Raw genomic sequence first — 67,714 nt, forward strand, 5'->3', positions numbered from 1 at the left:
ACCCAGCCGATGGCCGGGAGGATGGATACCCCAGCGACCGGTGACCTGGTGACCCGGAGCCCCAGCTGAGGAGACGCAGCCGGTTCTGGCCAATGGGTGGACAATGGGCTGCAGAGTGAGGACCCAGTGACCTAACCAGCCGGTTCCAGCCAGAGGACAGAAGCGAGGAGAGGAGGCCCCGGTTTACGACCCTGTTTCCCTGGAGAGAAGACAATGAACAGAGGCGGGGCCTGGGGCCGGGGATCTCAGATGCCCAGCTGGGAAGCAGGGGGGCTCGGGGCTGGAGAGGGGGAGCAGGCAGAGCCCACCTGGATGCAGAGAGACTGGGGTGTGCTGGGCTGAGGGAGGCCAGGCCTGAGGCCCTGAGAGTTTCCTGGTCTGTGTTCAAGTCTCAATAAATCCTCCTGTTTTATGCTGGCTGAGAGTCGCTCCGGTCTAGAGAACAGGGTGGCATCAACCCCTTTGGGGGCGGAGGCCCCGGGGGTCCAGAGCGAGTGGACTCCCTGAGGAGGCCCACGGCAGAGACAGACGTGCTAAGGCTCAGAGAGGTGCGGCTCCAGGAGGTGGAGGGGCCTGACCCCAAGAGAGAGTGGACCCCTGAGAAGGGCTGTCTCACTAAAAGGGGCACCCCTCACGGACTGCACGGGGCCAAGTGTGGGCACTATCTGTGAGTCCGTGACACTATCCCATGACTTGGAGAGCAACAGACAAAACTCACTTAAAAAGCCAGGTTACCCCATTGAAAAAGATCATGATCTGTTTTGGGGCAATTAATTAACATACGTAGCGAATGGGACGAGGGGCGTGCAGGTCTCCTCCTCCATGCCTGGCTGCTGCTGCGATGGTCCCCAGGGTTTTCCTTGATCTCCCCAGTCGTGAGTGTCCCCCTGCTACCGTGCTGGGGGGTACCCTTAATCCTGCAGGGTGCAAACCAATAACACGGGGTCACATGTAACTCAGGGCAGGCCATGCTCCCTAGGTACCACCCTGCTGTGCTCCGGTACTGACCTTTCCCTTATGGGTGTCAGAGCTGTGTGTATGGGCACCCCGATAATTCACCCTTCCATGTTCCTGCCTATCATATATCCCTGATATAATACCCGCTGCCCACCGTGTGCCACCCCATAGACCGTCCCCGGCTCCTCTACCCACACAGGGGCCCGGAGAAGAGGGATCCAGTGCACCCAGCTCCTTCTATGTCTCTTCCTCCACAGTACCTTCACCCCCTTAATACCGCTTCCATAGTAACCCCTCACCCCATTAATACGTCTTCTGCGGTACCCCTCACCCCATTAATACCCTTTCTATCGTAACTCCTCACCCCATCAATACCCCTTCCACGGTACCCCCTCGCCCCATTAATACCCTTTCTATAGTAACCCCTCACCCCATTAATACGTCTTCTGCAGTACCCCTCGCCCCATTAATATCCTTTCTATCGTAACCCCTCACCCCATTAATACGTCTTCTGCAGTACCCCTCGCCCCATTAATACCCTTTCTATCGTAACCCCTCACCCCATCAATACCCCTTCCACGGTACCCCCTCGCCCCATTAATACCCTTTCTATCGTAACCCCTCACCCCATCAATACCCCTTCCACGGTACCCCCTCGCCCCATTAATACCCTTTCTATAGTAACCCCGCACCCCATTAATACCCCTTCCATAGTAACCCCTTGCCCCATTAATACCCCTTCCACGGTACCCCCGCACCCCATTAACACACCCTTCCATGGTATCCCTCACCCCCTTAATACCCCTTCCGTGGTACCCCCGTGCCCCATTAACACCTCCTTCCATAGTAACCCTTCGCCCCATTAATACCCCTTCCGTAGTAACCCCTCACCCCATCAATACCCCTTCCACGGTACCCCCACGCCCCATTAACACCCCCTTCCATGGTACCCCTTACCCCTTTAATACCCCCTCCACGGTACCCTTGCCCCATTAATACCCTCTCCCTGGTCTCTCCCAGATGATCCCCCCTGCGTGACACCTCAGGGCACCTGTGGGGGGGGTCAGTCCTGTGAGTCCCCTTCCCATATTGGGGGGACCCAGCATGTGAAGCAGAAGGGGGGTGGACGGGAGGACTCTGGGTTGTTACCGGGGGTGTGGCCCCCTTTTCCCCACTCCCTCACCCCTCCATGGGGACAGGGCGTGGGGGGTCACTGCCCCCTTTCCTCCACCCCCTCACCCCTCCTAAGGGGACAGAGCGTGGGGGGGTCACTGCCCCCTTTCCCCAACCCCCTCACCCCCCCATGGGGACAGGGCACAGGGGGGTCACTGCCCCCTTTTCCCCACCCCCTCACCCCTCCTATGGGGACAGAGCACAGGGGGGTCACTGCCCCCTTTCCCCCGCCCCCTGACCCCCATATGGGGACAGGGCGCGGGGGGAGTCACTGCCCCCTTTCCCCCACCCCCTCACCCCTCCTATGGGTCAGGCCGTGGGGGGGGTCACTGCCCCCTTTCCCCCACCCCCTCACCCCACTATGGGGACAGGGCACAGGGGGGTCACTGCCCCCTTTCCCCCACCCCCTGACCCCCCTATGGGGACAGGGCACAGGGGGGTCACTGCCCCCTTTCCCCCACCCCCTCACCCCTCCTATGGGTCAGGCCGTGGGGGGGCTCACTGCCCCCTTTCCCCCACCCCCTCACCCCACTATGGGGACAGGGCACAGGGGGGTCACTGACCCCTTTCCCCCACCCCCTCACACGGCCAAGGGGACAAGGCGCGGGGGGGGGGATGACACGCTCGCACAGGGGCGGCTTCCCCTCACCTCAGACAACGCAAGCCTGAGGGCTGGAAAAAGGTGGGAAAAGCCGTTGGGGGACTGAAAAAAGGCGGGAAAAAACGTTGGGGGGCTGGAGAAACTTTTGGGGGGCCGGAAAAACTATTTGAGGGGCTGGAAAAAGGCAGAAAAGCCATTGGCGGGCTGGAGAAACTGTTGGGGGGCTGGAGAAACCGTTGGGGGGCTGGAAAAAGGCGGGAAAAGACACTGGGGGGCTGGAGAAACTGTTGGGGGGCTGGAAAAAGGCAGGAAAAGCCATTGGGGGGCTGGAGAAACTGTTGGGGAGCCAGAAAACCCATTGGGGGGGCTGGAAAAAGGCAGAAAAGCCATTGGGGGGCTGGAGAAACTGTTGGGGGGCTGGAGAAACCGTTGGGGGGCTGGAAAAAGGCGGGAAAAGCCACTGGGAGGGCTGGAAACGGGCGGGCGGCTGCTCCTCCGAGACCGGCAGCTCAGTCCCCCAGACTGCGAGGCGCTTGGACGGGACCGGGGCATGGGGGGCGCAGAAACCCCTCAGCTCCTGGTTCCGGCACCTGCCATGATCCCTAACATCTACGGGCGTCTCCGCCCCAACCCGGACCCTGGCCACACATCACCCCCCTAAGGACACCTGGCAGACAGGCTCAGATCCGTCCCGCCTGCCCGCCGCGGTGCCCAGACGTTGGGCTGGCATGGCCTGCCCCTCGGCGGGAGTGGTGGTGGGCCGGGGGTCTGGTGGGTCCCTGCCCGTGCCCAGCTTGCCCGTGGAAACCGGCCGGCATCTCCGCTCACGGACGCCGGCTTGAATCGGGAGCAGGCTGAAGCCAATGGGTTCCCGCTTGTAAAAGTGGGGGCATTGCAAGACGGACTCGTCTGTTTGCTTCCCACACGCCACAGCTGAAGCCGACCCCCCACCAAAAAACATCAGTGGCTTTTCTGCCATTTGCTACAGGCCCATGCGAGGCTGGGAAATGGGCGGTTCGGGGCCTGGGCATTACCGCTGGTCTTGGGCCCAGTCCAGGTGCAAGGGGGGGATGAAATGGGCCTGGAAGAAGAGTTGGGGTCAGAGGGCTCCAGCCGAGGTCGGAGAGCGAAGACAGAGAGTAGCTACCGGGCAGGAGACAGGACACAAGCGTGTGAATGGAGTTAATCAGAAGCGGTGCCGTGGGCGGATGCATCCAGCCCACTCGTGTAAAGGGGGGCAGTGTCAGACCCAGAGTGGGTGAACCCAGGAATCCTGACTCCAACCACTAGATCCCACTCCCCTCCCAGAGCCGGGGAGAGAGCCCAGGAGTCCTGGCTACCAGCCCCCCCTGCTCTAACCCACCAGCCCCCACTCCCCTCCCAGAGCCGGGGAGAGAACCCAGGAGTCCTGGCTCCCAGCCCCCCTGCTCTAACCACCAGCCCCCACTCCCCTCCCAGAGCCAGGGAGAGAACCCAGGAGTCCTGGCTACCAGCCCCCCCTGCTCTAACCCTCCACCCTCTGTAAAAACGACGTGCTTACAAAATCAGACACGGAAATACAGACGTGTCCCTGCCATGCTGTGATTGAATGGTTGCTGACGTTCTCATTTGGGCTGCATGAGATTTTAGTTTGGACTGACGGCACTAGTGCTTTTTATGTCGCCTGGTATGCAGGCAAGTATCTAGAGGAGTTGATGTACCCCCTGGAGGACCTCTGCGTACCCCTGGGCTACTTCAAGTATCGACCGAGCCCACATTTTACTGGGACAGCTGTCTCGGTTAGGGGGGTGATTTTAGACTCTGCCCCTTACAGAAAAATTGACAACGGTGAGGCTGGTCGCGTCCCGAGACCCCCATTCACTATGCTGACCAGTGCTGCCCCATTGTTTGCTTGTCTCCCCCCAGCTCCTGTCTCTTGTTGTCTACACAGATTGGCAGCTTTGGGGGACCAGCTGCGCCATCCCTTGGTCTGTGTCCGTGCGGGCCCTAGCCTGACGGGATCCCGGCCAGTAGGGCACGCAGGCCATGCAAAGAATCAGCATGACAAGAGACAACCGGTGAGTGCAGAGACTGGGAATAAGACATGTCCCCTTCTAGTAGGGTGACCAGACAGCAAGTGTAAAAAATTGGGGCAGGGGGTAATAGGCAGGGCCGGTGGAAGGATGTTTCGCACCCTAGGCGAAACGTCCACCTTGCGCTCCCCGCCGTCCCCGAGCCCCATCCTGAGGCGCCCCTCCTGCGGCAGCTCCCCACCCTGAGGCATCCCCCCGCCCCAGCTCACCCCTGCCCCGCCTCCTCCCCGAGCACGCCGTCGCGGCTTCACTTCTCCCGCCTCCTGAGCTGATTGGCGCCGCAAGCCTGGGAGGCGGGAGAAGTGAAGCAGCTCACCCCTGCTCCACCTCCTCCCCGAGCACGCTGTGGGGCAGGGGTGAGCTGGGGTGGGGAGTTCCCCAGCGTGCTGCCCGCCCCCCTTGCTGCAGGCGGCTCTCCCCGCGCTCCACTGCCCCAGCTCCCTCCGCCTAAATGCCGGCGGCGACCGGGGAGGCCGAAGATCCGGCCGCCAGGGTCGCTGCCGAAGAAAATGGCACCCCCCAAATCCTAGTGCCCTAGGCGACCGCCTAGGTCACTAAATGGTTGCACCAGCCCTGGTAATATGTGCCTATATAAGAAAAAGCCCCCCAAAATCAGGACTGTCCCTATGCCACCTGCAGTCAAGCAAAACTATGCAGTACCGGGGTACAGGCCCTGTTTTTCCCGGCAGGCATGCGATGCACTAGGAAAACGCCAGAGGGCGGCTTGTCTCGAACGCAACAGCCACACCTTATCCAGTGCAAGCCCTTGACCAGCCTTTCCTGAGTTTCCTTGTGTTTTTCCACACCAGGAACATTTGCGGCTGGCCGGGAGCGGCTGGCGGTGTCCAGGATGAAAGGGAAACAAGCAATGTGGGAAGATCAAACCTTTTTGTCTGTCCCCGTAATGTTTTTTTTTTATCTAGATCGGTATGATGGGAGCAGGGTGGGGGGTAAAAATGTGAATCATGGAAAAAGCCATAAAGCTCCTAACGTTGCAGCTTCCTCTCAACACAGATTTTCTTACTCTTCTCTCCCAGAGGCCCAAAGCCTCGTGTGCTTGCTGCAGGGAGAGAAGGGGCTTGAAGCTGGGCTACATTCACTGTTAAAGGCCTCCCCCCACGACCCAGCTAGCTCTCTGGGGGACGTGCCCCCACGCTTAATACTGGGGCAGATCCCCTCTCCTTTCTGGCAGGCTCAGGCAAGCAGCATCACGAGCGCGTTGCAAGGAACGGGGCAGCTCCCCCCTGCTTTCAAAGCAACCGGTTCAGGCTCTCGGCTGACTCAGGCAGTCGGGGTCAGTTTCCCGCCTTGTCTGAGCTAGGGACTCGGGCGCTTCGCGGCCACGGCTTTGTCTGTCATGCTTGGGGGAGGGATTTTTCCACTCCCCCCTCATGTGGCAGAGCTGGGGAGACCCTGGTGGGGAAGTACCCCATGGTTGGTACGTCATGCGTGAAGGTTTGCTGGACACTTTGAACTGGAAACGGGGTGGACGGGGCAGGGAACAGCAGGCTCCCCTCCCCATGCCTTGCCCCGCGGAGCGCCCCTGCCCCACAGCCTATGGCTGAGTAGCCCAGCTCTCCCCAGGGGGTCCCCCCAGCTCTCCCCCCGATCTCCCTCTACATCGCTCGGCAGCTGCTCTGCAGGGATTTCTCCCCAGGCTTGTTCAGCAAGGGGCCCTTCCCAGCCCCCCGGCACTGCAACCAACCCCCCCAGGTTCCCCCCCAGCACTGCAAAGCCCCCTCCCAGGCACTGCAAAGCCCCCAGGCTCCTTCCCAGGGGCTGCAAAGCCCCCCAGATTCCCTCCCCGGCACTGCAAAGCCCCCCAGATTCCCTCCCCGGCACTGCAAAGCCCCCCAGGTTCCCCCCCGGCACTGCAAAGCCCCCTCCCCGGCACTGCAAAGCCCCCCAGATTCCCTCCCCGGCACTGCAAAGCCCCCAGTTTCCCCCCCAGGCACTGCAAAGACCCCTCCCCAGCACTGCAAAGCCCCCCAAGCCTTGCACCCCAAGACCCTGTCCCACAGGAGCTACCTAGCCCCCCCAGCCTTGCCCCTTTAAGGCCCCTCCCCAGCTCCCAGGGAGGGGCCAGGCGCCTTTCCCGTCTCGCGACATTCCCGCCCCCCCGCTTCCCTTTGCAGCCCAGCCCGGCGGGCGCTGCCGGCCGCTGCTGCTTCTCCCCCCCGCCCGCGCCCCAGTGCAAATCTGGGGGAGCCCCCCCTTTCCTGTCTTTGCAGCACCCCCAGCTCCCCGTCCCGGGGATTGCACGGGGCCGGCCAGGATGCAACAGCCCTAGAAGCAACCCCCCCCCAAAGCCAGGGGGGGTGTCAGGTTTGCAACTCAATTTCCTGCCCCCCTTACACCCCAGTCTTAGCCAGGCCCTAGGGATGGTGCGGGGGGGCCACTGGAAGGACAGGTAAGTGGTTTGGGGAGGCGTAATGCAAGGAGGGGATCCCCTTTTGCTGGGTAATGCACTGGGGGAGCGGGGACCCCCCCTTGCTGAGCAATGCATGGGATGGGGTGGGAGGGAGGGGACCCCTTACTGTGCAATGCGTGGGGGGAGGGGGCCCCCTTTGTTTAGCAATGCGTGGGATGGGGGATAATGCAGAGGGGGGAGGGGACCCCCTTGCTGAGCAATCCTTTGTGGGGTGGGGTGCCCTGTGCGGGGTGTCTGGGGGAGCAAGGCACGGGACGGGGGGTGGAGAGGTTTGGGGGACGGAGCTATTTGAAGGGAAGAGGGGCAGATTGCGGCATGCCAGGGAGCTGTGTGTTGAGAGAATTGGGCTGGATCATGAGTTGTTCACATGCTGCTCGGGAGTAGGGTGGCCAGACAGCAAGTGTGAAAATTCGGGACAGAGGGTGGGGGGGGGGGTAATAGGAGCCTATATAAGAAAAAGACCCTAAAAGCGGGACTGTCCCTATAAAATCGGGACATCTGGTCACCCTACTCGGGAGTCCCATCGGGAGCGAGAAGGGGAGCCGGTTGGAAGCGGGCAGGAGTGGGGAAAAAGTTCAACTTGTTAAGGGCAGAAACTTTGGGGAGTCGTTGCCCCGGATCTGTGAGGGATGGGTGGATGCTGGGCTGGGCACCGCTCATGTATCTGGAAAGGAGCCAGGTGACAAAGGTGCCTCTCCTGTGATTCTGAGTGTCAAGCCCTCGCGGATTCTGGGAACCCCGTGGGCGCTTTTTGGGGCAGGGGGCGTGATGTTGTGCTGGATGCCTCCCGGTGGATTTGCAGAGAGGAGGTTTTTGGGAACACGCAGTTGTGTGTGTGATCACGGATTATTTTTAGAAGTGTGAAGTGAGTTGGTTTTCTTTCTTTCTCGCTTTGCCGTCTGATTCACAAAGACGGAAATGTGTCATCTAAAGACATTCCCCGGTTGCTTATACCTACGTAGGGGGGATCTTGAGAGTCCACACGACTCTCTGATGGTACAAAGCAGTTGTTTTCAATCTTTTTTTTTTGTCATTTGCGGCCCCCCTATGACATTTCAAATGGAGGTGCATCTTTCGCATCATCTGCGGGCCCCCATGCATCCACCAACCCCACATGTAGAGGAAGGTAGAACAGATCCAAACAGAAGCTAGGTGAATTCAGGTTAGAAACAGGGCATGTATTTTTGGGAACACAGTGGAGTCTCCATCGCGTGGAGTCAAAAGACTGGGGCAGTCCCTTTCTACAAAAAAATCTGCTTTCGCTCAAGCCGAAGTGGCTAGGATGACGCGGGAAGGAATAATAGCCCCTTCTGGCCTTAAAACTTGGTGAAACTTCGCACCAGCCACTAGTTAAAAAATGGTAGCGGTTTACGAATTCTCAGCAGCTTAAATTTACAAAAGCAATTTAACAATTAAAAACAAAAAAACAGGGTTATTGGTTTTGGGTTTTTTTTTTGAGCATCTGAGGGACATGATTTTTTCAGAAAACGGACGAGGCTAACCTCCGTCGTCACTTCAGGAATTTTAGGCCATTTTTGCAGGCAGCACGGAAAAATTAGGATGCGATGGGTGGGAAATCTTATAACCGTCGGGCCTGGATTTTACAGGGCGAAGGAGCTTATCTCCGCTCTGTTGACGTCCCCTTTAAAAACCCAGAGCGTGCCGGTTGTTCTGACCTTTGTCTCTTAGTGTAGGATTGGCTGGCGGTGCCTAAAAGGTAGTGGGTATTATCGCAGATAATTACTTATTGAAGACTATTTCCTTAGCGGCTGCTGCTCTTTGCATACTTGCATGCTGGATTAACTTCATCAGCCTTCGACTGCAAACGCACACGGCTGTGGTCCCGTTCAGAACATGCCTCCCCCTTCTTTCAGACGCTTCTGATCACAAACCGGGCTGCCAGAATGCTTCCAGACACCGATCTCTTATACACATGCCCAGCGTTGGTGTGCGTGGAGGGGATGGGTGTCTGAAACGAGCACTCGCTGTAAGCAAGCTTTTGGCCTTCGCTGGATTTTTACAGTTTGGGGACGCTGTTTTTATTGGTGCTGTGCACCTAGGTATGGGACGAGGCCTGCTAGTTACGCCCATTTTACAGAGGCAGAAACTGAGGCTCGTAGAGGCGGCGTCACTCAGGGAATCTGTGGCAGCCAGGAATTTAAGCATTGACTCTTAACCCTAGAAATGGAATCTCGTCTTTTGGAAATTGTGCCTTAGTTCTGAATGCCAGCTAGCTCAGAGGTGAGAGGAGGAGGAGGAAAAAATGCATTACTTTATCGCTTTCCATCTAGGAATTCTCTGGGTCACTTTCCAATTTCTCAGCAAGCTTTCCGGGGTGGGCTTTGTCATTTTTGTTCCGCCCTTAGAGATGTGATACTCTGATGGTCCCTTCCTTCCCACCCTGACCTTTGCTTACAAGAACACGCTCTCAGGTTCGATGCTTGGTGAGTTAATATAACTTTGAAACCGACTCTTTCTATTTCTCTTTTCAAAGTGGTGTAGTGTTGACTTTGATTTGTGGCTTTAAGCAAGAGGGTGGGAGCGGGTGGTTATTTGCCCTTCCATTTTCCCTGTTTCTTATCGGCCTCTCCTTTTCGTCAGGCATTCTTGTCTGGTTTACTCTGAGCATGTCTGATCCTCCTCTCGTGACTGGTTTGAGGCTGTAACAGCTGTTTAAATAACTCCTGCTTTGCCAGAAAACTTCGGGATGGTACGAGCAGTCGTGGTCCTTTGAAGAAGATTTCAGATTTGCCGTGGGAAGCCTGATGACCTCCAGAGGTGTGAAAGGGGCACCTTCCTTTCCAGTGTGTCTGTATTTGATCAAAGCAGATTAGTACAGAATAGGCTGTAGAATGCAACTCCTTGATAGTTTTACTTTTATTTCACAAATCCGTAATGAGGTACAGCGGAGAGAGGCCTGTGGTCGTGCCTATGTGACTGTATCGGTCCGGCCTCACTACCCTGGTACAAAATCTGAGTGCGACCAGGCCTTAACAGAGAAAGGAAGGTTCGTTAACACTGAGCTACATATAGGGAAACCGAGGCACCACAGCGGTGACGTGATTTGCCCAAGGTCAGATGGGGAGTCTGGGGGCGGGCGGAGCTGGGAGTTCGAACCCAGATCTCATGAATCATTTGCTGTGGGAGTGATTGGCAACTGGTTCGCGGGAGCAGGGTTCAGGTGGCACGCGTTGGCTTGCGCTTGTAAGCGTGAGAGCATTTTGGTGGAAAGCAAGAGGCCCGAGGGATTTGTTTAGGGTAAAAGACGCGCCGATCAGATGTAAACAGGGATTGGATTTTGCAAAAGTCAAAGACAGCAGCCTGCTTTCTCTGCTTAACTTTGCACTAGTGAAATGCTAGCTTGTGACTCTCCCCGCGAAGGGAAAGGACTAATTTGTTTTTTTCTGGCTGCCTTTCAAAATGTGGGGGTGCCCCCTACGCCCCTGCACACGCCCGCCCTGTGTACCAACCCTAGACTCCCCCTGGGGAGCACAGTCTTCTGATCAGCTGTTGTCTTCCTTGCCTGGCGAGATGGGGAGTTTCATAATGGTTATCAGCCCGTCTGCTTTCGGTGGCGTGGAGTCTGCTCCGTGCCAGCACCTGGACCTCTCTGCTTGGAGTTTGCAAAACTTTGATTCCCCTGCTTTGCCAGGAAAGCCGGTGGATTTCTCCCCTCCTCCAACTATCTCCAAAACAGCTAGATGCTTCGTTTTCCGAGGGCCCCTCGCTGAGAACCAGGAAACTCGCTCCACGCCATTTATAATTAACAGTGTTAGTGTCGTAATTAAGCTTTGGAGTGATTCTGGAGGCTCTTGTCTCAGCCCATCTGGCTGCGAAGCGAGGATGAAAGGCAGGAGGAGATCCTGAAACTTCCTAAACCTCTGATGGGTGACAGTCCCCGTGTGCGCTCAATGTTTGTTGTCTCCGTTTGAATAAAAGTTGCTTTAAGCCGTGTTGTTATAGTGAGGTGCTAGACGTGCCCATGGTCTGTGTTCTGAATGTTGTTCCCTGTCTCTAGCTTGTTACCGTAGCCCCAGGCACGGACTCGCATCCCATCTAGTACAAACACAGCGTAAAAAGACAGGCCCTGTGCCAAAGAGCTTCCAATCGAAGGGGTGTCCGAGAAAACAGCGTGATGGGCCAGGGTCTCCGCACACACGGTCAAGTTTCTTGTTGGCGTCTGGAGGAGGCAGATTTGTGGATATGTTTGTCTCTCGGAGTTGCTCCCCAGAATCGGAGGACTGGAAGGGATCTCGAGAGGTCAGCTAGACCCGTCCCCTGCACTCAGGGCAGGACTAAGGGGATTTATACCTGCAGGATAACCGAGGTGCTTCTTGGTGTGTCTGCTTTCGCCGAGAAGAAGGCTGCTTCTAACCCAGAGAGGCTTACGTGATTTTTTGGGGGGGAGGGGGTCCTGTTCTTGTTGGAAAGCATCTGCCTTTTTGGTTTGAAGATTGGCTCCTACTTTCTGGATGGGATTTAGAGGGACACACAACTATTTTGTGACTTTTGGGAGGGTTGGGGGGGTTATTTCTCCGCCATCCTTTGTAGCAGCAATTGCGAAACATGGCATGTAATTGGAGTAAGACGCAGACAGGCTGGGAGCGAAGCTGAAACAGCAAATGTTTGAAACGCACGCATCTCGCCGCTGTGAGATGGGCGAGGGGTTGGAATCTGCTCCGGGTAGATGCGGAGTCTTGACTACTTTTTAAAGCAGATTCCAAGCAGAATTCAGGCTTTTGTATTTCTTCTACGAGAGGAGAGAGCTTAGACGCCTGGGTCGGTTTTCTGCTGATTTCAGGTGTCACAAGAGAGAGATTTTTACGTCCGGAAGGGACTGTTGTGATTGTCAAAAGGTGAGATTTTCAAAAGTGCCAAAGTCACTCTTGAAAATGGGACTTGGGGGAAAATTTCCCCAAGAACCCAATTCTGACCTCTTGTAGAATGTGGGCAAGGGAATTTAACCTAAGGATTCCTACATCAAGCCCGTAACATCTGGTCAAGCTACAGGATGCGTTTTAGAAAGACATCTAGTCTTGGCTAGAAAGAGCCCATAAGAGTATATGTGCTGGAGGAGCCTCCCCATCCCTTGGTTAATTTGCCTCCCTGTTTAAAAGAAGGGGCCATTTTTTATTTACTGTGATTCAGTTCTGCCATGTAAAACAGAGAAATATTTTCACATCCTTAACTTAAAAAAACACACCTTTTGCCATTTCTACATCTGCCGTAGGCCGAGATTTCGGAAAGTCATGACCGATGATAGAGACAAAGGTTAAGGTGCGTTCCCCAGGAGACCTGAATTTTCAGCCCCTGCTTTAGTTTCATAGTATTTCCTACTGCACAGTGGTTTGGGAGGGTAATAAACACACTAAAGGTTACCAAGTGCTCAGGTACAGGCCTGTGGAGAGAAATTTGGGGCCCTGGTACCCCCCTCATCACGACAGTTACAGATGTTTTGGGGGACCGATTGTCCCCCTTCTTGTCCGCTCTGCTCAGACACTATGGAAACGGGACCCAGGTGTCTATTTTAGGTCGATCTTTGAGGGCTCAACATAGTGCAGAAATTCCTGCGTGAAGTGGCTTTAAACCTCCGTGGGACGTCTCCTCTTCAAACCGGGCTCGACGCCCTAAAAATCAGGTCTTTTTTACGGTGTTTCGCCTTCGCCGTCCAGAATCCATTTTCTGGCAGGAGGTCTTTCTGTGGTTATCTAGACAGCAAAAGTCAAAAACACCCCAGCACTGGAGGGTGGACGCTTCACCCAAAAGCCATCGCTCCGTGTCTGACCTCTAAGGCCTCGTTCGCAAAGCAAATCCTTCCCTCCTGCCAGGCTCTGTACGGACGCATAGTAAGAGGCGGGTCCATACCCCAAAGAGCTCGCAAATAAGCAAGTCAGAGGAAGGGTGGGAGGCAGTAACCCGGGGTTGCAGGTTAGATCGGTGGCTGATCTGGGGCTAGAACGCAGGTGTCCTGCCTTAGTCGCTACCCCCAGGCAGCTTCTTGAAACGCTGGATTTGGGACGGAGGAAATCCGGGGTTCGAGTTCCCGCTCTGATGCAGTCTTCCCGCATGACTGTGCGGCGCAGCCTCGATTTGTGCCTCGGTTTCCCTCCTGCCCCTCCCGCTAGCCATCCTTCCTTCCTCCAGCCAGTCTGTTTAAAATGGCAAGCGCTACGGGGCAGGGAGTGTCTGGGAGAGAGGATGTGAGTGCGTGTCCGGATACGTACAGCTCCGGGCGCAACGTGGCCCCAAACTCTGTTAGGGACCCGCTGGTGGGGCCGACAAACACGTCTGTTTTAATTCGGCTCCCTGCTGCTGCCGGGGCCCCGTGCTCTCGGCTGCCCGGAGGAAACCAACTCCCCTGTTTTCAGCCGGGGAAGTCAGCCTGCGGGCTTTTCCTGCGGGGCCACGCCTGGTTTCAGTCTTGTCTCATCCCTGTGTGTGCGCAAGGGAAAACCCGCTGTGCTCCAGGCTTTTCCATCCGTGTTGTGAGGATGGAAAGGGAGAACTGGATGCAGTGAGGGGTTGTCTAGATTCGTAGGTTTTTTTATGTTTTTTTTCTAAGCCCAGAAGCAGTCATTGTAATCATCTGCTCCGATTCTCTTCCTGGGTGTTACTGACAGTCACTTTATGATGCAACTGTTTGCTCTAGGTAGAAAGGACTTTGCTCTGCCTACCTGCTCGCTGGGCAATGAACCCACGACGCCTGTTCCCAGCTGGCGATAGTAAAAGCAATGCCCTCTGGCAGATCGGGCTTCCCCCCCACACTGTAAATTAAAACTTTGCAGTGCAGAAACATTTTCGGGGGAGTTGAAACCAAAAAATGTTTAGGGGACCAGCTTTTTATTTCAGACTGAAGCGTGTCCCCCTTACAAAGTAGGGCCGACCCGTGCTTTTCACGTGGGAGTCTGTTTATCGCAGGGCTGTATGCCTCCACCCGTTTTCAGCCTCGGGGGAGTGTCTTCCTTGTAAATCAGCAAACAGCATCCTATAGTGGATGTCTGGGATTCTTGAGATTTTTTTTTTTTTTTTTTTTTTTTAAGGCTGGAAGGGACCATGTAATCTGACCTCCTTTAAAATATCGGCACGTAAGAGCGTCAGACCATGGCCTGTCTTGCCCAGGACCCTCTGTCTGACAATGGCCCGTACCAGAGCTGCAGAAAAGTGCGTGATTCCACCTTGTCCTCCGCTCCTGGCTTCTGGGAGTCAGAGGTCTAGTGTTGCCCTGAGCACAGGTTGCCTCCGAACATATCTAGTTCCCTTTCAAACCCGGTTGGCCGTCACAACATCCCCTGGCGAGGAGTTCCACAGGTTACTTGTGTGACAAAGCATTTCCCCTTGTTTGTGTTAAACCTGCCGCCTATGAATTCCACCACAGGTGACCTCCTGTTTTTGTGTCGTGTGAAAGAACAAAATCACATTTCTCACTTCACTTTTTCCACATCCTTTTTATGAGTTTTTAGACCTCTCTCATGTCCCCCTTAATGGGGGCTGTTCAGCTTGGTAAGGAGACCATCTTTTTAGTCTCTCCTTGTATGGAAGTTATTTGACTCCCTGGGGAGATCCTTGGGGGACCCTGCTTTTTGTGTGTCTCCGTTGTAAAAACTGACCACTTTATTCCTACCCTTTGTTTCCCATCTTGCAACCACTTAGTGATCCGTGAGATGTGTCTACATTGGACAAAAAAAACTCAACCCACAGTAGTGAATCTCAGATCTTGGGTTAGCTGATGGAAGACTTCTAAAATGATGCATCTCAGGTTGTTAATAACATGGACGGGAAATTTTTATTTTTTATAATTTTGATGGATAATATCCATGTTTGTTGTTAAGCATTTTTCCCCCCAGTTTTTCTCCATTTAAAATTTGATAGGTGTGAAAAATTATGAGTTTTTAAGCCTTTTTGACTCTCTGTATTGATTTTAAATTTGCATGGCCATGGGAAATTACGGGACCGGTCAGACAACTGTCAGCGACTGTAGCCACCAGTGTTCAGAAAGTTACAGCTTTATAACCATTAGAACGCAAATCGTCAACGGCACATCCTTAAATCAAACCGCCAGGCTCGCAAGCAGCCTTTTGATGTGTCTGCCTAGCTGGGAATTTCAGTTACAATGGACGGGGGATTTTTTCCCCCCTTTGGTTTTGTGTGATGACCGTGAAATTGACATTTACCTACCAAAATGTGATTCGTCCAAACCGAAGTATATAAATGTCACCTTTTACACCAGTCTTAACAGCTTCCACGCTGGGCTTATCTGGTATAACGACTGGTCCACAAACCACACCCCGAACAGAGATAGTTATGCTGGTACAAATCCACTTTGGAGGCCAAGCCTTGGTTGAAAAATTGCAGTTTGCACATGCTCATGAGAGGCAGCTCAGCGCTTAGCAGCTAAAATCTAGGCGAGTGTGTGTGACTTGAAAAACGAGGGGGCGTTGACGTTTAGGATACGCCGATTGCTGGGCTTAATAATTGTGCTAACGCGGCGCATTAAAAAGACCGGCGATGTCTTGCTGGTTTCCAGGAGCTTTATTGCTTAATGGAGCTTGGTTGGAAGGGAAGGAATTCAAGTCTACACCGTCACTCAAAAGCAGTCCGCAGGTCAGAGGTGAAAGACCTTCGCAGGGTGTTGTGGGTAACTTCTGCCCTCCCATCTGGAGGGTTAAAACCACAATTTGCGTTAAAATGATTGGAAGATGGCGCTACATCTATATTTAGCTGTGCAATCCACGTGAGGCTGGTGGCGGTGCGTTTTCTCTCTTTCCCCCCCCCCCCCCCCCCCCCGTGCTTCGCCGAGAACAGCTGAAAACTTATTTTTAGTTCTGCTCGATGTCCTTGTTCATCACGCAGGCTAACGATTTTCTCTTGGCTGCCGAAAAGCCCTTGGAGTCCCCTTCAGCCGGGCAATGCAGATTTGGGTTAAAGGGACTTGGAACCAAAGGGGAGATTTTTACAGTCTAATCCCTGGTGTGACTTCTGATTGCTCAACTTGGCCGGTGTTCCTCCGAGACTGGCTTCACTGGGTGGTGCTGGAGGGGAACCGTGTTCTTAACTTACGTTAGCTACAATCCCAGGAAAGGCCAAGGCAGCGTGTGGTTTTCACGCTCGGATTTTACTCCATGTTAGCTACCACCAGTTAAGAATGCACCTTCCTTCCTACCCCCCCCCCCCCCCCCCGCTTTTACTGAAGACAAGACCTAAATGAGACGTGGTCAAGGTAAGACAAAGCCCCAGATATTGGGCCTGTCCCTATAAAATTGAGACATCGGACCTCAGTGGAATCTCAATTCAAAATGAGTTCGGCGTTTCTCTAGTTTGCTACTTATGGGCCGTTGATCCGAGGGCAGGCAGCTGCAGCTGGATACATTTCAGGCTGTAGATTTTTAACACAGAGGGGAATTGACCATGGAAACAGCTCACCCAGGGACAGGTTGGGTTCTCTGTCACGGGAAGCCTTTACATCCAGATTAGCTATATATGCTAGCTCGTCCATCAGATAGGGGCTGCATGCAGGGATCGCTGGGGGCAGTGCTCTGGCCCGTGGGATGTGGAAGTGGGACTGGCTGAGGTAATGGGTTCCTTGTAACTCTAGGAATCTGTACTCCCGTTTGATTGTAAGCTGGCCGGGGCAGGGCTCATCTCTGTGGTCTGTGTTGGTACAGTGCCTAGCACCGTGGGGCTCTTGCAGGACAGATGAGGGACACTGAGGCTCTGAGAGGAAGTGAATTGTGCCGCGCAGTCCCGGAACTGAGTCCAAATCTCTCGTGTCGGCGCCCCGGGACCATCCTTGTTCTCAGTTCCCGCCGGGACGGTCATCGGCCGTGTTCAGGCAGCCCAGCTGGGGTGGACTGGGTACTCTGCCAGGCGCGTGTGTGTCTGGGACGGGACAGCCAGCCTGCGCGAAGCCTGAATGCCCCGCCCCGCTGGGAGTGAGGTGACTCACGGCCTTTGTCCGCTCAGCCCTCGGCACGCCCGGCCGCTGTTTGCCTATTGGCCCTGCCCAGATGCAATTCCAGTCGGCTTCTTGCCTCGGGCCCGTGTCTGACGCTGCGCGGCGAGGCCGACGTCCGCCGTCTCGCTGGTGGGAGCGACTTCTCTGACATTGGGCCCCTGCTGATGGACGTTCCTCTCTATGCCGTCCTAATTTCTCCGCAGCCCGGGCGAAGGTGACCCGCTCGGGGAGGAGACCACGCAGGCAATGGCTCCCTTCGAGCGCTGAGCCGAAAGGCTTCAATCAGAAGCAGAGGCGGCCAGCAGGAGCCCGGCACAGCCTGGGACTCATCTCTCGGGCCCTATAAATCATCCTCGTCCTTGGGTGACCATCTGATTTCGTGCCGAACGTTGTGTTCCACTCCTGAGCGTGACGGCTTGGCAAACTGGTAACGCGCCGCCCCAAGCTCTCGGGCCGAGACTCTGTGCCCAGTGGGGAGGAGATGCCGCGGCTGCCGCGGTGGCTTAACATTTTAGGATATTTAACAACCGGCTCTTCAAGCTAGCAGAGACAGGCAGGACCCGATCCAAGGGCCGGGATTTTGAAGCCAGACAAATTCAGACCAGTAATAAGGCGTCATTGTCTAACAGTGGTGGTAATTAACCCCTGAAACAATTGACTGGGAGTCGAGGTGCCTTCTCCATTGGGGACGCTGTACATTTCCTTGGTCCTGTCTTAGGGCTGGGGGCTGGCCCGGGTGACCTTCCAGTGTGAAATTTCTGTGATTGTGCCGAGACCGCTGACTCTGAGCTTTTTGAGAGGCATCCCAGTGGAGGAGCATTTGGAAGGGGGATCACCCGGTAGTTCCGTGCCCGTTCACGGGGTACGTGGGAGGCGGTAGGAAGATGAGGGGGTACCCCGCGTTGATGTACGTTTGTCACTTGCGCTGGGTGTTGGGGCGAGGACCCTCCAAGCAGTTATCATCCCGCCCTTCCAGTTTACAGGTGGGGAAGCTGAGGCAAAGGAGCGTGAGAGTTGAAGAAGAATACAGGAAAATCTGAAGCCATTCTAGAAATCGGTAGTTTTGAATCCAGTCTCCAAAAGGCCGGGGGCAGACGTAGAACAGGGACTCAGAGGCAAGTGATGAAAACGATCAGGAAAGCGCAAAAAGATTGGGGGTTTGCTTGCTCCAGGAAGGGGGCGTCGTCTATAAGGTGATAAACGGGTGAGAGACGGTAGAATGGGAGCTTCATAGCACAAGAAGAAGGGAGTAGGAGATGAAATTGAAAAGCTGATAAATTCAGCACAGACCAAAGGAAATACTCTTCCCCCGTTGTCCTGTGGAACTAACCGCCACTGGATTTTGTTGAGTCTGACAATTTGGCAAGGGAGAACACATCCTTGCCCCTCCAGACGCTGTCCCACTATTCAGCATCCTAGCCCAGCGCTTGGGGGAATAAAGACTTCATTATGCCCACTTCCTTCTTTCTTTGAAGAGACCTGTATGCTGCTGGCCCTTTAACCAGGACCCCTGAGGTCATGTCTGAAAAATGGTACCGGGGCAGAGTGAGGGAGGGATGGAGGCAGTCTGTACCGTGCAAAGGCTTATAGCTTGCCCCACTTGGAGTGGATTTTTACAGGGATGAAAAAGGGACGTCCTGAGACAAAGGCCGCCCTCCCTGCTACATTCGAGGTCCCTGCTCCAAAGCAGGAGGGCCGCGAGAGCTGTTCGGAAGAAAAATCCTCAGAACTTAACTAGCTTCGTTCTCAGAAATGGCTGAATTGGGTTTGGCTGAAATTTCCCAGCAAAACGCAGCCTAAAGCGGACTCCTGGCGTATGGGAAAACGTCCGCGAAGACGACGCTCGCTTTGCCAAATGTTAATCGACTGAAAACAGGATCTTCTCCTGGGAAGTGTTGAGTAACCTTAGTAATACGCCGGGCCACCAACTCTGCGTATATCCTTATTATTTGCTGCCCATCCCCTTAGGCATCTGGGCTCGTGATTTCTTGTCTGTAGTATCCCACAAGGCGCTTTTTGAAGCGTCCCTACGCGGAGCAGGTGATGACCGAGTGAGAGGCCGGCGGATTAGCACAAGACAAGTTGAATTCATTTAAATCCTGATTTAAATCACTAGTGAGGAAGACTGGATTTACGCATGGATTGCTACGTAAAAGTGCATTCTGGTTGATTGTGATCACCTTAATACATATTCTTCACAACTCCGAGATAGATGTAGGTTCATTTGTAGACGGTACCCACTCTACATTTTTAAACAGTGATTTATTTTGAAAACGTCTCAGATGAGTTTTACAACTATATCAGAAAATGAATGATTGCTCATTTCATTTACCAAAGGTAATTGAAGCAGATATTTATGAAGTCACTGGGAGGTGAACTATCTCCAATTCAACAGGTTAATCATTAGTATTTGGAGGATTTTCTTGCCAGGCTGTATTAGGAGGAGAACATCATCAAACAGACATTTCAATTGTTTTATTTAACTAAAACAACAACGTTAAGTATTCTGGGTTTTTTTTCTTCAACAGCAAATATACAATATTTTAACAAAAAAGCACATGTCCCTCGCTTCTCACGTTTATCTGCAGACGACTTTTCCTTGTCCAGATCTAGTCCGCCCCCACAATCTTCTATTCATTGAACTTTTTGAAACTTTGCACTTTTAGAGAGAGGGATTGTGTCTGTGTACACACATTTGCACAGGGACACTAGAGTTGAGGTCTGTTATTTCTCACCTCTCTATATTAATTATTTACTTAAAAACATTTTTGCTGTTAACAAGCATGTTACCTCTGGAGAGACACATCCACAGTTGGAGAACTGCAAAAAAAGCATCTCTGATGGTATCTTCTAGGCTGAGCACTGAGTCCCATTGGGCAGATAGAAAGATTAACCTAAATCATATATACAGAAGCCCCTGGAACCCCATAAAATTGGGTCCCTAGTCCATGAACTATTCAAACTCATTTACAAAACTTTTCTTAAACGTTACATGAATATATTGTCTCATACTCTAGAATTAGAATTTATAATCCCTATTCCATGATGAGATATCTTTGAGCTATCATATATCTTAATTAAAACTATCTTCAGATAGGGTTTTTTTCCCCTCAAAAAGCATTTGATCAAAAAAAAAATCCAATTTTAAATAAAAAAAAATCCAAGGAAAAGCATGACGACTGTGAGGCTTCTGGGAGTCGCTGAGATCCAGCTAGGCAGCGCCCCGGGTCCATCCATCCAGCGTCGCGTCTGTAATCCCAATGCTTCGGAGAGCAAAGTGTAAGAACGCCGCGGTAACCGTGCCCCGTTCCCCCATAGGTCTCATCCCAACCTCAAACAGTTAGGGAGCAGCTCCAGACCTGAAGCCCAAGGTCTAATCCTCTCCGCATTAACCGTCACAACTCGGGCAATTCCAGATAAACCTCCAATCCTCTGTTTGATTCTGGCTACATTTTCTGTCTCAGCGGTATCCTGAGGCAGTGAGTCCCACAGGCAAAACGGTGTGTTGTCGAGGGGGGGGGGGGAGCATTTCCTTTGGTCACAGTCCAAAGTTGTTACCTCTTCAATTCCGGTGGACAGCCCCTTGCCTCTTGTGTTAAGAGACAGGGAGAACTGGTTTGCCTTTTCCATCTCAGTCAGTATTTTATAGCCTGTTATCTTGTCTCCTCCCCAAAGGTGCGTGACCACAATCTCTCCTCATAGAGTTTGTCCGGGCCCCTAACGGTTCTCTGAACCCTTGTTAATTCTGTGGGGTGCCAAAGGGGAACCCCAGGGAGGGACAGGATTCATTGAGGCGAAAGGTTTGAGGGCGGAGTTTGCGAAGAGGACAGTACGACAGGTGGCCGGAGGCAGCATTGGGTGACTCCAGGCCTGTGAGTCTTCCGTCCGTGTGGGGACTTTGTCGCTGTGTTTAAAAACGATGTTTGTATTTTGAGCCGACGGGCTGATTTCCCTCCCGCGCTGTGCATCGCACGGGGCAGTGACCCGTTGCTTCGCCTCATGCCAACGTTGGTGAAATGCCTTGTGCGTCACCCTCCTGGGGAACTTGAAGGAAGGCTGCACGGAAGGCGGGTGGAATTGGTGGTGGCCGTGGGATTAGGAGCCAGATGTTTCCAGTCCCCATGTGAAGGCAGGACACGCACCTGCCTTTTCCTCTCGTAGCTTCGCTTGGGTAGGCTGTAGGATTTCCATAAGGGAATCCACTCGGCCCTGGGGTCCTTCATAGACCAGGGGGTCGTCAGTGATTTACTTTCCTTGCTACAGTGCCCCCTGCTGACACGCTGGCCACCTTCAGCCTTTGGGGGTGATCATGGGAACCTCAGGAGTCTTAAAAGCTGGGAGGGGAGGCTGGTGGGTTAGAGCTGGGGGGGCTGGCAGCCAGGACTCCTGGGTTCTCTCCCCAGCTCTGGGAGGGGGGTGGGGGGGGACTGGTGGGTTAGAGCAGAGGGGCTGGGAGCCAGGACTCCTGGGCTCTCTCCCCAGCTGTGGGTTGGAAAAGGGAGGTACCGCAGGAACTGGGTGCGGTGAGACATGTCAGCGGGAACACGCTCTCCTTTGAGTCTCTCTTCTCTTTACGCTGGGCCCTTATGGTGCTGGGTTTCCTGTGGCCGCGGACACAGCTCCATTGTCTAGCACTTGGGTCCTGTTGCGTTGACACCCTCCTCCCACCGTCTCCAGCTGCTGCCGGAGGCAGGCCTGGCCTGGCTCTGCATTTTTTGGGGGGTGGGTGTGGGATGTGGCGGGAGCTTCCCCTTCCTAGCAGGTTGACTGCTAGCAACAGGGTGGGTCCTACATGAACTTAAGGCCTGGTTCGAACTCTGTACAAACAAGCCCTGCCCAGCTCTCTGCTAGGATCCGGCGTCCTCTCCTCCGGACGTTAGCAAGTCTCCTTCGTTCCAGCTCCCTCCGCCCTCCCCCGCGATGAGAATCTCTCGGGCACTTTTATCGGCAGACCTCAAAGCGTTGTGGGGTACAGGTGGGGAAACTGAGGCACAGGGAAGGTTGCTTGTGCGTGGTCACCAAGCTCACCAGCTTGCCCCAGGGCGCCCTCCCAGCCCCGGCGTGGGGAGAGCCGGCAGCCTCGTGACTTTACTGGTCACTGCTTTGCGGCGGGGGACCGGGGGGTGCGTTTGGTTGGCGGCTCCGTGGTAACGGTTTGCGTCTCTTCCTCTCTCTCGCAGGACGGCCCCATGATCTCCGGCGGCGAGCGCTGAGGGTCCCGGGCAAGCCACCATGGCCGGCGCCTCTGTCAAAGTGGCCGTGAGGGTTCGGCCTTTCAGCTCCCGGGAAATCAGCCGGGACGCGAAATGCGTCATCCAGATGCAAGGGAAAACCACCTGTAAGTACCCCTGGGAGGGTGGGGCGGGATCGGGCTGGCTTTTCGGGCACATCGCTGGATTCCATGCTTGGCAGGGCTTGGCTAAAATAGGGTCTGCCTGCCTCAGTTTCCCCAAACAGCACTGCCACAACTTGGGGCTTGGGGATCATTCTCCTGGGCTGTGGAAGTCAGGAAAGGAGATTCTCTCTCCACCCTGATCGCCCGGACGTCCCTGGGTTTTCTTCTCCTTCCTCTGAAGTAGCAGGCCTGGGCCAGTGATTTGGGGTGCCCGGCAGGTGGGTCTAACGTTCGGGGCGGGGCCGGACTTGTCCCTGGGTCAGATTGGCAGAGACCTGGGAACGGTTTGGTATCTGTGTTCTGCTTCTCTCCTGCCTGGGAACGTGGACCTGCCCCGAATTCCCTGGAAGGGACTTGGCACGCCCTGACCCTGGCGTCGCAAGCGGCTGTTTCTCCGGTTATACCGGCCCTGGCTCCCACTACTCCATTCCTGAGCCGGCGGCGTGACCGCACCTGCCTTCTGCGCCCCCGCCGGCCTCGGGCGTGTGTTAGAGCAGCTCCCGGGCTGCTCCCACCTGCCCGACTTGCTGTGGGCCCTGGGAAGCCGGGAACGAAAACCCAGAGGGCAGTGGGCGCCGGATCCCCGCCCCTTTCGCCGAGGGGGGAGTGGATTGGAGCCGGGTTAGTGTTTTAAATCCTTGTACCGGGCAGCGTAGGATTAATCTTGGGGTGGCCGGGGGGAAACCCACGGTTTAATCCAGCTCTGGGCAGCTGCCTCTGGTTAACCCCCCTGCCTGCCTGCCACCAGCGTCTCTGTCACGCGGGGCGTTCGTACAGCCCCAGCCACGCTGTTAGGAGAGAGCGAAGCCGCCAGCGCCACCCCCAAGGAACATAAATCAGCCACAAGATGGCGCTGCTGCATAGTCTTATAAATTCCCTGTGTGCGAGCAAGTGTTGAGCGCTTGGAGACATGCTGGGGTTGTGGGGTGGTTTTTGCAGTGTAAGTTATTCGGTGGGATCTGTCACAAGCAGCGTGAACGTTCACTTCCTGCTCCGCGCTCTCCGCCAGCTAGCCTCGGTTCTTGAGCCACGGGATCGGGTAGTCTGCCCCCAGAGCTCCCCAAAATTAAGTCCCGGGCGAATTAGAGTTTCGGTCTTGTCTGAAGGGCCTGCCGGAAGGAAGTGGCCTCTCCCAACCCCAAATAATTCCCAGTCCTTAAAAAGGCGAAATGGAAAACCAGCGGCGTCGGGGTACCAAATACAACAGCTCTCCGCCCTCGGGTAACACCGAGAGACCCCACTGGGGAGGGAGTGGTCGGGCTCCTCTTTCTAAAAGCCTCTCTCTAGCTCGGGCAGGAGTGCTGGGTTTCCTGCCCAACTCCTGGGGTGAGGTTCTCTGGCCCCCGTGGGCCGTACAGGAGGTCAGACTGCACTGGTTCCTTCTGGCCTCAGACGCTCTCACTTCTCCCCATGCTACGTCGGGGAGGGAAACTTAAGGCCCGGAGGTGCAGGGTCCGTGGCAGAGCAAAAGGTTTAAGGGTGAAGTCCGGAAAGGCCCCTCTCGTTAGACCGGCTGAAGAATCCAGGCCCTAAAAACGAATTAATGGGAGGATTTTTTTAAAATTTCCCTTTCGCTCCTGAGCCTGTAGGAGGGTGACACTTACGAGCGTCGTTCTGCCCCCATGAGAACAAGAGACTCGCAATCCCTTTGCTAAAAGGGAAGCAGAGACTGCCCTGTAATTCCCATGACTCTGGCAGCTGGGGCTTTACCAACCCCCTAGTGCAAGGATGGGAATGAAAAGAGCTGGTAACAGGGAAGGTGGAAAGGGTGCAGAAGGGAGAGTGTTTCTCCCAGGCTAACTGTGGAGCGCAGGGCGTGCGCTCCCAGAGCGGGCGTGGGGGGATCTCCGAGCGGGGCATGTCCCCAGTTGTGTGATGTGGCGGTGGGATGTCTGTGTGTCAGAGACCCCTACAGGCCATGCTGGCTTGGAGACATCCAGGAGTCCTGGCTCCCAGCCCCCTCTGCTCTAAGCCACCAGACACCACTCTCCCCCTCCCTCGCAATAATGGGCTCAGGCTCTCGGTGTTGTACTTAAAGTCCTGCCCAGGATCTTTTCAAGGGGAATAAGGCAAAACGCCACATTTATTAGTAATACATGTATTCATTAACACTGTATTATATGCATATAATATATTACACTTACACTCACACACACACACAAACACACTCCGTCTTGTTGTTACCAATTAGTTGCTCCCCTTAACTTCACTGGCCAGGTGAGTTAGATGGGGGAGGGGGTGGAGCCGGGCTTCTGCCGATCCGGATCGATGCTCCCATGTTGACAAGACGAGACCCGGGGTCCTCTGCAAGACACCTCACTTTTATAGCAGCTTTCCTCTTATGCAAATCTAGACCAGATTCAAACTCTGTGTCTGTGTCCATTGGTCCTTTGTGCTGCTTTCTTTTGAGTGTTGTCCCAATGCTGCAAAGAGGGTGTTTCCAAAAGAAGGTGCTTGCTTCTAACCCCCGAGGCCGTCAGTATGTCTGCTTGTCTTTAATGAGCCCACTTGACACGTTTTATTGTCCTTGGGTCTGGCTCCCAGCCCCTCTCCAACAATTGAGGCTGTCTGCCTTCCATGCCTTGCTCATCCACACCTCATTCATTCAACAGGGCAATTGATTAAGAGTGGGGGGGCGGGGAAGAGCTCTTGTTCTACTGCTAGCAAAAAGAAATGTTTCTTCTATCTTATTCTATCCTTAAGGGCTATAATATTATACCAAGGGCAATGCAAAGTTTCTAAATGAGGCTTTGATACAAAGTTCCATGAAAACAGAGGTCACACGTGGGTAGACCCACCACAAGGTTATATGAAGAGGCACAATGTAAAGTCATATGAAAATTATCAGAGATTGATCTACATCGGCAGACTCAGGCACGCGTCAGGTCCCATTTTGGTGCTTTTCCTCACAACCACGAGGGCTTAGAAATCCTTCACTGAAAAAGACCGGACCCCACGGATGTGGCGGGACTCCAGGAGCTGGAGCCCTGTAGCACCGAGGCTGGGGGAGCAACCTCGGAGCACCCCTTCCCCGGGCTGGCATCCGGCAGGACCAGCTGCCGTGGGACTGCATGCCGGCTAAATATAGCCGGAACGTCCTCAACTTGTTATGGTCCTGGGAGCTGCCAAGCCGTCACTCCCGCCGTCCTGGGGAGCTGGGAGGCCTTTTAAAGGCAGCCGTGTGCTGGCAAGAGCCGGCCCCACGTCAGAGCCGGGGCCCCATACAGCTTAAAAGGGGGATGCCAGGGTCTGCACCCGGCTCCCTGTTCGCTGCTCAGACTCTGTCTGGGTTTGGCCTAGCGCTCGCTGCCCTCCCAGAGCCGGGGAGAGAACCCAGGAGTCCTGGCTCCCAGCCCCCCCCTGCTCTAACCACCAGCCCCCGCTCCCCTCCCAGAGCCGGGGAGAGAACCCAGGAGTCCTGGCTCCCAGCCCGCCCCTGCTCTAACCCACCAGCCCCCACTCCCCTCCCAGAGCCGGGGAGAGAACCCAGGAGTCCTGGCTCCCAGCCCCCCCCTGCTCTAACCACCAGCCCCCACTCCCCTCCCAGAGCCGGGGAGAGAACCCAGGAGTCCTGGCTCCCAGCCCCCCCTGCTCTAACCACCAGCCCCCGCTCCCCTCCCAGAGCCGGGGAGAGAACCCAGGAGTCCTGGCTCCCAGCCCGCCCCTGCTCTAACCCACCAGCCCCCACTCCCCTCCCAGAGCCGGGGAGAGAACCCAGGAGTCCTGGCTCCCAGCCCCCCCTGCTCTAACCCACCGGCCCCCCACTCCCCTCCCAGAGCCGGGGACAGAACCCAGAAGTCCAGGCTCCCAGCCCCCCCTGCTCTAACCCACGTGGTTCCCAGTGGAAAACTGGGAATGTTTCTTTATGATCTCATCTCTTCAGAGTCTGCGACGCGCCCGGCACGAGGCGGGTTCCTGATCTCGGCGGGGGGGCGACAGGACCCTGGGGGGTGCTGGCCGGACGTGGGCCCCGATCTGCTTGCTCACCCCATACTCTGTCTCCCCACAGGTATCACCAATCCCAAGCTGACAAAAGATGCTCCCAAAAACTTCACCTTCGATTATTCCTACTGGTCCCACACCTCAGTGAGTGCTCTGAGAGCCGGGGGGCTGGGAGCCCGGACGCCTGGGTTCTCTCCCCGGCTCTGGGAGGGGCGCGGGGGCTGGTGGGTTAGAACAGGGGGCGCTGGGAACCCGGACTCCTGGGTTCTCTCCCCGGCTCTGGGAGGGGAGTGGGGGCTGGTGGGTTAGAGCGGGGGGGCTGGGAGCCAGGACTCCTGGGTTCTCTCCTGGCTCGGGAAGGGGTGTGGGGGCTGGTGGGTTAGAGCAGGGGGGGCTGGGAGCCAGGACGCCTGGGTTCTCTCCCAGCTCTGGGAGGGGAGTGGGGGCTGGTGGGGTTAGAGCAGGGGGGCTGGGAGCCAGGACGCCTGGGTTCCTGCCCCGGCTCGGGAAGGGGAGTGGGGGCTGGTGGGTTAGCGCAGGGGGATTGAGGCCCCCCCGTGACTGTGCCCCCCTCAGGAGGAGGACTCCGCCTTCGCCTCCCAGCGGCAGGTGTACAAGGACATAGGGGAGGAGATGCTGCTTCATGCCTTCGAGGGCTACAACGTCTGTATCTTCGCCTACGGCCAGACCGGCGCTGGCAAGTCCTACACCATGATGGGCCGGCAGGAGCCGGGGCAGCAGGGCATCATCCCGCAGGTGGGCGCTGGGGGGGACGGGCTGGGGGGGGGGGACGGCTGGGGGGGTCACCGTGCCCGTGTTTCCATGCTGGTGTCCTTGTGTCTCACTCCAGCTCTGTGAGGATTTGTTCGCTCGGGTCACCGAGAGCTGCTCCCCCAACCTGTCCTACTCCGTGGAGGTGAGTCGCCTGCCCTGACCCCCCCTCGCACCTCCCCAGCGCTCCCCCAACTCCGGCCCCTCTCTGTCCCCCGACCTTCCCAGCGTGACCCGGACCCCCCCCCAGCGCTCCCCCAACTCTGCCCCTCCGGCCCCTCCCTGCCCCCGACCTTCCCAGCGTGACCCTGACCCCCCTCTCAGACCCCCCCCAGTGCTCCCCCAACTCTGCCCCTCCCTGACCCCGACCTTCCCAGCATGACCCTGACCCCCCCCCTCGCACTCCCCCAGCGCTTCCCCAACTCTGCCCCTCTGGCCCCTCCCTGCCCCCGACCTTCCCAGCGTGACCCTGACCCCCCTCTCAGACCCCCCCAGCGCTCCCCCAACTCTGCCCCTCCCTGCCCCCGACCTTCCCAGCGTGACCCTGACCCCCCCCCCCCCCGGACCCTCCCAGCACTCCCCCAACTCTGCCCCTCCGGCCCCTCCCTGCCCCCGACCTTCCCAGCGTGACCCTGACCCACCCCCGAACCCCCCCAGCGCTCCCCCAACTCTGCCCCTCCCTGCCCCCGACCTTCCCAGCGTGACCCTGACCCCCCCCCCGGACGCCCCCCCAGCGCTCCCCCAACTCTGCCCCTCCGGCCCCTCCCTGCCCCCGACCTTCCCGGCGTGACCCTGACCCCCCCCCCCGCACCCCGCCAGTGCTCCCCCAACTCTGCCCCCCCTGGCCCCTCCCTGCCCCCGATCTTCCAGCGTGACCCTGACCCCCCCCTCGAACCCCCCCAGTGCTCCCCCAGCTCTGCCCCTCCCTGCCCCCGATCTTCCCAGCATGACCCTGACCCCCCCAGACCCCCCCAGTGCTCCCCCAGCTCTGCCCCTCCCTGCCCCCTGACCTTCCCAGCGTGACCCTGATCCCCCCCCTCAAAACCCCCCCCAGCACTCCCCCAACTCTACCCCCCCGGCCCCTCCCTGCCCCCGACCTTCCCAGCATGACCCTGACCCCCCCAGACCCCCCCAGTGCTCCCCCAGCTCTGCCCCTCCCTGCCCCCTGACCTTCCCAGTGTGACCCTGATCCCCCCCCCCCTCAAAACCCCCCCACCACTCCCCCAACTCTACCCCCCGGCCCCTCCCTGCCTCCAACCTTCCCAGCGTGACCCTGACCCCCCCCTCGGACCCCCCTGTGCTCCCCAATCCACCCAGCAGTCCCCCAACTCTGCCCCTCCGGCCCCTCCCTGCCCCCCGATCTCCCTAGTGTGACCCTGAACCCCCCCCGGGCTCCCCAACCCGCCCAGCGTTCCCCCAACTCTGACCCCTGGCCCTTCCCTGCCCCTCGACGTCCGCAGCGTGACCCTGACCCCCCCCCCGGCACCCTCCAGAGCTCCCTCAACTCTGACCCCCCAGCCCCTCCCTGCCCCCCGACCTTCCCAGCACAACTCTGCCCCAACCTCTCCCCTCAGACCCCCCCAGCTCTCCCTAGTCTCTCCTCCAACTCTGACCGTGACCTCCAGCCCCTCCCTCCCCGACCCCTCACTACTCACCCTGGGCCCACAGTGCTCCCCCACCCCCCGGCCGGCTTTGCCCTCATGGCCGCCCCCCACCCAGGTGAGCTACATGGAGATCTACTGCGAGCGGGTGCGGGACCTGCTGAACCCCAAGAGCCGGGGGCACCTGCGGGTGCGGGAGCACCCCATCATGGGCCCCTACGTGGAGGCACCTGTCCAAGCTGGCGGTCACCTCCTTCGCCGACATCGCCGACCTCATGGACTGCGGGAACAAGGCCAGGTGAGAGCCCCCTGCCACCGGCCTGGGAGAAGCCAGGAGTCCTGGCTCATCAGGAGAGGAGGCTGGGGGGTCAGAGCAGGGGGGCTGGGAGCCAGGACTCCTGGGTTCTCTCCCCGGCTCTGGGAGGGGAGGGGGGGCTGGTGGTTAGAGCAGGGGGGCTGGGAGCCAGGACTCCTGGGTTCTCTCCCTGGCTCTGGGAGGGGAGTGGGGGCTGGTGGTTAGAGTAGGGGGGGCTGGGAGTCAGGACTCCTGGGTTCTCTCCCCGGCTCTGGGAGGGGAGTGGGGGCTGGTGGGTTAGAGCGGGGGGGCGCTGGGAGCCAGGACTCCTGGGTTCTCTCCCCGGCTCTGGGAGAGGAGTGGGGGCTGGTGGTTAGAGCAGGGGGGCTGGGAGCCAGGACTCCTGGGTTCTCACCCCCCCGTCTCTCGCCCCACCCAGGACCGTGGCCGCCACCAACATGAACGAAAGCAGCAGCCGCTCACACGCCGTGTTCACCATCGTCTTCGCGCAGAGGAGACACGACGAGCTAACCGACCTCGACACCGAGAAGGTAACGGGGCGGCAAGGGGGGGTGGGGGTCAGGGCACCGGTGGGGCCGGTTCAGCCTGGCTGGGAGTGAGCGGGGCCAGGCGTGGAGCAAGTTGCCTGGTTCTCAGCGAGGGCCAGGATGGGGGTGTTGGGCGGGGTGTGTGTATGAAGCCTCTGCCAGCCCTCCTGACACCCCCCCCCCCCCGCTTCCCCCTGCCCAGGTCAGCAAAATCAGCCTGGTGGATCTGGCCGGGAGCGAGCGAGCGGAGTCGTCCGGCGCCAAGGGCATGAGGTTAAAGGTGAGGGGGGGGCCCCCCCTTGGGGGGCAGGCCTGGGAGCTGGGGGGGGCAGGAATGGAGCGTCAGCCGCAGGGTTCTGGGATCAGGGATTGGGCCAAGCCCCTCACAGTTCAACAGGATCCGGGGAGCTAAAACCCCACACACACAATTGGGGAGGTCTCCTGAGGGGACTGGCTGACCGCGGCCCCATGGGCACAAACGCAGCTGGAGCGGGTGGTCCTGGTGCGGGTGTCTCGGGGGGCGGACTGCCGGGGGGTGGGCGGGGGTCTCTATAACCCCCCCCAACGCGCTCTCCCATCCGCAGGAAGGTGCGAACATCAACAAATCCCTCACCACGCTGGGGAAGGTGATCTCCGCCCTGGCCGAGATGGTGAGTGCCAGGGGCGGGGGGGATCACAGCCCCCCCTGCCCCCCCAAGTGACTGACTTCGGGGTCCCTGTAGTGCCAGGCCCTGGGGATCGAGCTGGGACCGGAGCCCCACAAGTCTCCACCCAGCCAGACCCCTGGGAGCGACCCGTACCCTCGGCTGGGACCCGGGCGCCCAATCTTGGGGTTCTTGGTTCCCCGCGCAGCCCCCAGGTTAGCACGGAGACACCCCCCACCCAGCCGAGCTGCCGGGGTTCCCCGTCTTGTCTCGGGCGCCACCAGTCCCGGGGAGAGGGGGCATCGGGGGGTGGGGGGGGTGTCTCGCCTCCCAGCCAGTGTTGCACCGAGGGGAAACTGAGGCAGGTGTCGGCCTCTCCAAGAGAGAGTACAGATAATCCCCGTTGGGTCGCGTTGGGGGCGTCACCCCTTCCCCAGCAGGGCCCCTCTGTGTTCTCACCCCCCCCCCCCCATTCCCTCACCAGCAAAACACCAAGAAGAAGAAATCCGATTTCATCCCTTACCGTGACTCAGTGCTCACCTGGCTGCTCAAGGAGAACCTGGGTAAGCCCCCGCCCTCCCCGATCCCTCAGCAGTGGTGGGGTGCACTTGGGTGGGGGGGGCACACAGGACAACTGCGCTCAGGGGGGTGGGACACGGGGGGGAAGGGTGTGGCTGCCGGGGGGAATGGGGGGAGAAGGAGGGTGTCCCTTGGGGGTGTATGAGATAATTGGGGGGGGGGCTGGCTAATTAACCTCCCCACTGCCCCCTCCCCAGGCGGTAACTCCCGCACTGCCATGATCGCCGCCCCTCAGCCCGGCTGACATCAGCTACGAGGAGACACTCAGCACGCTCCGGTGAGCACCGGGGGGGCGGAGAGGGAGAGGGACGGATGGCAAGGGGTGGGGATGTGGGGCAGCAGAGGGGGCTGGGCACGTGTCGGGGGGGGGCGGGGGGCTGCTCCCTGGTACAGGGGCGCTGACTATTTCGGCCCCCCCCCCCCCCCCCCCGCAGCTACGCGGACCGGACCAAGCAGATCCGGTGCAACGCGGTGATCAACGAGGACCCCAACGCCCGGCTCATCCGGGAGCTGAAGGAGGAGGTGGCCCGGCTGAGGGAGCTGCTCTTCGCCCAGGGCCTCTCCGACGCCCCCCTCCTCGGCGGTGAGTGTCTCACCCCCACCCCCCGCGCACACACGGGGCAGAGTTAAGGGGATTTGGTGGGAGGGAACGTACACTAAACGCTGGTGGTTTGAATGGGGAGAGGGACTGGGTGGGGGTTTTTAAAGGGGGTCTGCCCCCCCAAATGCACCCCGTTGCGCAGCGCTCCGGGCAGAGGGTGGGTCACACGGGGACAGGCCAGGTCAAGGCCGTGGGTTACATGGGGGTTTCCCAGGGGACTGTAGGGGAAGTGGACATGAAGAGGGGGCGCAAGGGGAGCTGTGGGCGTGCCCAGCCTCCCCAACCCTAACGCTCTGTTCTAGGCTTGAAGGGGGAGGAGCCCAACAGCCGCCCCCCCAGCGCCCCCACGGCCCTTCGACCCCGCGACCGAGCCCCGGCCCCCCGCCCCCCTCAACGGGGGGTCCGAGCCCTTCCCCGCCCTGGAGGAGCAGGACATCTGTACGGAGGAGGCTATGGAGAGGCTGCAGGTAGGGGACGTAACTGCCCCCCCCCCCCCAAACTTGAACATTTCCCCTGCCAGCCCCCCACCCTGGCCTCTGGAGGCCAGCCCCCCTGCTCTAACCCACCAGCCCTCACTCCCCTCCCAGTGCCGGGGAGAGAACCCAGGAGTCTGGGCTCCCAGCCCCCCTGCTCTAACCCACCAGCCCCCACTCCCCTCCCAGAGCCGGGGAGAGAACCCAGGAGTCCTGGCTCCCAACCCCCCTCTGCTCTGACCCACCAGTCCCCACTCCCCTCCCAGCGCCGGGGAGAGAACCCAGGAGTCTGGGCTCCCAGCCCCCCCTGCTCTAACCCACCAGCCCTCACTCCCCTCCCAGCGCCGGGGAGAGAACCCAGGAGTCCTGGCTCCCAGCCCCCCCCCCCCAGCCTTGACGTCTCAGGCAGTCTCCCCATGAGCACCCCAGTCTCCTGCTCTGGGCAGGGGGTAGAAGGGGAGGGGTGGAGGGACCTGGGGGAGAGACGGGGCCCTGTGTGCTGGGGGCGACCTGAGCCCACCTCCCCTTCGGCCTGCACAGGAGACGGAGAAAATCATCGCGGAGCTGAACGAGACGTGGGAGGAGAAGCTGCGGAAAACCGAGGCGCTTCGGATGGAGAGGTGGGTGCTGGGACCGGGCCCAGCCGGAGGTGGCTGCATCTCCGCGCCGGGCGAGGGGTCCCCGCGTAACCGGCCGCCCCACCCCAGAGGTGGCTGCATCTCCGCGCCGGGCGAGGGGTCCCCGTGTAACCAGCCGCCCCACCCCAGAGGTGGCTGCGTCTCAGCGCCGGGCGAGGGGTCCCTGTGTAACCGGCTTCCCTGCCCCAGAGGTGGCCGCGTCTCAGCACTGGGCGAGGGGTCCCTGGGTAACCAGCTGCCCCGCCCCAGAGGTGGCCGCGTCTCGGTGGAAGTTTGTCCGTTAGCTCTTGGGGCACTCGGGGCAGTGACTGGGTCTGTCGCCGCAGGGAGGCGCTCCTGGCCGAGATGGGCGTGGCCATGCGGGAAGACGGCGGCACGGTGGGGGTCTTCTCCCCGAAAAAGGCAAGTAGCCCGGGACTGGAGGGCTCCTTGGCCAGCGATGGGGCGACCCCGCGGGCCGGCGGCGTCCATCCCGCCCTGCACTGAGCCCTGCCGACATCGGGGTCACTGCCGGGTTGGGCGCCCCACAAACCCCCCCCCCCACGCTCCCTGTAATTACCCCCCCATCTCTGCACCCACCACCCCTCCATCCCAGAATGCCCCGGGGCAGGGCCCTTCTCCGTGGGGGGGCGGGGCCCACAAGCCCTGCCCCCCACTGACCGGCTCCCCCTCTGCAGACCCCGCACCTGGTGAACCTGAACGAGGACCCGCTCATGTCAGAGTGCCTGCTCTACCACATCAAGGACGGCGTGACCAGGTGCGGGACAGGACAGGGTGCCGTGAGGTGCTGTGGGGGGGAGCAGGTTTGGGGGGGGCCTGTCCCGCCCCCGTCTCACCCCCATATACCCGCAGGGTGGGCCAGGTGGACGTGGACATCAAGCTGACGGGACAGTTCATCAAAGAGCAGCACTGCGTTTTCCGGAGCTGCACCGGCCCCGCCGGGGAAGGTAGGGGGCCGGGAATGGGGCGCGGCCCCTCCGGGGCGGGGGCGGCAATGTCCACCTCCCCCCTCGAGTCCCAAACCAGCCTCAGGCCCCTCCGGGCTTTGTCTGTCTCCTGGGCAAACCGGACCCCTGGGTCTCTGTGCCCCGTTAGCCGGTCGCCGTCACACCTGCCCTGCACTGATCCTGAGACATGGGGGAAACTGAGGCACGGACCCAGGATTCAGAATGTTCCTGCTTCGGCGCAATCGCGGGTCCTCTGGGGCAGGCCGCTCCCGGACCTGGGCTCCCCCTTCCCCGGACCCACAAGTAAGGGGTGGGGAGGCAGGCCTGTGGGCGGGGGCGGGGGGGGGGGGGGGAGAGTCTCCGGCGGGCCCAGGACCGGGGCAGCGCTGACCTTAACGCTTCTTTCCCCCTCTCTTGTGCTGGCGGGAGGCGACCAAGACGCTGAGCCACCCAGGTATGGATCGCTGGTGCCCTCCGCACCTCGCCGCCGGTGTTCATGGGTCGTACCCCCTGCATCCCCCACCCAACAGCCAGCCCCACGGCACAGGCAATCATGGGCCGAGTCTCTACCCACAGACTGTGCCTCTCCGTCCGTCCTACCCCCGGCACTCACCTCCACCCCCCCCCCCCATGTGACTGGGACCCACACCCCACGGGTATGTCTCACGGGGGCTCCCCTCTCCCCACAGCCATCGTCACGCTGGAGCCGTGCGAGGGGGCTGAGACCTACCTCAACGGCAAGCAGGTGACGGAGCCGCTGGTCCTGAGGTCAGGTAGGGGCAGCTCCTCGGACTCCTGGGTTCTCTCCCCGGCTCTGGGAGGGGAGTGGGGGCTGGGAGCCAGGACTCCTGGGTTCTCTTCCCGGCTCTGGGAGGGGAGTGGGGGCTGGTGGGTTAGAGCAGCAGGGGCTGGGAGCCAGGACTCCTGGGTTCTCTCCCAGCTCTGGGACGGGAGTGGGGGCTGGGAGGCTGGAGGAGGCAGCAGGACTCCTGGGTCCTATCCCTGCATCTGCCGCTCCTGCTCAGGTAACCGCATCGTGATGGGCAAGAACCACGTTTTCCGCTTCAACCACCCGGAGCAGACGCGGCTGGAGCGTGAGCGCAGCGCCCCCACCGAGCCCCCGCCCGAGCCCGTCGACTGGAACTTCGCCCAGCGCGAGCTGCTGGAGGAGCAGGGCATCGACATCAAGCTGGAGATGGAGAAGAGGTGGGGGCCCGGGCCCCCTGGCTCCCAGAGCGCAGGGCGGGAACGCTGGAGATACCCCAGGGCATTCTGGGATTGGGGCGTCCCCCTGCCCTGCCCTGTCCCGGGGCATTCTGGGAGTGGGGTGTCCCCCTACCCCAGGGGATTGTGGGATAGGAGGGGTTCTGGGGCAGGGGGGTTGTCCCCAGGTGGGGGTCGAGGGGGCTGCCCCAGTCTCACGGCATCTCCCACTCCCTAGGCTCCAGGACCTGGAGAACCAGTACCGGCGGGAGAAGGAGGAGGCCGACCTGCTCCTGGAGCAGCAGCGGCTGGTAAGGGGATGTGCGCAGGGGGCCAGAGCTGGGGTGCGGTGATAGGGCTGGACAGGCTGGGGGGGGTCTCTCACTGCCCCCCCAGCCCGTCCAGCACGTGGGCATAGACAAGCACTTGTGGGCCGGTCAGGGGCGTGAGAAGAACCCCCTAGAAGATGGGGTTCGGAGCCGGGATTGGGGTGCCGGCCAGTGGTGCTAATCCAGTTCTCCGTTCCCCCCGGACTCAGACAGCAGGGACAACTCAGATAAGTGCGAGGGGTACTCGTGAGAGGAGGGGCTGGGAGGGTGATGCAGGGCTGGGAAGGGGGTTGCGGAGCCGGGAGGGGGGTGCCGGCCAGCGGTACTGACCCTGTATCTTTCCACTCCACTCCCCCCCCCCCCCGGCAGTACGCGGACTCGGACAGCGGGGACGACTCAGACAAGCGCTCGTGCGAGGAGAGCTGGAGGCTCATCTCCTCGCTGCGGGAGAAGCTGCCGGCCACCAAGGTGCAGAGCATCGTGAAGCGCTGCGGCCTGCCCAGCAGTGGCAAGCGGCGGGAGCCGCTCCGGGTCTACCAGATCCCCCAGCGCCGGCGCCTGGGCAAGGACCCGCGCTGGGTCACCCTGGCCGACCTGAAGATGCAGGCGGTGAAGGAGATCTGCTACGAGGTGGCGCTGAACGATTTCCGGCACGCCCGGCAGGAGATCGAGGCCATGAGCATCGTGAAGATGAAGGAGCTGTGCCGGCTCTACGGGAAGCGCGACCCCAACGAGAAGGAGAGCTGGAGGGCCGTGGCCAGGGACGTCTGGGACACTGTGGGGGTGGGCGAGGAGAGGGGCGAGGGGGAGCCAGGGGGCCCCAGCCCGGCCGTGGACGACCTGCGGGCCCACATCGACAAGCTGACCGACATCCTGCAGGAGGTCAAGATCCAGAACAACATGAAGGACGAGGAGATCCGGGCCCTGCGCCACCGCGTGGTCAAGATGGAGAGAGTCATCCCCATCTCCCAGGTGAACGGAGAACCGAGGCGTCCGGGCTCCCGCCCCCCCCTGCTCTAACCCACCAGCCCCCGCCCCCCTCCCAGAGCCGGGAAGAGAACCCAGGAGTCCTGGCTCCCAGCCCCCACTGCTCTAACCCACCAGCCCCCACTCCCCTCCCAGAGCAGGGGAGAGAACCCAGGTGTCCAGGCTCCCAGCCCCCCCTGCTCTAACCCACCAGCCCCCACCCCCCTCCCAGAGCCGGGGAGAGAAGCCAGGAGTCCTGGCTCCCAGCCCACCCTGCTCTGACCACCAGCCCCCCCTCCCCTCCCAGAGCCGGGGAGAGAACCCAGGAGTCCTGGCTCCCAGCCCCCCCTGCTCTAACCCACCAGCCCCCACCCCCCTCCCAGAGCCGGGGAGAGAAGCCAGGAGTCCTGGCTCCCAGCCCACCCTGCTCTGACCACCAGCCCCCCCTCCCCTCCCAGAGCCAGGGAGAGAACCCAGGTGTCCCGGCTTTGCCATGTACTTGCCACTTCTCACCAGCAGGTGGAGCCCAAGCATCACGTCTGTCTACTGCGTCCATCCCACTCGGGTCTAGGTTCAGACCCGTTCGGACGAGCAGGGGCTGCGGGGCGGGAGTGAGGGGCACCGGTCTGGGCCCGCATTGTGTCAGGTGCTGTGCAAACACCATGCAGCAGCACCGTATGCCAAGGAACAGGCCCCAGCCCCCGCCCAGTAGTGGAAGGGACTTGGGGCCCGGCTCCCAGCCCCGACTCACCAGCCCCCACTCCCCTCCCAGAGCCGGGGAGAGAACCCAGGAGTCCTGGCTCCCAGCCCCCCTGCTCTAACCCACCAGCCCCCACTCCCCTCCCAGAGCCGGGGAGAGAACCCAGGAGTCCTGGCTCCCAGCCCACCCTGCTCTGACCCACCAGCCCCCACTCCCCTCCTAGAGCCGGGGGGAGAACCCAGGCGTCCTGGCTCCCAGTCCCCCCGCCCCGCCCCCCAATCCAGAGGTGGAACCCAGGCGTCCTGCCCCCTAACGCCTGCCCCCTGTGCCAGCAGGAGGACGGGGCGGATGAGGACCTGCCGTACGACTGGAGCTCCCGGCTGTTCGAGGCGGGGCTGGCGGACGAGGCAGGGTCCCGGGACCAGGCGGGGAGCCAGGATTCCCTGTGCACCCGGGAGGAGCCGGAGCTGGAGCAGAGCTCCGAGCGTGTGTGCCGACTGATGGAGCAGGACCCGGCCTTCCGGCGCGGCCGCCTCCGCTGGCTGAAACAGGAGCAGGCCCGGCTCCAGACCCTCCAGCAGCAGCAGCTCGGCAAGTGCCTCCGGCGCCAGCCCCACGCCCCCGGCAAGTTCGTGCCCCCCCAGGACTGCAAGCTGCGTTTCCCTTTTAAGAGCAGCTCCCACCACCGCTACTCCTGGGGCCCCAACACCGCCTTCATGGTGGCCGGGGGCGAGGAGCCCGGGCCGGAGGGCGACAGCCCAGGGCAGGAGCCGTCCCCGGGCTCGCCCCGGCACCGCCGGCCCTACAGCCCCGGCGGCCCCCAGCACAAACACTGCAGCCGGCAGCCCCACCAGCGTTCCCACCGGCGCAACTCCCTGGACGGGGGGAGCCGGGCGAAGCCGTCCTGCCCAGGCACGCCGGAGCACTTCCAGTCCCGCAAGCACAACTATTACCCGCAGCAGCACCAGCCTTACCCGCAGCACCGCCCGCAGCCGGGCCCCCGCCCCCCCTACGCCGCCCCGCCCCGCATGTGCCGCCAGCGCTCGGCCCCTGACCTGCAGGAGCAGGAGACCCCAGTGTAGCTGCCAGCCTGGCTGCCTCTACGGTGGAGGATCATGGGGGGGGGGGGAATTAGAGGCAGCAGCCAAGCTGCGGAGGATCATGGGAAAGTGAGGTGAGCTGCAGAGGATTGTGGGAAAGCCAGGGGACATGGGCCGTGCTGTGGAGGATCATGGGACATTAAGGCGAGCCACTTTGGATCATGTGGAAATCAGGGAGTGGAGGATCATGGGAAAGTGGAGCAAGCCACGTTGGATGATGGGAAAATTACTGCGTGGAGGATCATGGGAAATTGGGGCGAGCCACAGAGGATTGTGGGAAAAGCGGGGCGGGGGGGGCGACTGCGGAGCTGCAGAGGTTTTTGGGACATTAGGGTGAGCCATGTTGGAACATGGGAAAATTGCAGAGCAGAGGATCATGGGAAATTGGGGCGAGCTGCAAACAATTGTGGAGTGGCAGAGGATCATGGGAAAGTGGGGTGACCCATGTGGGCTCATGGGAAAATGGCAGAGGGGGGGATCATGGGAAATCAGGGTGAACCACAGAAGATCATGGGGAAAATCGGGCTGTAGTGACTTGTGGAGGTGGGAGAAAGGGCGGCGCTGTAGGGCACGATGGGAAATGGAGCCTGGAGACAAGTCGCAGAGGATTGTGGGAAATCAGCTCCTATTCTGGGGGCGGGGGGGAACTCCCCCAGAAGCCGGCCAGCTGGGCCCCAAGCACCGCGAATGCGGGACCTGTGCCCCCCAGGGTCTCTGGGTGTGGGGAAGGGCGGGGGGATCCCAGCCATGAAGGCCCCCACCCTGGGGGGTGTATCGCCCTCTCGGGCCCTGCTCCCCCACGGACAATCTGGTTGATTGTAACCCCCCCTTCCTGGACACACCAAAACAGGTGCTGGCCCTGGCCCCACTACCCCATACAGCTGCTACTGGAGGGGGCCGTGGGGTATGGGGCTCCCCCCCCCAAGCCAGAAGATTGAGGGGCCAGATGTGGGGCTGCAGGGGGAGCCAGGACTCCTGGGTTCTGTACCTGGGTGGTGGTGGGGAGACATGCGGGGATGGGGGGCTGTGCCTAGATGTGACTCTGAAGAGACAGTTCCTGCAGGCGTCTGGTCCGGAGCCCTCAACCGGGGTGGGGGGCTTCACAGCAATCCCCCACACCTGGTCCCCAGCTTTGGGGTCCCCCTGCACAAGTTGTGGCCTGTGTGTGTGGTGTGTTGTGTTTGTGCATGCTGCCTCCTTCCCCCCCCCACAAGTCCGTTCTCGGTGGTTGGATTAATTCTTTTGGGGGAGGGGGTAGGCCCAGGAATTATATTGTTTCCCCACCCCCCCCCCTTGTATTAAACGTGTAAACTGCCTCTGTGCATCTTGAACCCGTGTCCTCTTGTGGGGGGCAGGACTGGGCTAGCAGGGGCTGCGGGTCGGGAGTGAGGGGCACCGGCAGGGCTGGGGGGGGCAGGGCCGGGCTGGCAGGGGCTGCGGGTCGGGAGTGAGGGGCACCGGCAGAGCTGGGGGGGGGCAGGGCCGGGCTGGCAGGGGGCTGCGGGTCGGGAGTGAGGGGCACCGGCAGGGCTGGGGGGGGCAGGGCCGGGCTGGCAGGGGCTGCGGGTCGGGAGTGAGGGGCACCGGCAGAGCTGGGGGGGGCAGGACTGGGCCGGCAGGGGCTGCGGGTCGGGAGTGAGGGGCACCGGCAGAGCTGGGGGGGGGCAGGGCCGGGCTAGCAGGGGCTGCGGGTCGGGAGTGAGGGGCACCGGCAGAGCTGGGGGGGGCAGGGCTGGGCCGGCAGGGGCTGCGGGTCGGGAGTGAGGGGCACCGGCAGAGCTGGGGGGGTTGTGGGTCGGGAGTGAGGGGCACCGGCAGGGCTGGGGGGGGCAGGGCTGGGCTAGCAGGGGCTGTGGGTCGGGAGTGAGGGGCACCGGCAGGGCTGGGGGGGCAGGTTGGGAGTGAGGGGCACCGGCAGGGCTGGGGGGGCAGGGCAGGGCCGCAGGTTGGGAGTGAGGGGCACCGGCAGGGCTGGGGGGGTCGAGGAGCTCTGCCCCCTCTCCTGTCTTGGTTTCCCTGCCTCTGCTCTCACGTCTCCCTCGTCCCGTGGGCAGAGCTCCCCCCGGCAGGCTGTCCGGGGTCACGGCTCTGTGCCCAGGGGCGGTTTGTTTTCTGGCCGGGCCCAGCCGCGCTCGCCGGGGCGGTGGGGGGGGCAGGAAAGGGGGCGTTCGCTCCTAGTGACTCAGACCCTCGAGCCCCTGCGCGAGCCAGAGCTGGGGCAGGGTCTGGGGAACTCTCTGCCACAGGAATTCTGGCACCAGGCCCGGCGGCACGCTGTGGCCAGCTCTGGGGTGCAGTGTGGCACCTGGGGAGAGCGCCTCCCATGCTGAGCCCCCCACTCCCTGCAGTACAGGACCCCTAGGCTGCCCCCCTCCTCCGCCACTCCCCATGGGACTGGGACCCCCCTAGTGCCACATTGGGGGGGGGCAGAGCCGGGACCTCAGCCCCCCCAAAGCTAAAACCCTCTGTTATAGCCCTCACCACGTCCACCCCCATGCCCCCTTCCTGCTCCCAGCCCCCCACTAACCTCCTTCCGGACCCGTAGCCCCCATCCCAGCCCATTAGCCCCCCATTGCATCCCAGCCCCCCACCTTTGGACCACACGGCGGCTGCCGAGCATTAGGGTCCTAGGGTCCTAGGGTCCCTGCAGCTGTGGGAGGGGGGGACGGGGGACCCCAGAACTGTACCACTTTGGGGGGGCCTTCCCCTGCCTCAGGGGAGATCTCCCCAGCTCCAGCTTCCCCCACCCCTGTAAATCACCCCCCACCCTCCAGGGCCTCTCAGCTCCCCCCCAGATACCCCCCCCAGCTCCTCCCAGACACCCCCAGCCCCCCTCCCCCCCGCAGCTACATGACCCCTCCCCCAGCGCGCGGGGCCGCTTCCGCCCTAAAGGCCGCGCCCCTGCGCCACGTCAGCACCGCCCCCATGGCAGCTAGCCCCGCCCTATGGCTAAACCCCGCCCCCAGGGGATTCCCCCAGCCAGCCCCTCCACACAGACCCCTCCCTACACAGACCCCTCCCCCAGCCAGCCCCTCCCCACAGACCCCTGCCCCAGCCAGCCCCTCCCCCACAGACTCCTCCCCCCACACCCTTCCCCACACAGACCCCGGCCCCAGACAGCCCCTCCACACAGACCCCTCCCTACACAGACCCCTGCCCCAGCCAGCCCCTCCCCACACAGACCCCTCCCCCAGCCAGCCCCTCCCCACAGACCCCCACACCACTCCCCACACAGATCTCTCCCCCAGTCAGCCCCTCCCCACACAGACCCCTGCCCCAGCCAGCCCCACCCCCAGCCAGCCCCTCCCCACAGACCCCGCACCACACAGACCCCTGCCTCAGCCAGCCCCTCCCCAGAGACCCCCACACCCTTCCCCACACAGACCCCTCCCCCAGCCAGCCCCTCCCCACACAGACACCCACACCCCTCCCCACAGACCCCGCCCCACACAGACCCCTGCCCCAGCCAGCCCCTCCCCCACAGACTCCTCCCCCCACACCCTTCCCCACACAGACCCCTGCCCCAGCCAGCCCCGCCCCACAGACCCCCACACACTTCCCCACACAGACCCCTCCCCACAGACCCCGCCCCACACAGACCCCTCCCCCAGCCAGCCCCTCCCTCGGGGAATCCTCCGCCCCCCCCCCCCCCCCCGCCCCCCGGCTCGTTCCTATTAAGGCTCCGCTGATCCCGACCCGACGCTTCCCGGCCCGTCCGCTCAGGGACCAGAACCGGACCCACAACCGGACCCACCCCCAGCATGAGCCCGGCCCGGAGCCCGCTGCTACCGCTGCTGCTGCTGTGGGGCTGCGCCATGGGGCAGAGCGACCCGCCTCCCGCCCCTAACGCCACGAGGTACCACAGCCCCCCAGCTCTGCCCCACGAGTCCCTCAGCTCTCCCCTTCCCCCCACTCCCTGCCCCATAACTCCCCCCAGCCCCCAACTCCCCCTTCCCCCCACTCCCTGCCACATAACTCCCCCTGCCCCAAGGGTCGGGAGTGAGGGGCACCGGCAGAGCTGGGGGGGGGCAGGGCTGGGCTGGCAGGGGCTGTGGGTCGGGAGTGAGGGGCACCGGCAGAGCTGGGGGGGGCAGGCCTGGGCTGGCAGGGGCTGCGGGTCGGGAGTGAGGGGCACCGGCAGAGCTGGGGGGGGCAGGGCTGGGCGAGCAGGGGCTGCGGGTCGGGAGTGAGGGGCACCGGCAGAGCGGGGGGGGCTGCGGGTCGGGAGTGAGGGGCACCGGCAGAGCCGGGGGGAGCTGGGACAGGCCGGGCTCCAGCACATCTGGAAGGATTTAGCAAGCGGAGCTGAAGCTGCCAGATGCCGGGGATGAGCCAAGATCTCTGGATTCTCCGAATTCTCTTGTGGGGGAGCAACGGGGGGAGGGCCAGGCTGGGACCCCAAGGACAGGTGGGGGGAGGTGAAAACTGGATTTTTATGGTCAACAAACCAGGGGGTCAGAGGCCGGACAGAGCCGGCTCCTTCGCCCCGGGGGGACCCGACACCCTGATATTTGGGGCTTTGTCTTATATACACCCACATCCCTCCCTCCCCCGGAAAATGAGTGTGCCAGGTTTTTCACACTTGCCTCCACCTTTCCGTCCCCGTGCACCATGTCGGGCAGTGCATCCCCAGTTTCACACGCGTGTGCGAGGGTGGGGACCTGTCCTGGGGCGTGTGTGTGGGTTGAGTGTCGGGGTGATGGCGGGGGCAGGCCAGGGGCTGTCACAGGCCATGGAGGGAACACGGACCAGGCGTGTCTGTCTCAGCCCCCGCAGGGACGTGGGGGCTGCTCACTTGTCTGGAGGCCTCATGAGGCAGGATGGGCTCCGCACCCCGTCCGCGGCCTGGCCGCTCTCCCAGCCTCCGGCGCCCGGGCCAGGACAAACAGACGCTGGGTCCTGGATGCTGACATCAGCTGGCTCCTCTGCTCACCGCAGCGGGGACCAGGCCAGAGGGGAGCCCAGGCTGGGCTGGGGGGGCTGCGGGTCGGGAGTGAGGGGCACCGGCAGAGCTGGGGGGGGCAGGGCTGGGCTAGCAGGGGCTATGGGTCGGGAGTGAGGGGCACCGGCAGAGCTGGGCGGGGGGACAGGGCTGGGCTGGCAGGGGCTATGGGTCGGGAGTGAGGGGCACCGGCAGAGCTGGGGGGGGCAGGGCTGGGCTAGCAGGGGCTATGGGTCGGGAGTGAGGGGCACCGGCAGAGCTGGGCGGGGGGACAGGGCTGGGCTGGCAGGGGCTATGGGTCGGGAGTGCGGGGCACCGGCAGAGCTGGGCGGGGGGACAGGGCTGGGCTGGCAGGGGCTATGGGTCGGGAGTGCGGGGCACCGGCAGAGCTGGGCGGGGGGACAGGGCTGGGCTAGCAGGGGCTATGGGTCGGGAGTGAGGGGCACCGGCAGAGCTGGGCGGGGGGACAGGGCTGGGCTGGCAGGGGCTGCGGATCGGGAGTGAGGGGCACTGGCAGGGCTGGGGGGGCAGGGCTGGGCTGGCAGGGGCTGCGGGTCGGGAGTGAGGGGCACCGGCAGAGCTGGTGGGGGCAGGGCTGGGCTAGCAGGGGGCTGCTGATCGGGAGTGAGGGGCACCGGCAGAGCTGGGGGGGGCAGGGCTGGGCTGGCAGGGGCTGCGGTCGGGAGTGAGGGGCACCGGCAGAGCTGGGGGGGGCTGGGCTAGCAGGGGTTGCGGGTCGGGAGTGAGGGGCACCGGCAGAGCTGGGGGGGGCAGGGCTGGGCTGGCAGGGGGCTGCTGATCGGGAGTGAGGGGCACTGGCAGGGCTGGGGGGGCAGGGCTGGGCTGGCAGGGGCTGCGGGTCGGGAGTGAGGGGCACCGACAGAGCTGGGGGGGCAGGGCTGGGCTGGCAGGGGCTGCGGGTCGGGAGTGAGGGGCCCCGAGTGACTGTGACTCTGGGGGTCTCTCCCAGGCCCGTGTTCCTGTGTGGTGGGGATCACGTGGGCGACTCGGGGTATATCGCCAGCGAGGGGTTCCCCAACCACTACCCGCCCGGCAAGACCTGCACCTGGACCATCACGGTATGGAGGGGAGGGGAGGGCGATGGGGGGGCTGGGGGGAGATGGGGGTGCAGAGGAGGGGGAGGTGGGGGGAATATGGGGAGGTCGGGGGGCAGAGGAGGTGGCTGGGGGCGGATGCGGGGAGATGGGGGTGCAGAGGAGGGGGAGAGGGAGGTCGGAGGGCAGAGGAGGCAGCCGGGGGCAGATTTGGGGAGATGGGGGTGCAGAGGAGGGGAGAGGGAGGTGGGGGGATGCGGGGAGATGGGGGTGCAGAGGAGGCAGTCGGGGGCGGATTTGGGGAGATGGGGGTGCAGAGGAGGGGAGAGGGAGGTGGGGGGATGCAGGGAGGTCCGGGTGCAGAGGAGGGGGAGGGGGAGGTGGGGGGATACGAGGAGGTCGGGGGGCAGAGGAGGTGGCCGGGGGCGGATTTGGGGAGATGGGGGTGCAGAGGAGGGGGGAGGGAGGTGGGGGGATACGAGGAGGTCGGGGGGCAGAGGAGGCAGTCGGGGGCGGATTTGGGGAGATGGGGGTGCAGTGGAGGGGGAGGTGGGGGGATGCGGGGAGGTCGGGGGGCAGAGGAGGCGGCCGGGGGCGGATTTGGGGAGATGGGGGTGCAGAGGAGGGGGAGGGGGAGGTGGGGGGATACGAGGAGGTCGGGGGGCAGAGGAGGCGGCCGGGGGCAGATTTGGGGAGATGGGGGTGCAGAGGAGGGGGAGGGGGAGGTGGGGGGATGCGGGGAGGTCGGGGGCAGAGGAGGCGGCCGGGGGCGGATTTGGGGGTGCAGAGGAGGCGGCCGGGGGCAGATTTGGGGAGATGGGGGTGCAGAGGAGGAGGAGGTGGGGGGATGCGAGGAGGTCGGGGGCAGAGGAGGCGGCCGGGGGCGGATTTGGGGAGATGGGGGTGCAGAGGAGGGGGAGGTGGGGGGATATGAGGAGGTCGGGGGGCAGAGGAGGCAGTCGAGGGCGGATTTGGGGAGATGGCGGTGCAGAGGAGGGGGAGAGGGAGGTGGGGGGATACGAGGAGGTCGGGGGGCAGAGGAGGCAGTCGAGGGCGGATTTGGGGAGATGGGGGTGCAGAGGAGGGGGAGAGGGAGGTGGGGGGATGCGGGGAGGTCGGGGGCAGAGGAGGCGGCCGGGGGCGGATTTGGGGGTGCAGAGGAGGCGGCCGGGGGCAGATTTGGGGAGATGGGGGTGCAGAGGAGGGGGAGGTGGGGGGCTCTGCCTCCCCCCCAGCCGACCTGCTGTCTCCGTGCCCAGGTGCCCGAGGGCCAGGTGGTGATTCTCTCCTTCCGCGTCTTCGACCTGGAGCCGGACCCCAGCTGCCGCTACGACTCGCTGGAGGTTTTCAATGGGCACTCGGACAGTGCCCAGCGCCTGGGGCGCTTCTGCGGCACCTTCCGGCCCGGGGCCCTGCTCTCCACCGGCAACCGCATGCTGCTGCGCATGGTGACGGACGAGGGCACCGGGGGCCGCGGCTTCCTGGTCTGGTTCAGCGCCGGCCTCCCCCATGTCAACGGTGAGAGACCCCCGGACCTCCCCCGGCTGGGGGCTCCCGCGTGCTCCCCCCCAGGGGGCTGGCTGCAGAGGGACCCCCCCGATGGGTGCATGGATGCTTGATCTCCCAGGGGTTGCTGGGAGCGCGTTACCCACAATGCACCTGCACTGACGCCAGGAGCAGAGGATGCTTGGTAATCATTACCCACAATGCACCTGCACTGATGCCAGGAGCAGAGGATGCTGGGTAATCATTACCCACAATGCCCTGCACTGACGCCATGAGCAGAGAGGATGCTGGGTAATTGATACCCACAATGCACCTGCACCGAAGCCAGGAGCAGAGAGGATGCTGGGTAATTGATACCCACAATGCCCTGCCCTGATGCCAGGGGCAGAGGATGCTGGGTAATCGTTACCCACAATGCCCTGCCCTGACGCCAGGGGCAGAGGATGCTGGGTAATCGTTACCCACAATGCACCTGCCCTCATGCCAGGGGCAGAGGATGCTGGGTAATCGTTACCCACAATGCCCTGCCCTGACGCCAGGGGCAGAGGATGCTGGGTAATCGTTACCCACAATGCACCTGCCCTGATTCCAGGGGCAGAGGATGCTGGGTAATCGTTACCCACAATGCCCTGCCCTGATGCCAGGGGCAGAGGATGCTGGGTAATTGTTACCCATAATGCACCTGCCCTGACGCCAGGGGCAGAGGATGCTGGGTAATTGTTATCCACGCCAGCTCCTCCCCGGCCATTGTGACCCCCCGTGCCTGCGCCCCGTGCCTCCAGCTTGCATGGCCCCCGCCCCCACCTGCCCTCCAGCAGCTCCCCCCACCCATCCCAACCTGCGGGACTTTTGCAGGCCGGCCGCGCGGAAGGCCGAAGTGGGGCGCTAACCATATAGACTCCCGGTTGGCCGGGGAGCCCTGGCACTATTGGGATGGTGAGTATCCGGCCGCCTGCCTCCCCCCCCCGCCGGCAATGGCCCCCCCCCCGCAGGGACGGGGCGCAGAGACCAGCACCCCAGCCCTGGGGGAAAGCTGCGGCCCGGCCTGCCCAGGCTCTGCCCCCCGGGGGGCGCCATTGTGGTCAGATCGCGGCCTGGGGCAAAGGGGCTGGAGGAGCAGAGGATGCTGGGAAATCGTTACCCACAATCCCCTGCACTGACGCCAGGAGCAGAGAGGATGCTGGGAGCACGTTACCCACAATGCACCTGCACAGACCGGTGTGTGCACCCCCAGACCAGCCGCCTTCTCCCCCCAGCCTGGGATCTGACCCCCACATCGCCGTCCCATTGCTGTGTCCGGTGGGGGCCGATGGGGGGGGCTTGGCTGCTGGACAGGGCAAGAGCCCTCCCACCCCACCCCCTGCTTGTGCCCCGCCTTTCTGTCCTCCCCCCTTCCTCCCCCCCCCGCTCCCTCCAGGGTCTGTAATTACCAACCGCGGAATCCGTGGAAATTGCTGGTTTGCACAAGTCCGTCTCTCCCCTCCCCCGCTCCCGGCGCCGCTGGCCTACCCCCCTCCCCCAGGGCCAATGCCTCCAAAGTCGTGCGCTGAGCAAACACGGGCCCAGGCAGAGCGACGCCAGCTGCTTCGGGGCCTGTGGAACGTCGCCTGCCTGCCCCCGCACCACCCCAGAGCTGGCTGCACCGATGAGGGGCTCGGAGCATGTGGGGGCGTGGATCTGAGCAGGGGGGTCACAGCCCAAAGGGTCAACGTGGCAGTAGTGTGGCGATTTGCACACGGGCAGGTGGCCTTTTGGTTGTCCCGAAGTGGGTGGGTGGTTTGCACGCTCAGATGGGGGGTTGCACATCGGCCGGCAGTTTGCACGTTCACCGGTGCAGGTTTCCATTAGTGCGCATGAGATGTTTGCACCCTTGCACGTTCGCACGATGACCTGTGCCCTGTTGCGCAGGCAGGAAGGAGTTTGCACTATTGCGTGTGCTGGCAGGAGTTGCACACGAACACAGAGAGGGTTGCATGGGCAGGTGGCAGGAGACCTCCCCTTGGGCAGCGTGCCTGTGCACAGCCTTCCATGTGCACTCACAAATTGGCACACTCACATGCTCTTGCACACTAAACTTCCCTGTGCACAGTCTTCTGCTTGCACAGTGCCCTGTGTCTTTGCACACTCCAATCCCTGTGTGCACACTTGTGTATCTTGCACACCTTTCATGCACACTCACTCTTACGCTCCTTTGCAAACTGCTCTGTGCACACTCACCTATATCCGTGCACATCAGACTCATGCAGCCTTCAGATGCGTGCACACCTATTTTTGCACACTTACATGCACGTTTCCCCGTGCACAGGCTCATTCCTTTGCACACTTCCCTGTACGGCACACCTGCATTCTCCCAAGCGCACACTCGTTTGCATAATTCCTGTGCACCCCCTATAGCCTTGCACAACCAGTGAGCACACTTGCTGTGCACACTCGCCTCTCTCTTTGTACGCTCCCATCCGCTCCGCTCTGTGCCGGCGTGCTCCCTGTTAGCCCCAGGAGGTGCCCACTGGTGGGGAGGACGGGCGCTTGGAGGGTCTATGGCCCCCCCCAAGGTCTGGGTCTCCCCCTTGCTGACCCCTCACCCCCGCTTGTCTTGCAGAGCATCAGTTCTGTGGGGGGAAGCTGGAGAAGCCCCAGGGCAGCCTCAAGACCCCGAACTGGCCCGAGAGCAACTACCCGGCCGGGATCAGCTGCTCCTGGCACATCATAGCGCCCGTGGGCCAGGTACGGGGGGGGCTGGGGGTTGGGTGTCACTGTGGTGGGCGGGGCAGAGGGGAAATGTGGGGGGAGGGGCTGAGGGGGCGGGACTGAGGCACCAAGGGGGCGGGGCTGACCCTATGTCCCCCACCCCAGGTGGTGGAACTGACCTTCGGGAAGTTCGACGTGGAGGACGACACCTACTGTCGCTACGACTACGTGGCCATTTTCAACGGGGGGGCCACTGACGACTCCCGGCGCATCGGCAAGTTCTGCGGGGACCGTGCCCCCGGGTGAGCCCCCGCCCGCACCTGCCCCATTCCCCGCCCCCCTGAGCCAGCCAGTCCCTGCCCTGGGGCCGGGTGGGAGCCGACACCTCCTAGAGGGGACAGGCCCCTGCCCCATTCCCTGCCCCCCTGAGCCAGCCAGTCCCTGCCCTGGGGCTGGGTGGGAGCCGGCGCCCCTAGAGGGGACAGGCCCCTGCCCCATTCCCCACCCCCCTGAGCCAGCCAATCCCTGCCCTGGGGCCGGGTGGGAGCCGGCGCCCCCTAGAGGGGACAGGCCCCTGCCCCATTCCCCACCCCCCTGAGCCAGCCAATCCCTGCCCTGGGGCCGGGTGGGAGCCAGCGCCCCCTAGAGGGGACAGGCCCCTGCCCCATTCCCCACCCCCTGAGCCAGCCAGTCCCCGCCCTGGGGCCGGGTGGGAGCCAGCGCCCCCTAGAGGGGACAGGCCCCTGCCCCATTCCCCGCCCCCCCTGAGCCAGCCAATCCCTGCCCTGGGGCCGGGTGGGAGCCAGCACCCCCTAGAGGGGACAGGCCCCTGCCCCATTCCCCGCCCCCCTGAGCCAGCCAGTCCCTGCCCTGGGGCCGGGGGGGAGCCAGCGCCCCCTAGAGGGGACAGGCCCCTGCCCCATTCCCTGCCCCCCTGAGCCAGCCAGTCCCTGCCCTGGGGCCGGGTGGGAGCCAGCGCCCCCTAGAGGGGACAGGCCCCTGCCCCATTCCCCGCCCCCCTGAGCCAGCCAATCCCTGCCCTGGGGCCGGGTGGGAGCCAGCGCCCCCTAGAGGGGACAGGCCCCTGCCCCATTCCCCACCCCGCTGAGCCAGCCAGTCCCCGCCCTGGGCCGGGTGGGGGCCGGTGCCGGGCGCAGGAGGGTTTTTCTCACCCGTTTCCCCCACAGCCCTATCTACTCGGAAGGCAGCGAGCTGCTGGTTCAGTTCGTGTCGGATCTCAGCGTCACGGCCGACGGCTTCGCCGCCTCCTACGCCATCAAGAGCCCCTCGGAGGCGACCGATAAGGCCACGAAACCAGCCCCCGGGATCTTCCCCGGCTCCAAACCGGGCCAGGCCGGCACCAAGCCCTCCGGGAAACCGAAACCGGCGCCCGAACCCAAACCCACCGTCCGGGCCCCGCCCACAGCCGAGCCACCCAGCGCCCAGACGCCGGGTAAGATGGGCCCCTGCGAACCCGGCCCTCCACCCAGCCCCCCTACCAGTGCCCCCCACTCTCGACCCACAGCCCCTGCTAGCCCAGCCCTGCGGTCCTTGGGCTGCGTGATTTGTAGGAGGGAGTATTTGAGCTGGGGGGAAGCTGCCCCCCCCAGGCTGAGCACTAAACCCCTCTTCTCCCCCCAGCCAAGGTTGAGTGCCCCCAGAAATGCCGCCGGTCGGGAAGTCTGCAGACCCACTTCTGTGCCAACGACTTTGGTAAGAGTCCCAGGAGTCGGGGGAGGGGGGGTTCCCCTGACTCTGGGGCAAGTGCCCCGAAGGACTCACCCCCCTGTGCCCTGCCTCACAGTTATCACCGGCACCGTGAAAACCGCCGTGCGAGGGGCCGGCGACCGGGTCACAGCCACTGTCTCGCTCCTCAACACCTACAAGACCGGAGCCCTCAGCCTGCCCCAGGCCGAGAAAGGGGCCACCCTACGCCTGGAGGTCCCCTGCCGCCAGTGCCCCACCCTGAAGAAAGGTGAGCGAGCTGCGGGCTGGGCCATGGGGAGCCCCGTCCCAGAGGTGGGTGCATCTCAGCGCTGGGCGAGGGGTCCCCGTGTAACCGGCCGCCCTGCCCCAGAGGTGGGCGCGTCTGAGTGCTGGGCGAGGCGTCCCCGGGTAACCAGCCGCCCCGCCCCAGAGGTGGCTGCATCTCAGCGCCGAGCGAGGGGTCCCTGGGTAACTGGCTGCCCCGCCCCAGAGGTGGGTGCATCTCAGCGCCGGGCGAGGGGTCCCCAGGTAACTGGCCGCCCCGCCCCAGAGGTGGGCGCGTCTCAGCGCCGGGCAAGGGGTCCCCGGGTAACCGGTCGCCCCGCTCCAGAGGTGGGCGCATCTCAGAGCTGGGCGAGGGGTCCCCACGTAACCGGCTGCCCCACCCCAGAGGTGGGCGCATCTCCCATCTCTCGTGATTGTCTCTGTCTCTCCCCCACCCCCTCAGGTTCCAGCTACATCTTCATGGGCCGGGTGGACGCCGAGGGGGTTGGCAAATTGTCCCCCAAGAGCTTCGTGGTCCCGTATCGGCAGCAGCAGCACCAGATCCTCACCACTCTCAGCAAGCGGCCGTGCGGGGGGGCGCCGAAGAAGAACGCTTGAGCCCAGGGGTGTGTGTGGGGGGGTGTCCTGTCGCACCCCTCCCCCCCACCACCCGCCCCAGCCCCCCCGAAGCCGGCTCCATGTATCCAATAAAGGAGCAAACCGGCCATTCCCCCTGCGGCGTGATATTGGGGGGGACACACTCCTGCCCTGCAGTCCCGCCCCCCCTTCGCACGGCAGAATCCTCGTACAAATTGCACAAGCGCGAGCCATTATGGCGCAACTCCCATGGGCCAGGGCAGAGATCCGGGCCTGGCACTGCCCCCCCCCGCTCTAACCAGCCCCCACCCCACTCCCAGAGCCAGGGAAAGAACCAGGAGTCCTGGCTCCCAGCCCCCCTGCTCTAACCACCAGCCCCCACTCCCCTCCCAGAGCCGCGGAGAGAACCCAGGAGTCCTGGATCCCAGCCCCCCTCTGCTATGACCCACCAGCCTCCACCCCCCTCCCAGAGCTGGGGAGAGAACCCAGGAGTCCTGGCTCCCAGCCCCCCTCTGCTCTGACCCACCAACCCCCGCTCCTCTCCCAGAGCTGGGGAGAGAACCCAGGAGTCCTGGCTCCCAGCCCGCCCTGCTCTAACCCACCAGCCTCCGCTCCCCTCCCAGAGCTGGGGAGAGAACCCAGGAGTCCTGGCTCCCAGCCCCCCTCTGCTCTGACCCACCAGCCCCCACCCCCCTCCCAGAGCTGGGGAGAGAACCCAGGAGTCCTGGCTCCCAGCCCCCCCTGCTCTAACCACCAGCCCCCCCTCCCCTCCCAGAGCCGGGGAGAGAACCCAGGAGTCCTGGCTCCCAGCTCCCCCTGCTCTAACCACCAGCCCCACCTCCCCTCCCAGAGCCGGGGAGAGAACCCAGGAGTCCTGGCTCCCAGCCCCCCTCTGCTCTGACCCACCAACCCCCACTCCCCTCCCAGAGCCGGGGAGAGAACCCAGGAGTCCTGGCTCCCAGCCCGCCCTGCTCTAACCCACCAGCCTCCGCTCCCCTCCCAGAGCTGGGGAGAGAACCCAGGAGTCCTGGCTCCCAGCCCCCCCTGCTCTAACCACCAGCCCCACCTCCCCTCCCAGAGCCGGGGAGAGAACCCAGGAGTCCTGGCTCCCAGCCCCCCCTGCTCTAACCACCAGCCCCACCTCCCCTCCCAGAGCTGGGGAGAGAACCCAGGAGTCCTGGCTCCCAGCCCCACTCTGAGGCACCCACTTGGTTCAGGGTTGGGGTGAGCTGGTTCCATGCGCCCCCTGGTGGCTGTCCCAGGGTTTGTCCCGGACCCCACTCTGGGCTCCTGGCCCCTGTACCGCTCCTGGGTGGGGATCAGGGCCGGGGCCGAGGCTGCCCGGCCTAGGAGCACGAGGAGGGGTGAATGCGGGCCTGGCCGGGGATGGATTTGCTCCAGATTCGCTCTAGCTCCATGCGGGGGTGGCTCTGGGTCCGGAGTCACGTCAGAGCAGAGCCTCCTTTCCAATCACCCTGCGTTCTGGTCCGCTGGGGCTTCATGCCAGAGTCACTCTGGATTCACTCTGCACCCAGAGCGGCCAACGTGAAACGAGGGTCTGGGTTCAGGGCTGGGGCAGTTCGGGAGGGGGGCCACGTCCTCCCTGCCGGAGGATCCTGGGGTGGGGGAATCCTGTATCCCCCCCACTCTATCACCCAGCCCCCCAGTGTACATACCCCCTCCCCCCCCGGCAGTTCACCCCCTTCATTGGCCCCCAGCCCGGACCTGCAGGGACCCTGGGGGGGGGGGGTCAGGGTGGGAGTGAGGGGCACCGGCAGAGCTGGGGGGGCTGCAGGTCGGGAGTGAGGTGTCCCGTGCTCCCTCCCCCAGCCAGGCCCAGTGTCTGTCCCCCACACTGGCCCAGTAGCCCAAGGGGAACCTGCAGGAGCCCGGGGGGGGGTCCCGTTTCCTCCATGTCCTAGGGGATCACAGTCACTCCGCAGGGTCTGTCTTCCCCCCCGTTGTACAGGGGTCCCAGCTCTTATGGGGGGGCCCTGTGCCCTGAACCTATGGGGCACCACGGGGGGGGTCGCGTCCCCTTTAAGCCTGGGCGTGGGGGAGGGGGATGGAACGTCTGGCGGGGCGGGGCTGGAGCTGCGCGGGGGGAGGGATTAGAACGTTGAAGACCCGGGGGCGGGGCTTCGGGTCCCGATCAGCTGGCGGGAGGGGGCGGAGCCTGGAGTCTCGCCTCAGTCCCCTCCCCCACCCCACCCCACCCCGGCTTCTAACCGAGGGGGGGGGCACACGGAGGAGGAGGGAGTTGGCCTGGGTCCCCCCCCCCGCCACCCCTCATCTTCCCAGGTGCACTGACCCTAAGGTGACGAGAACCCCCCCCCCCCGCAAGCTCCGATCACCCCCCCCGGCACCCTCTCCTCTGCAAGCAGCCCCCCCCATCGCTCTCCTCCCCTCCCTTATATCCAGCCAGCGCTGCACCCCCCCCCCGAACCTGCCCCCCATATCTCCTACCTCTGAGCCCCCCCCACTCCTCAGGAATCTGCCCCCCATATCCCCTGCCTCCTCTCCCGTCTCAGCTCATCCCCCCCTCCAGCCCCACCAGGACCAGAGCTGATACAGCCGGGGCACCCCTGGGACCTGCCAGATCCCAGGGAGGCCCCAGCCGAGGGGCAGCCCCAGCCCCCCCCATGCAGTGCGAACAAAGTGGGATGTCCCCCCCCCGAATCGCTCCTGGAGCTGGACACACAGACACGCCAGATCCATTCCCTCCGCCCCCGCCCAGCCTGGATCCGGGAGGGTCCCCGCTGCACCCCTTCTCCTGCCCGCCGGAGAGCTACGGCCAGCAGCCTGGCCCATCTCTTCAGCCCCATGTCGGGGCCGGAGATCGGCTTCTTGGTGGACCACAGGGCCACCGGCGCAGAGGCCGTGGGCTCCTCGCTGGCTGCTATGCCCGGCGGCTGGCTCGAGGCCTTTGGCACCTGGCCGAGCCCCGGTGTCCGATCCGCCGGGGCTGTCTTCCTGCTCCCCAGCCCCATCTTCAGCCGGCTGGGTGGGCCCGGGCCCCCCTGTCCCACGTCAGGCTGCTGGCCTCGGTCCTCACCATGGCCAAGATCCTGGGGCCCACTTCACCGTCTGGGGCCAGAGCTGGGCATGACCGGGGACAAGGAGGGGGCACCCCCCGCCCCCGCCTTCCTCTCCACTCTCGGGGCGATGCTGGCCCTGCTGGGCTGGTTCGGCCTCCGGGATGGGACCTGGCCTGGGGGGCGGAGGTACCAGGCAAGCTAGGCCGTGGGTCTTCCCCGGGGGTCCTGCCACCCCCAGACCATGCCGCCGGCTTCTCCTCTGGGGCTTTATTCATTCCCAATTGTAGCGTGTGCGTCCGTCAATCGCGGTCCATGATTGGGGGGACTCGGGGGTGGGGCGCGGAGGGGTTCCGGGGGGCCTCTAGCTGCAGGCCGGGGGACTGTGGGGCCGGGCCGAGTGCCGGATGAGCTCCAGCGCCTCCCACAGGAAGTCCTTCTGGCAGGGGGGCAGGGGCAGGGCCCCCACGGCCTCCCTCACCTTGGCCAGCCGCCCGGCCAGCGTGGGGCAGCCCTGCAGCTGGTTGAGGTACTGCTCGCATGCCTGGGCCCCCGGGCTCTCCGGCGGGGGGGGCGCTCGGCTGGGGGGCAGCTCGCGGTACGCCGGCCCCCCCTCGATGTCGTGGCTGGACAGCAGGTAGAGGCACTCTCGGGTGGAGCAGAGGCGGCTGGCGCAGAGCGGGACCTGCCGGGGAGCCGGAGAGAGGGGGGGGAATGCGGCTGGCTCTGGGGCGGGGCGGCCGGTTCCCCAGCGACCCCTTGCCCGGCGCTGAGATGCACCCACCTCTGGGGCGGGGCTGTGGTTGGTGCCAGGCTCTGCCCCCGCCCCCCATGCGGCTGACTCTGGCGCGGGGCCCCTCTCACCTTGACCTGCAGCTTGACGAAGGTGGCGCTGCCCTTGGGCCAGCCGGGCAGTCGCCCCCCAGCCCCACAGCCGCAGCCCAGCACGGCCTGGCCCAGCTCCCGGCTCCGCAGCAGGGCCAGCGAGTGATTCAGGCCGCACCAGACGTCCAGGGGGCACTTGAGGCCTTGAACCTGCCGGGGCGGGCGGAGATGCCAAGTCATGGGGGGGCCCCAAGATGGGGCAGGGGAATTGTCGGAGGTTCGGGGGTGTCTGGGGAGGACATTGGGGGCCTGTTTTAGGTGCCTGGGGAATGGGAGGCTGCCTGGAAGCCGCTAGATGTGGGGGGGGGGAGCTTGGGGGCTGCGGGGGGTTGCAGGATGGGGGCCGGGGGACTTAGGGGCTGGGGGGCCCGGAGGGGTGCAGGATGGGGGCCCGGAGGGGTGCAGGATGGGGGCCCGGAGGGGACCGGAGGGGTGCAGGATGGGGGCCGGGGGGCTTAGGGGCTGGGGGGCCCGGAGAGGTGCAGGATGGGGACCCGGAGGGGTGCAGGACGGGGGCCGGGGGGGACCGGAGGGGTGCAGGATGGGGGCTTGGGGGCCAGGGGGGCTCCGGGGCTCTCACCAGCGTGGGCTCCCCGCGGTCGATCTTGTCCCCGGTGCCGAGCTGCCCGTACCGGTTGCTGCCCTGCATGAAGAGCCGCCCGAACTCATCCAGCAGCCCCAGGTGGTTGTAGCCGAGGGCGCAGGACACGACCTGGGGGGCAGGGCAGGGTCAGGGGGCACCCGGGGCAAGGGGCACCCCCCCTCGTCCCTGCCCCCCCAAACAGGACTCCCGGACCCATCCCCCACCCCTGGAGGCTTCCCCAGAGAACCACCCCGTCACCCCAAAATCAGGGCCCCGGACCCCCAATCCCCCCAGCACCCCCCGTCCCTGCCCGAGCTCCCCCCGAGCCCGCCAATCCCAGCGGCCCTGCCCGAGCCCCCCAGCACCCCCCAGCCCTGCCCGAGCTCCCCCCGAGCCCCCCAATCCCCCCGGCCCTGCCTGAGGCCCCCAGCACCCCCCGGCCCTGCCCGAGCCCCCCAGCACCCCCCGGCCCTGCCCGAGCTCCCCCCGAGCCCCCCAATCCCCCCAGCACCCCCCGGCCCCCCAATCCCCACAGCTCACCTTGGCAGGCAGGCCCAGGGCCAGCGGCATCTGCAGATCCAGGGGGTCGAAGGCGTGAAGGGTCCCGAAGAGGTCGCGATAGACGCCAGGCGCGTGGACCTCGAAATACACGGCCCCCTTGTCTGGGAGAGGGGGGGTCACAGCGGGGGGGCGGTCAGACCGGAGAGACGCCCCCACAGTCGGGAGCAAAGCGGAGGGGTGCTGCGGGTCAGGAGTGAGGGGCACTCGGGGGGCTGTGGGTTGGGGGTCACATTGCGCAGGGGACTGTGGGTCAGAATATGGGCAGTTGGGGGGCTGCAGGCTGGGGGTCACACTGCATGGGGGCCCCGTAGCGGTGAGGAAGGTGGCGCTGCTCTGGTTGGAGGTCATGGCCCGCACGCGAGGTGGGGCTGCGGGACGGGAGGAGGGGTACGTGGGGGTTGGGGGGCGCCCCACGGGGCCCCGTACCGGTGAGGAAGGCGGCGCTGCTCTGGTTGGAGGTCATGGCCCGCACGGCGAGGTGGGGCTGCGGGACGGGAGGAGGGGTACGTGGGGGTTGGGGGGCGCCCCACGGGGCCCCGTACCGGTGAGGAAGGCGGCGCTGCTCTGGTTGGAGGTCATGGCCCGCACGGCGAGGTGGGGCAGGCACCGGGACACCTTGCGCAGGGCGAGCTGCACCGTGTAGGAGCGCGGCTGGTCCAGCTGTGTCTCGTTCACCAGGAGACTGTAAATCTTTCCTTCCTCTGCTGAGACACGGGGGGTCAGGGTGGGCACCAGGGGGGGGTCAGGGCAGGGAATCGGTGACGCCTCCGGGCCCCGCAGCTCCCCCGTCTCCCGCCCCCTTGGCTATGGGGCACCCCCTTGTGACGAATTCCCACCACCGCAGTATTGGTGCGGCACACAGGGAAACTGAGGCACGCCCAGTATTAATCCAGGACATGCCACAGAACCAGAGGAATAACCCCCCCACACACACACTGCCCGCTCCATCTCCTGCCCCTCTCCTCCAGCCCTTGGCTATGGGGTGCCCCCTGTGCTCGCCAGGCACCTGTCAGCAGCAACAGTGCCCGCTCTGTCTCCTGCCCCACGAGCACCAGCTGCCGGAACCGCATGGCGGCGTGGAACGTCATCTTGAAGACCCGCTGCCCGCTGGACTGGAGATAGACCTCCACGCAGTCGCACACCCGCCCAGCGCCCGCCGCCGACTCCCGCGCTGCCAGCACGTACACGTACTTCCGGTACCCGGCGTCGCTCCGGGGGTCCGTGGTGAACTGTGTGGGGGGAAAGGGACAGTGCCGCTGTGGGGGCAGGACTGGCTGGCTACCGGGGGGTGGGGAATGGGGTTGAGAATGATCCCACTTCTGCCACCAGCGGTGGGCGGCGGAGGGGGGACAGACGCTCACGTCCTTGGCGCTCCGGCACAGCACCACGCAGCGGCAGGCCCGTTTCCACTGGAGGTGGCCTGGGGCCGAGGAGACCAGCGCGTTGCGGAGGAAGAAGAGGGTCCCACCGTGGTCCAGGACGAAGACGTGCTCCTTGGTGGGCAGGAACTTGCTGTAGCCGTGGGACAGCAGCGGGGCCACTGACTTGCTCAGGTAGCGCCGGCGGCCCCCGAAGGTCTGGAAGTACAGGCCCTTGGTGTCTGGGGGGGACGGGGACAAAATCAGGGGGTGGAGTCAGTGGGGGGTAGATACTGAGTAAGCCCCGCCCCTTGTGTGAAGCAGCACCCCTCCCTCGTGCAAGCTCTGCCCTCCCTTGTGTGAGCCCCATCCTCACTCGTGCAAGCCCTGCCCTGCCTTATGTGAGCCCCACCCCTCACTCGTGTGAAGTAGCACCCTCCTTTGTGCGAGCCCCGCCCATCCCTTGTGAGAGTCTCGGCCCTCCCCCATGCGAGCCCCGCCTCTCCCTCATGTGAGCCCCATCCTCCCTTGTGCGAGCCCTGCCCTGCCCCGTGTGAGCCCCGCCCTTCTCTTGTGAGAGTCTCGTCCCTTCCTGGTGCGAGCCCCACTTTTCCCTCATGTGAGCCCCATCCTCCCTTGTGCAAGCCCTGCCCTGCCCTGTGAGAGCCCCACCCCTCACTCGTGTGAAGCAGCACCCTCCCTAATGCGAGCCCCGCCCCTTCCTTGGGAGAGTCTCGGCCCTCCCTCTTGCGAGGCCCGCCTCTCCCTCATGTGAGCCCCATCCACCCTAGTGCAAGCCCTGCCCTGCCCCGTGAGAGCCCCACCCCTCACTCATGTGAAGCAGCACCCTCCCTCATGTGAGCCCCGCCCCTTCCTGGTGCGAGCCCCGCCCCTCCCTTGTGAGAGTCTCGCCCCTCCCTTGTGCGGCGGCCGATACTGACAGTTGAGGATGGCGGCTCTCTTCCAGGGGCGGGCGCCGGCCGTGCCCTCCTGGCGGAGCCGGGGGCAGAGCCGGCGGCAGACCCGGCGCCAGACGCCCTCGCTGTCGCACGCCTGGCGCAGGTAGCGGCACGTCTGGCCCAGGGCCACCGCGTCCCGCACTGGCAGGAAGGAGACAATGTGATCCAGCTGCGGGAAGAGAGGAGGGGGCAGGACCCCCAGAGTGACCCCTGGCGTAGGGCCCTCTGGTGTGTACGGACCCGGCCCTCTGGGCTATACAGACCCAGCCCCCCGGGTATAGAGACCTCTGGGCTGTACGGACCCAGCCCCCCGGGTATAGAGACCTCTGGGCTATACAGACCCAGCCCCCTGGGTATAGAGACCTCTGGGCTATACAGACCAGCCCCCCGAGTATAGAGACCTCTGGGCTGTACGGACCCAGCCCCCCGAGTATAGAGACCTCTGGGCTATACAGACCCAGCCCCCCGGGTATAGAGACCTCTGGGCTGTACGGACCCAGCCCCCCGGGTATAGAGACCTCTGGGCTATACAGACCCAGCCCCCTGGGTATAGAGACCTCTGGGCTATACAGACCAGCCCCCCGAGTATAGAGACCTCTGGGCTGTACGGACCCAGCCCCCCGAGTATAGAGACCTCTGGGCTATACAGACCAGCCCCCCGGGTATAGAGACCTCTGGGCTGTACGGACCAGCCCCCCGGGTATAGAGACCTCTGGGCTGTACGGACCAGCCCCCCGAGTATAGAGACCTCTGGGCTGTACGGACCCAGCCCCCCGGGTATAGAGACCTCTGGGCTATACAGACCCAGCCCCCTGGGTATAGAGACCTCTGGGCTATACAGACCAGCCACCCGAGTATAGAGACCTCTGGGCTGTACGGACCAGCCCCCCGGGTATAGAGACCTCTGGGCTGTACGGACCCAGGCCCCAGGTATAGAGACCTCTGGGCTATACAGACCAGCCCCCCGGTATAGAGACCTCTGGGCTGTACGGACCCAGCCCCCCGGGTATAGAGACCTCTGGGCTATACAGACCAGCCCCCCGGGTATAGAGACCTCTGGGCTATACAGACCAGCCCCCCGGGTATAGAGACCTCTGGGCTATACAGACCAGCCCCCCGGGTATAGAGACCTCTGGGCTGTACGGACCCAGCCCCCCGGGTATAGAGACCTCTGGGCTGTACAGACCAGCCCCCCGGGTATAGAGACCTCTGGGCTATACAGACCAGCCCCCCGGGTATAGAGACCTCTGGGCTGTACGGACCCAGCCCCCTGGGTATAGGGCCCGCTGGGCTATATGGACCCAGGCCCCAGGTATAGGGCCTGCTGGGCTATATGGACCTAGCCCCCAGGTATAGGGCCCGCTGGGCTATATGGACCTAGCCCCCAGGTATAGGGCCTGCTGGGCTATATGGACCTAGCCCCCAGGTATAGGGCCCTCTGGGCTATACGAACCCAGCCCCCCGGGTATAGAGACTTCTGGGCTATACGGACCCAGCCCCCCAGGTATATGGGCCGCTGGGCTATACGGCCCCATGGCTCTAGCCCCCCAGCCCGCCCTGTGTGCTGACTCACCAGTTCTGGGGGGAGGCACAGGATGGGGGCTGAGCCCCCCGGGTCCGTCTTACCCTCAGTGCCCCCCAACCCCTGGCTGCAGCGCGGGCGCTTGGCCTGTGGGGGGAAGGGCAGAGGGGGAGTGGGGTTGGGCGGGGGATGGGGCCTGTGCCCCCCACCCCAAGGTGCTGAGCCTCTGCCCCATGGCCACCTGCCAGCCCCATATGCCTCCAGCCACCTGCCCCATGGCACCCTCTGTGCTCCCCGCCTCCCCACAGCATCTTCCCGCCCACCCCTGCCCCACAGCACCCCCTGCTGACCCCCAGCCGCACAGCGCCCCCTCCTGAGCCCCCCGCCCCTCCCCTGCCCCACGGCACCACCTGCTGAGCCTCCTGCCCCATCTCCTGCCCCACGTGCCTCCTGCTGAGCCTTCCGCCCCACCCCCTCCCCACAGCGCCCCCTTCTGAGGCCCCTGCCCCACCCCTGCCTCACACACCCCCTGCTGACCCCCAGCCCCACAGCGCCCCCTCCTGAGCCCCCCATCCCACCCCCTACCCCACAGCGCCCCCTCCTGAGCCTCCCGCCCCACCCCCTGCCCCACGTGCCCCCTGCTGAGCCCCCCATCCCACCCCCTGCCCCACAGCGCCCCCTCCTGAGCCTCCTGCACCACCTCCTGCCCCACGTGCCTCCTGCTGAGCCTTCCGCCCCACCCCCTCCCCACAGCGTCCCCTTCTGCGGCCCCTGCCCCACCCCTGCCTCACACACCCCCTGCTGACCCCCAGCCCCACAGCGCCCCCTCCTGAGCCCCCGTCCCACTCCCTGCCCCACAGCACCCCCTGATGAGCCCCCTGCCGCCCCCTGCTGAGTCCTGCCGGGTGCCCCACACCGCCCCCGCAGTGCTGCCCCCCCGGGCCGCTCACCCCCACGACTTCGTCACCCCCCGAGAGCCGGGAGCCGCGCTGGAGCCGCCGCCGTCTCTGCCGCCTCGCGGTGCGTCGGTCACCCATCCCTGCCCGCGCCCCCGGCGCCCAGCTCCGCCCACTGGGCAGACGCTGCAGCGACCCACAGCGCTGCCCCCAGCGTGGCCAGAGCGGCCCCTGCCCGGCCCGCCTGGCTCCCCGGGACATGGCTCTGTGAGCTGGCACCCGCCCCACGGCTTCACAGAGCCTGGCGCCAGGGTGACGGGCTCTGACCTCATGTCCGGGCACTGTGACCTCGGGCCAGGCCCCACTGCCTGGGCACCGCCCCACAGCGCCCCACTGGGGCATCGGGCCAGGCCTTGCTCCCTGGGCATCGCCCCACAGCGCCCCACTGTGACCTCGGGCCGGGCCCTGCTCCTTGGGCACCGCCCCACAGTGCCCCACTGGGGCATCGGGCCAGGACTTGCTCCCTGGGCACCGCCCCACAGCGCCCCACTGGGGCATCGGGCCAGGACTTGCTCCCTGGGCACCGCCCCACAGCGCCCCACTGGGGCATTGGGCCAGGCCCTGCTGCCTGGGCACCGCCCCACAGCGCCCCACTGGGCATCGGGTCAGGACTTGCTCCCTGGGCACCGCCCCACAGCGCCCCACTGGGGCATCGGGCCAGGCCTTGTTCCCTGGGCATCGCCCCACAGCGCCCCACTGGGGCATCGGGCCAGGACTTGCTCCCTGGACATCGCTCCACAGCGCCCCACTGGGGCATCGGGTCAGGCCCTGCTGCCTGGGCACCGCCCCACAGCGCCCCACTGGGGTATTGGGCCAGGCGTTCCTGCCTGGGCACCGCCCCACAGCGCCCCACTGGGGCATTGGCCCAGGCCCTGCTCCCTGGGCACCGCCCCACAGCGCCCCACTGGGGCATCGGGCCAGCCCTGATTGCTGGGGGGAGAGCCCCCTGCTCTACCCCACCCTGCTGCCCACAGGTCAGCGCCCCCTAGTACCACCCTGGGGTCCTCTAGGGGTCAGCCTTGGGGCTTGAAGTGGGATTTTGAACGATTCCCTCCAGTGCTTCGCACACGTGGGGAACGATTATCCTTATCCCGGTGCTTCGCACGAGAGGGAAATGATTCCATCCAGTGCCTCGCACGAGAGGGGAACGACTCCCCTCCCCCCGCTGCCTCGCACGAGACGGGAATGACTCCCCACCCCCCGGTGCCTCGCACGAGAGGGGAACGACTCCCCTCCCCCCGGTGCCTCGCTAGAGAGGGGAACGACTCCCCTCCCCCGGTGCCTCGCACGAGAGGGGACCGATTCCCCTCCCCCCGGTGCCTCGCACGAGAGGGGACCGATTCCCCTCCCCCCGGTGCCATGCACGAGAGGGGACCGATTCCCCTCCCCGCGGTGCCTCGCACGAGAGGGGACCGATTCCCCTCCACCCGGTGCCTCGCACGAGAGGGGACCGATTCCCCTCCCCCCGGGGCCTGGCACGAGACGGGACCGATTCCCCTCCCCCCGGTGCCTGGCACGAGACGGGAACGATTCCCCTCCCCCCGGTGCCTCGCACGAGAGGGGACCGGTTCCCCTCCCCCCGGGGCCTGGCACGAGAGGGGACCGATTCCCCTCCCCCCGGGGCCTGGCACGAGACGAGACCGATTCCCCTCCCCCCGGGGCCTGGCACGAGAGGGGAACGATTCCCCTCCCCCCGGTGCCTCGCACGAGAGGGGAACGATTCCCCTCCCCCCGGTGCCTCGCACGAGAGGGGAACGGTTCCCCTCCCCCCGGTGCCTCGCACGAGAGGGGACCGATTCCCCTCCCCCCGGGGCCTGGCACGAGACGGGACCGATTCCCCTCCCCCCGGGGCCTCGCACGAGAGGGGACCGGTTCCCCTCCCCCCCGGGCCTGGCACGAGAGGGGACCGGTTCCCCTCCCCCCGGGCCTCGCACGAGATGGGAACGATTCCCCTCCCCCCGGTGCCTCGCACGAGAGGGGACCGATTCCCCTCTGTGACGGAGCAGGGAGCAGGGCAGATTTGACCTGGGAATGTTGCAGGGGGATTGCAATGAGGAGGGGGGACTTCCCTTGAAGGAAGCTACCTGAGCCAGGAACGGGGGTGGGGAGAATTAACACCTTCTGCCCGGGAGACTGAACAAAGGAGAGGAGCAGCGGGAGGGGCTGGGAGTTTAGTTTCGGTTTGGGCTGGGTGGTGCAACGCAGGGAACCCCAAGCTGGGGTCTAAGCTCCCTGAACCTCCCAGAGGGACCTAATTGAGGGGGTCTGGTCGTACCTACACGCTCTGCTTGAGACTGTGTTCCTGTCCTTAAATAAACCTTCTGCTTTACTGGCTGGTTGAGAGTCGCAGTGAATCTCGGGAAGAGGGGTGCAGGGCCCTAACTCCCCCACAATCCGCAACAACTGGTGGCAGCGGCGGGATCTACTGCACCCCGTGGACGGCGCTTCCTGCAGTAAGTGACTGGGGAGCAGTAAAACGAAGGGGGATTGACGGGGACCAGGCGTGCTGAAGAGTGGGAGAGAGACGGTTATTACCCCTGGGAGTGTGTGACCAGCGAGAAGGACTTTTGCAGTAACAGGGTCCCCCGGGGGGATCGCAGCGAGTGATCCCAGGGGCGGAGGAGTCTGCAGCTCGACCCTGGCAGAGAGGTGGTGACCTCGAGAAGGGCTGGCACACTAGGGGGCCCCCTGGGAACTGTGGGGAGCTGTGAGCACACAGGCCGGTGAGTGGCCAGCAGGAAGATGTATGCCAAGCGGCTTAAGAGCGACCTGGTGGAGCTGTGCAAGCAGAGGCGGCTGCGCATTGGGAGGCTCACCAAAGAACAGCTCATTGCCCGGCTGGAGGCGGAGGATCGCACGAATGAACTGATCCCTGTGTCTCAGGGAAGCAGCCTGGCAAATGCAGCGCAGGCACCAGTGTCTGTCCCAGCTGGGAGTGGTCAGCCGGCTGCTGAGGGCTTCCCGAGACCCCTCCTTCCTATGCCTAGGGGAAGGGTGGGGAGGAGCCCAGCAAATACCGAAGGCGCCGTGGCCCCCCCGGCCAGCAGGGGACCCTCCCGGCGAAGCTCGCCGGCCAGCAGAGGATCCTCCCGGCGACGTTCGGCATCCGTGGAGCGGAATTGGCTGGAATGGGAGAAAGAGCTAAAACTGAGAGAGCTGGAGGATCGTGAACAACAGAGACAGCATGAACGGGAGGAGAAAGAGAGACAGAGACAGCATGACCTGGAACTGGCGAGATTGAAGGGCAGCGAACCCCCGGCTGCGGTGAGTGAGGGGGGACCCAGGACTGCACGGAGCTTTGATAAGTGCATCATGGCCCCATACAAGGAGGGGGAGGACATGGATGACTTCCTGGAGGCCTTTGAGACGGCCTGCGAGGTGCACCGGGTTGATCCCGCGGACAGACTCCGGGTCCTTACCCCCTTACTGGACCCCAAAGCCGTGGCATTGTACCGCCAAGTGGGAGAGGCAGAGAAAGGGGACTACGAACTATTCAAAAAGGCCCTGCTACGTGAGTTTGGGCTGACTCCTGAGATGTACCGGGAAAGGTTCCGGAGTCAAGATAAAACCCCTGAGATCTCATATCTGCAACTAGCCGTCCGCATGGAAAGATACGCCAGCAAGTGGGCTGGTGGGGCCCAGACGAAGGAGGACCTGATTAAACTGCTGGTACTGGAGCAACTGTATGAGCGGTGCCCATCCGACCTGAGGCTGTGGTTGGTGGACAGAAAGCCAGAGAACCCGCGACACGCCGGGCAGCTGGCTGATGAGTTTGTAAAGAGCCGGTCAAGGGGTGGCAGGGAGGAGCCCCAAAGGAACAGGCCCGCCGCGATGCAGAGAGAGAGTCTCCCTGGGACCTCCCAAAGGGGGAATATGGGGAATCCCCTCCCACGGGGAATGCCCAGCATCAGGGACAACCGACCGGCTCGAGGGGACCCACGGGACCTGAGCTGCTATTACTGCGGCCGAAGAGGCCACGTTCGGGCCCAGTGCCCCAAGCTCAAGGACAGACTGAGCAGACCGAACCCGCACCGGGTTAACTTGGTAGAGGCCCAGACGGACGAGGGGCAGGCTTCCCACGCAAGAGGGGCTGGCAGCTTATCAACTGCTCAAGAGAGAGAAGGGCCCCCGGCCAGCTTCTCTGGGGGGCCAGATGCTCCGGATTCAAAGTTCTCCGTTTACAGGGTTGGCGCGGGGCTGTCCCTGCGGAGCGAGTGCCTTGTTCCCCTGGAGGTGGATGGGAAGAAAGTTTATGGATACTGGGACACGGGCGCAGAGGTGACACTGGCCCGGCCCGAGGTGGTGGCCCCAGATCGGGTGGTGCCCAACACCTTCCTGACCCTGACCGGGGTGGGCGGGACCCCATTCAAGGTTCCCGTAGCGAGGGTACACCTGAAATGGGGGGCCAAGGAGGGCCCCAAGGACGTGGGAGTGCACCACCATTTGCCCACTGAGGTGTTGATGGGGGGGGACCTAGAGGACTGGCCAAGCAGCCCCCAGACCACCTTAGTCGTGACCCGTAGCCAGAGCCGGCGAGGGGCACTACGCCCTGACCTTGGGAAGGATGTCCCACCGGAGGCACCGAACCCTTCCCGGGTGGGGAGGGAACACCCAAGGACAGGCCGCGGGGTGGCTGGGGCTTCCGACCCAGCCGACGAGAGGGAGCAGGTCCCCATCCCTTCCCCAGCCGCCGAGTTCCAGGCCGAGTTGCAGAAGGACCCCTCCCTGCGGAAGCTAAGGGGCCTGGCTGACCTCAGTGTGGTACAGACCATGAGGAGAGGATGCAAGGAGAGGTTCCTGTGGGAGAAGGGGTTCCTGTACCGAGAGTGGGCTCCCCCGGGGGAAGTGGAGTCGTGGGGGATCAGGAGGCAGCTGGTGGTTCCCCAGAAGTTTCGCCACAAGCTACTGTACCTGGCCCATGACATCCCTCTCGCAGGGCACCAGGGGATCCGGCGCACCAGGCAGAGGCTGCTACAGAACTTCTACTGGCCCGGGGTCTTCACCAACGTCCGGCAGTACTGCCGATCCTGTGACCCCTGCCAGAGGGTGGGGAAGGCCCGGGACAAGGGGAAGGCAGCATTGAGACCTTTGCCCATCATAGAGGAGCCTTTCCAGAAGGTGGCCATGGACATAGTGGGACCTCTCAGCAAGACGACCCGGTTTGGGAAGAAATACATCCTGGTGGTGGTCGATTTCGCCACCCGCTACCCCGAGGCAGTGCCCTTATCGTCCATTGAAGCAGACACTGTGGCGGATGCGCTGCTGACCATTTTCAGCCGAGTGGGGTTCCCCAAGGAAGTCTTGACGGACCAAGGGTCCAACTTCATGTCGGCCCTACTCCGGTGCTTGTGGGAGAGATGTGGGGTCCGGCACAACTGGGCCTCAGCATATCACCCCCAATCCAACGGGCTGGTGGAGAGGTTCAATGGGACGCTAAAAATGATGCTGAAAACGTTTATGAATCAGCACCTGCAGGACTGGGACAAGTACTTACCTCACCTGCTGTTTGCGTACAGGGAGGTACCCCAGGAGTCTACCGGGTTTTCGCCTTTCGAACTGCTATATGGAAGGCGGGTAAGGGGGCCCCTGGACCTGATGAGAGACGAATGGGAGGGGAAGGCCACTCCTGACGGAGAGTCGGTGGTGGAGTATGTCCTGACCTTCCGGGAACGACTTGCCGAGCTCATGGGCCTGGCCAAGGAGAATCTGGCCAGAGCCCAGAGGAAGCAGAAGGTCTGGTATGACCGCACAGCACGGGCCCGCGCCTTCGCCACTGGGGATCAGGTGATGGTCCTCATCCCCGTGAGGAAAAACAAACTCCAGGCCGCCTGGGAAGGGCCCTTCAAGGTTGTCAAGCAACTAAACGAGGTAAACTATGTGGTGGAGCTGTCGAACCGGGCACACCACCACCGGGTGTACCATGTGAATATGATGAAACCATATTATGACAGGGGGAATATGGTGTTGGCCGTGTGTGGACAGTGGGAGGGGCAGGGAGATGACCCTTTAGTAGATCTATTCCCTGGGACAAGAGTTGGCTTCCCCCTGGAAGCAATTCCCCTCTCTGATTGGCTAACCCCTGCCCAGCGAGCTGAGATCGGAGGGGTGCTGCATCTGTACCAACAGCTGTTTTCCAACCAGCCTGGACGCACTAATCTGACTGTCCACCGGGTGCAGACAGGATCGCACCCGCCTATAAAATGCTCCCCCTTCCGAGCCACAGGGAAAACTGCTCAGGACCTGGAAAGAGAGGTCAATGACATGCTGGCTTTGGGGGTGATCCAGCCGTCTTCCAGCCCTTGGGCCTCGCCGGTGGTGCTGGTCCCCAAAAAGGACGGGTCGATCCGGTTCGGAAGCTCAATGCCATCACTGTAGCCGATGCCTACCCCATGCCCAGGCCGGACGAGCTCCTAGACAAGCTGGGAGGTGCTCGGTACCTTACCACCATGGATCTTACAAAGGGCTATTGGCAAGTGCCGCTGGATGCAGATGCCAGGCTGAAATCGGCCTTTGTCACCCCTCTGGGGCTCTATGAGTTCCTGACCCTGCCCTTCGGCCTCAAGGGAGCGCCGGCCACCTTCCAGCGCCTGGTGGATTAGCTACTGAGGGGGATGGAGAGTTTTGCCGTGGCGTATATCGATGACATCTGTGTCTTTAGCCAGACCTGGGAGGACCACATATCCCAGGTTAGACAAGTGCTGGACCGACTCCAGAAGGCTGGGCTGACCGTAAAACCGGAGAAGTGCAAGGTGGGGATGGCTGAGGTATCCTACCTAGGCCACCGGGTGGGAAGCGGCTGCCTAAAGCCGGAACCAGCCAAAGTGGAGGTGATCAGAGACTGGCCCGCTCCTCAAACCAAAAAGCAGGTCCAAGCCTTTATTGGGATGGCAGGGTACTATCGGAGGTTCGTGCCCCACTTTAGCGCCATAGCCGCCCCCATCACTGAGCTGTGCAAGAAGGGGAAGCCAGACAAAGTGGTCTGGACCGAGGAGTGCCAGGAGGCTCTCCGGGCGCTGAAGGAGGCTCTGGTCAGTGGCCCAGTTCTGGCAAACCCAGACTTTGACAAGCCCTTTATGGTGTTCACCGACGCCTCAGACACAGGACTGGGGGCGGTGTTCATGCAGGAGGACGAAAAGGGGGAGAGACACCCCATCGTGTACCTGAGCAAGAAGTTGCTA

At 63.1% G+C, this 67,714-nt stretch overlaps 3 protein-coding genes across 4 annotated transcripts; 2 read left to right on the forward strand and 1 right to left on the reverse strand.

Annotated features, from left to right (window-relative positions):
• Nucleotides 1–9,016: 9,016 nt before the first annotated feature.
• On the forward strand, nucleotides 9,017–39,234 carry KIF1C (kinesin family member 1C). The gene is given in 25 exon segments (XM_054049516.1): nucleotides 9,017–9,475; nucleotides 22,367–22,524; nucleotides 26,591–26,667; nucleotides 27,100–27,279; nucleotides 27,374–27,439; nucleotides 29,014–29,121; nucleotides 29,123–29,193; nucleotides 29,630–29,741; nucleotides 29,941–30,018; nucleotides 30,323–30,388; nucleotides 30,867–30,945; nucleotides 31,159–31,190; nucleotides 31,192–31,238; nucleotides 31,396–31,544; nucleotides 31,865–31,893; nucleotides 31,895–32,029; nucleotides 32,576–32,655; nucleotides 33,000–33,075; nucleotides 33,351–33,430; nucleotides 33,526–33,620; nucleotides 34,310–34,393; nucleotides 34,646–34,826; nucleotides 35,062–35,134; nucleotides 35,522–36,124; nucleotides 37,154–39,234. Coding segments are annotated over 24 exon segments (3,354 nt in total). The 5' UTR covers nucleotides 9,017–9,475; nucleotides 22,367–22,418; the 3' UTR covers nucleotides 37,901–39,234.
• A 2,346-nt stretch (nucleotides 39,235–41,580) lies between these two features.
• PCOLCE (procollagen C-endopeptidase enhancer) lies at nucleotides 41,581–50,807 on the forward strand. Of its 2 annotated transcripts, XM_054004809.1 has the most exons (10): nucleotides 41,581–41,774; nucleotides 43,831–43,939; nucleotides 45,175–45,433; nucleotides 46,277–46,357; nucleotides 48,021–48,145; nucleotides 48,275–48,411; nucleotides 49,297–49,562; nucleotides 49,751–49,822; nucleotides 49,914–50,084; nucleotides 50,544–50,807. In XM_054004809.1, exons 1-10 carry the CDS (start codon nucleotides 41,680–41,682, stop codon nucleotides 50,696–50,698), a joined length of 1,470 nt encoding a protein of 489 aa, XP_053860784.1. In that variant the 5' UTR covers nucleotides 41,581–41,679; the 3' UTR covers nucleotides 50,699–50,807. The 2 variants fall into 2 exon arrangements, with proteins under 2 accessions (XP_053860784.1, XP_053860785.1); XM_054004810.1 differs by lacking the exon at nucleotides 46,277–46,357.
• Nucleotides 50,808–54,076: 3,269 nt separating this feature from the next.
• On the reverse strand, nucleotides 54,077–60,617 carry FBXO24 (F-box protein 24). The gene is made up of 10 exons (XM_054005570.1): nucleotides 60,531–60,617; nucleotides 59,632–59,727; nucleotides 58,086–58,227; nucleotides 57,103–57,341; nucleotides 56,748–56,970; nucleotides 56,284–56,442; nucleotides 55,721–55,842; nucleotides 55,178–55,309; nucleotides 54,577–54,747; nucleotides 54,077–54,397 (listed from the first exon to the last, which is right to left on the reverse strand). Exons 1-10 carry the CDS (start codon nucleotides 60,615–60,617, stop codon nucleotides 54,077–54,079), a joined length of 1,692 nt encoding a protein of 563 aa, XP_053861545.1.
• Between the last annotated feature and the right edge of the window lie 7,097 nt (nucleotides 60,618–67,714).

Source organism: Malaclemys terrapin, chromosome 15 (genome assembly GCF_027887155.1).
Source record: "Malaclemys terrapin pileata isolate rMalTer1 chromosome 15, rMalTer1.hap1, whole genome shotgun sequence".
NCBI classification, from domain to species: domain Eukaryota; kingdom Metazoa; phylum Chordata; order Testudines; family Emydidae; genus Malaclemys; species Malaclemys terrapin.

Excerpts from the sequence above, each read along its gene's own strand:
- PCOLCE (XM_054004809.1), top strand. The coding sequence starts at position 41,680 with ATGAGCCCGGCCCGGAGCCCGCTGCTACCGCTGCTGCTGCTGTGGGGC. Across the intron at positions 49,823-49,913 it reads CTTCTGTGCCAACGACTTTG|TTATCACCGGCACCGTGAAA; the intron begins GTAAGAGTCCCA and ends CCTGCCTCACAG. Across the intron at positions 50,085-50,543 it reads GTGCCCCACCCTGAAGAAAG|GTTCCAGCTACATCTTCATG; the intron begins GTGAGCGAGCTG and ends CCACCCCCTCAG.
- FBXO24 (XM_054005570.1), bottom strand. The coding sequence starts at position 60,617 with ATGGGTGACCGACGCACCGCGAGGCGGCAGAGACGGCGGCGGCTCCAG. Across the intron at positions 54,748-55,177 it reads ACCGCGGGGAGCCCACGCTG|GTTCAAGGCCTCAAGTGCCC; the intron begins GTGAGAGCCCCG and ends CCGCCCCGGCAG. Across the intron at positions 54,398-54,576 it reads TCGTCAAGCTGCAGGTCAAG|GTCCCGCTCTGCGCCAGCCG; the intron begins GTGAGAGGGGCC and ends GCTCCCCGGCAG.